At 42.8% G+C, this 52,444-nt stretch overlaps 1 protein-coding gene across 4 annotated transcripts; it reads right to left on the bottom strand.

Annotated features, from left to right (window-relative positions):
• Positions 1–23,442: 23,442 nt before the first annotated feature.
• On the bottom strand, positions 23,443–52,075 carry tfeb (transcription factor EB). 4 transcript variants are annotated; one of them, XM_079296157.1, is made up of 12 exons: positions 51,891–52,075; positions 42,604–42,698; positions 37,818–37,922; positions 37,220–37,402; positions 34,771–34,869; positions 34,380–34,568; positions 33,663–33,752; positions 28,815–28,932; positions 28,602–28,652; positions 27,596–27,671; positions 27,346–27,502; positions 23,443–27,266 (listed from the first exon to the last, which is right to left on the bottom strand). In XM_079296157.1, the coding sequence occupies exons 3-12, from the start codon at positions 37,845–37,847 to the stop codon at positions 26,691–26,693; spliced, it is 1,569 nt and encodes a 522-aa protein (XP_079152283.1). In that variant the 5' UTR covers positions 37,848–37,922; positions 42,604–42,698; positions 51,891–52,075; the 3' UTR covers positions 23,443–26,690. The 4 variants fall into 4 exon arrangements, with proteins under 4 accessions (XP_079152283.1, XP_079152285.1, XP_079152284.1 ...); XM_079296159.1 differs by having other exon boundaries at positions 27,346–27,493; XM_079296158.1 differs by lacking the exon at positions 42,604–42,698.
• Between the last annotated feature and the right edge of the window lie 369 nt (positions 52,076–52,444).

Raw genomic sequence — 52,444 nt, 5'->3', positions numbered from 1 at the left:
CGCTACACTAAAATGTTGCCACCTCCAGCCCTCTCGGATACCCCACATCTGTTTGTCCCAGATTCTTTAAATTATCCAAACATCTTCTACTTTTACAGAGCTCTGTGTCTCTCCCTTCAATTGTCTGCCTCTACCCAAACTTATCCTGTTGTCCGCTGCACTGTGCGCCGTGTGTCCTGCGGTTCTCTTAAGCTGTAGGTTTATGGGGGACATTTCCCTGGATTAAAAGGATGATTTCATTAGGCTCCACGGGTGTCAGGTTTCAATCTAGGGATTAAGTCCTGCAGATTAGAGGCCAAGGCTATTCTCCAGCATCTCATTAATATCTAATAGCACGAGAAATGTAATTTGGAAAGCCTGTCTTTCTGATTACTAAGCAAATGACTGCTTTGCTCTTTAAGACCATATATTGGGCTTTGAACACTGTCTCTGTCCAGGGTTTAGCCTTCATCCCCAGGCAGGGTCACACAGACAGTCTCCCTCACAGCCAGCGACAAGAAGCACAACTCGGGAAGGTCAAACTATGCGCAGCAACTTTTATCACGCTGCAAGGAATGTGAATCAATATTCGCTAAATTTCCAACTAAATTCTGTAATCACAAAGAATTACCGAAGCCGTGCTAGGTCACAGCACATCTCAGTCTCTCCTGGTCCCGAGGGTGAGCTTGTTCTGAGATGTGACTTCAGCAGCACTGAGGATGCCTTCTTCTTCTTCCCTCGCGGAACATTAGAGCCCTGTCCCGGCAGCCTGTGCTGGCCTGGGCCGGTCCCCACAGAGGCCTGCTCTGAGTGATGTGTGCCTCCTGTCAGTCAGAATGCCCCTCAGCAGCCTCCCTCACTGATGAAGTATGGACAATGGAGAACAAGGTGGGCGCAAGGGGAGCCAGCCGACTTAATGAGCCAATTTCTCAGATAATAAGATTGGTGGGTATGCTAATATTTCTACCTTAAGGAGATAATTACGATGTAGAAGATAGAATATTTTATCTTAAAGCGACAGTGCACTGGTCCCAAACCTATCTGGGATTTTTTTTTTTTCTTAAAGAGGGTATGGGAGGAGGGGAGGAGAGGGGGGGGGGGTGCTCAGTTTTCTGTGTTTGAGCTGTGGGACAGTAGAAAAACAATGACAACAGAGCCTTGATGCTTTTAGTGTGTCGTGTGTTTTTGGGCTGAGCCTTTGATCATGCTGAGCATTTGACACGAGGAGGAGAGGCAGGGGACTTTCAGCCTTCATAAATATTTATCTCATTACTGCGGGCTAAAAATCACAGAAGAAAGGATAAGGAGATATCAATTGATCTTTATTGTTAATTGACCCAAAAGTATACTCTCAGAAATTGAACAACAAAAACATTGTTGGTCGCTTTAATCCGTTGCTGTCGCCTCCCTCTTGTGTCTTAGTTTCTGATACAAACTTACTCAATTTTTTTTTCTTTGTCCTCGGGCACTTGTAACAACTCGCTGGTAATTTTGTTTTTGTGTTTAACTTTCTTATCGACAGAAATCCCCCCCCCCCCTTAATTCCCCAAATGGAACATGCTCCGCCACCTTGATGCGTATAACTAGAGGTTAAATGATAAAATGTGTTATTGAAATGTAGGCCTGCTGATTATGACTGTAGTTCGTGGCCCATTCCACATAGCCGGGGGCAGACAAGAGGGAGCGGTAGAGACCTTGTGGGTTAACAGTTTAATATAAGGGGGAGGGAGAGAGAGGGACTGAGTGCTGCTAGTCTCCGTCTCTCTCCCTCACCCTGCTCTTTCACTCATTCCCTCTCTCTACCCTGTTTTACCATTTTAATTAGGCCATAACAAGCTCAATCATGTAATTAAGAGCTCAGCTGGACCAGAAAACAAGTCAGCTATTAGCAACCGACCAGCCCAGATTACCCAAAGCAGCTGCTAAACTCAAGTAGATATAACACACAGATGCCCGCAGATTGAAGTGTCACATATTGGAGAAATCACTCCTGTTCTACTTATTCTGAAAACTTCAACTGTTTGAAAAATGTAAGTAAGACTCCACTGGTACTGTGGCAGCCTGTACAAATATTTTGACAAAAAAGTTTTTTTTTCAATATCAGTCAAGGTTTTAACCAGCCCTAGGTTAAACTTACACTCACACACACTTGACAGCATGCATGTACACACACGCACACACATCTGTTTTTGTACTGAGAGGAATCTCTACAGTGACAGGTATCCCCCAGGTGTTTTGTTTCACAGAAACACTTTATTTTCTTTGTTCCTGAAAAAGTGCAAAGTGAGAGTGACAGCACGATGGCCCTTTTTTTTACAGAACACACACACACACACACACACATACACACACACACACATACAGACTCACGCATACAAATCTCTTCATCAGACTGATGGATGTGAGCAGCTCCCTCACCTGCTCTCAGTGAGCACTGCTGCCTTTTGTGCCTCCCTCCAGTGGCAGAGTTGCCTAATAGAATTCATGTATATGTAAAGATTCTTGCACCCTATTATGTACAATAAACTGCTTGCTTTATCCGTGGTAGCACCTGGTGAGTGTCACAATCTGCCAAACACAACCTTTCCAAATCAAATTTATTTAGTTAGACCTCCATTCAAACCCACTCATGTAAGCTATCATGTTACACTCTGATCTGAATAACTACAGGCGGGAATCTAATTCATTTCATATTCACAGCACTGCCGCATCCAGCCCTAACAGGCCTGTATCAGTAAATTGTCAATTGTAGATGCGCTTCCACGCAACATTACAATGCAAACAAGGTTCGTTTTCAAACACCTGATTTGAATAAGCTCAACAAGGAAACATATCAGGCGGCGCTGCTTCAATGGTCTTTGTATTGCTTCCAGGAGAGGGGAGGGAGGGAGGGGAGGGAGGGGAGGAACGGAGGGAGCAGACGGAGGAGGTGCGGGGACACTTTTGCAGGCAGGGTGATGCCGGGCCGATAGCACCGGAGGAATGGCAGTTAATTTGAATATGGCACCTCAAGCCACAATGATCATTATCATCACCAATTCAAGGAAATAAATGAGAAGAGGGGCTCCAAAAATAGCGTTCAGAGCCTTTTGTGCATAGCAGGTAGGCCCAGTGGGGGGGAAGGGAGAGTGTTCGCTACCTCATTATCCAGGGCTGGGCAGAGGGAACAGAGGGATCGAGAGAGAAATTGCATTAATGTGACCACGGACACTCTTTTCATAAGCACCCAAACACACACACACACACACACACACACACACACACACACACACACACACACACACACTAGTATATATCTCTCTATATCTCTCTCTCCCTCTGTCCCTTTCTTTCTCACTGTCTCTCACTCTCACTATATGCCCTGTTTAATTTGACTGCCAGCGGGAGGTAATTTAGCCATGCTGCTGTCACCGGCAATGAGGCCAGAGATAGGGGTGTGAACGGTGAGAACAGATTGAAACTAGTGATGCTTGAGACCTTTCCTTTCTCTCTCCTCACACCCCCCCCCCCTTCCATTCCCATCATCTTGACACCTCTTTCTCTCTATATTTCTTCATAAACGCTAATAGCGCTCTTTCAATCTCCCTTTCTTCTTTGGACAGCACATATTCTGCATCCCACGCTTGTTCTGTAAACCTGAATGCTCTCGTTCTGTGACCCCACCCCCGCCCACCACCTCTCCTTTCAGCACACCGTCCACTGTCTTCTCCAGCCCTCTCTCCGTCCATCGCTTGTCTCTGTCTGAGGGTATAGGAGATGGTGTTGGTGAGTCATCCTGGCAGTCGTTTGATTCATGCCGCTCCAGGCTCTCATCTCTCCGGAGAAATTACCAGTCATTTTAATCGGACCCACGTCTCTAATTCATTACACAACCCCATCCTGACACATGCACACACACACACACACGCACGCACACAGACACACACACACACACTGAAAAACCTCTCAGTCAGATAGCTACCTTCACATAGTCACCTCCGTCTTTGGTGTCAAACGGCACTTAACATCCCTGTCAGTCACACATATTCAGAGGAGAGCTGAAGGAGAGAACGAGAGAGGGGAAATGGGGCGGGGGGGTATTTAGCCTGCAACCCATTTCTCATCGCTTTTCCACACCGTCTATTAGTTCTCCACTTAGTCCTCTCCTCCATACCATCTGTTCTTATCTGCCTGCCTTCCTAAATGGGTTACCTACTTCTCTTCTCAAATCCCATCATCCCATTCCCTTTTTTCTTTACTTCCAACGTTCACGATTAAATACATGCACTTCTGTTGGCACCGGAAAGTTAAAGGTGGGAGGTTTGGTGTTCAAAAATCAATAGTGTAATTTGTGGATAGGAGGTTGTGATTTTTGCTCTACATTCTCGATACTTCTACTGCTATTACTTTTTACATGATGGACATTTGGACTTTCAAACAAAGGTGTAACTTATGACATTGATTGCTGCGTTTCATTTAGCAGTCCCAGTGACTTTGTGCATGCCGATTCACTTATTTACTCGTATTATAAAAGTACCATGGAACAAAAATCTTCCTGTGACAAGTTAAGACGTCTGCAGTGGAAAAAATATATTTTTTAATATCTTTTTATACAGTGAGTTATACAAGGCGGACTAGATTTTTGAAGGCTCAAGACAGTTTATGTTTTGACTTTCTCAAAGTTCTCGACGTAGTTCTCACTCTCTGGCACTATATGAAAGAAACATATCATGGACAGACAAAAGTTTTGCAAGCTAGTATTGAATGCAATATTTTAATTGTAACACACTATTATTTTCTATATCGATTAAACTGTTTGCAAATGATCATTAAGACAAAGTAGTGAAATGTGAAAAACAAAAAATACTCAGCACATGTGCTTGATAAAGTATTCATGCGATTATTAAAATAGTTGGTCGCCATGTAACCCACCTGGGGTTCACAGAGTACTCAAACATATTAAGGACCAGTATCTATAGAGGAGGTGTTGAAAGAGAGAATAACCGACGCAATAAGCAACTGGAGCCACAGGGAACTTAAAGTATATTTAAACTTCTGCCAAAAACAAAAATGTAAAAGTTTCCTCTCTAAACAGACATTTTAGCGTTAATAAATTGGATGAAACACTTAATGCATTTGATGCAACAATAATTATTATTCACAATTTGAACACATAACATAAGTCTCATGTAACTGGTTACGAAACACATTTCACTTGCAACGGAAATGTCTCTGGTCAGTTCATCTAGCTTCAGTCAGATATGGGTAGAGGGGAGACACGTCAGTTTCAGTTCCAAAGTGTCCTTAGGTTTGTCAAAAAGTGAAATCGTAAGATGTGAGCTTTAACAGCCCTACACTGGTGTACCCAAGTGATGGGACTGAAGACATGGCTGGTCTCCTCCCCTCCTCGGACAAAAAGTGATCTCGGTTCGTCTCCCTAAGGTAAAGGGGTGCTCGGGTTCAAGGTTGGCTCGCTATCTCCTTCACCGTGGAGAATCGGGTATTTCCAGGGAATCTCAAAACCGAGCCTGAAAAAAAACAAGGTGATCACTATTTTGAGACATAACATTCCATCTATGGCCCAGTGTTTTCCACACATAGACTTTACTTGGCAGGTCGTCCAAGTATATTTAACAGCTGCCAAAGTACGTTTTTTAATTTAAATTTGTTAATCCATCCAAGAGAACAACGCCAATCGTGATAGATTAACGAGTGGACTAATAGCAGCAGAATGCCACCAGGGAGCAGATGGAGTGTTGTGAAATATTAAGAGGGTCCAGCCCGAAAACATACAGGCGCGTAAACACAATGGACAAAATAGTGGTCTGCAAACGGTAAATAGAACCTGGAATAGAAGCACTTAGCATTTAGCAATGCACAGCATGTCTTTTTGCACCCATGTGCTAAAACAAATAAATTACATTTTAATTGAAAAAAATGTCATACTACTACATGGTATAATATCAATTTCGGTATCGATCAGATAAATACATCACCCTGAGATAAACAACATTTTCAGTATGATAAGCCGGAAAGGCCTAGGCAGAAAGATCTGCAAGAAGAGACAGTAACATGATCACACTGCGGCTTCACTGACAACATAAACCAATTAAAACACACACAGACACACACACACACACACACACACACACACACACACACAACCTCTTAGAGATGAACAGCAGGGTTAAATCCAGGGTGAAAATACTCAACTCTGTGCTTGATGCAATTCCATAATTACAGGGTATTGGTGAATAAAAAGTAAACTTTAGTGGCCACTTGCAGGTCATCATAATCACTCCCACACATGTACACATCAGTTTGTGTATGTTGTATCATGCTTGTTTACTGGGGGCCAGAGGTAAGCAGCTGTGACAGCACAGAGGCCAGAAGGGCAGTTTGCTGATGGGAAGTGAGTGAAAGGGAAGGTTAGAGGAGAGGGGGCCACCGTGTTGGAGCCGGCTGGGACAACAGGAGAGGCTTCTCCTGGCTCTAATTGGCTCTTTACATGAAGGAGAGGTTCATGGTGTGTCAGTCGTCCTTCCCCATCACCTACTACTTCTCTCCCTTCTTTTTCCTCTTCCTCTCTTTGTCAGGATGAAGCTGTGATGGGTCACTGATCAGGATTAATGGCTGTCTTTTTGATTCTTCTCTCATCCTTTTATAACATTTCCTATCCTATGTCATTCTTACTGTGGAAGAAAAGAACAAATACTGTGTGGTTAATTGCAGAATTTACCATTTTAATCATTACATGTGAGTACATAGATGCTCATCGCGGGGGAGGGGGAAATGAAACAAACACCTCTTTTAAGTTCCCTCCGATCCAAAAAAAACCTCCTGCACTCCTCCTGCACGTTAACTTCTCTGTCACCCCCCCTCCCCCCCACAACCTCCCTTTTTAAAGATTCCTGAAAGCAAGCCAAGGTGTACAGTTGACAGCAGGCTCTAGTGATTAAGTCTTTTCATTGGCTAATTAGCCCCTACAGCAGTCACACACAGATGAGGCAAACAAGGACCGACTCACCACACGATCAAAGACACAGCCTGTCAGGAGGCTCAAACACTCTCTGTACCTGTGGGATAGTCACACAGAGGCACATACACACACACACACACACACACACACACTCGTACCTGTGGGACGGTCTCTTTCTCTCTGTCTCACAAACACACACTCATCATGTATCGTACCTGTGGGAGATTCCCCCGTGTCTCACTGAGTTGAAGTGATGCACACACACGCGCACACACACAGGGACAGATGTTAACAGGAAAACAGTATAGACACTGAAATGCAGGCATGTGGTTGCACATACACACACACACACATATATATATATATATATATATATATATATATATATATAGTCCTGATTATGCCATGGTCAGAAAGAAAATGAAAAGAAAGAAAGACCCCTTAATTCATATAATTTCCGTTCTGCAATCAAAATCTTTCCCTGGCATCACCTGAGGGTTTACTACTCCCTGGAACAATCATTACCATCCCATAAAGTTGCAATGAATACGTTGTTCACTACTACAGTAAATAAGACGAACCTCAGCTATACGACTTGGCAACGTAGGCCCCAGTACAAAACCCTCACGTCATCACGCAATCTGTTCCTTCTATCTTCTGGCAATTGAGGAAACTGGTAGCAGGTCAATTTGGCTCGTCGCTTGTAGTGCCGTAACCTGAGGGTTGGCTCTCTGCTCTCGGAGGGACGCAGCAAAGGTGGTGAGTTAGTTGGTAGGTTATTGATGTAACCTGGCCACACTTTCCAGTGCGATAGCTTAGTCTAATTTGTGTATAAGACAGCGGTGCTTTTGCAGTGGCTTTCTTGCATTGTTTTGTGAATTTGTGTTGATTTCGAATGTAGTTTCTTAAAAGTAATAGGTTAGTTTTGGCTGATACTGTTTTTGTGTTACTCATCTAGTCAGTGTTTATTTTTTGGGATGACCCACTTCATGACATGTTGAACTCACATGTCTGTACCTCCTGTTTTGCCCTCCTCCCCACTGAGGGGCACGCCTGGGGCTGGATGAAGCTCCTGTGGCAACGGCTCCTTCAAATGCTTCTTTCAGGTAGATGCTACAGCCCTCTGCCTTATCAGTCCCCCCTTCTAAGCCCTATATTGAAGAGCTACAGAAGGGCTGGTTAGACCATAAATTTGTTCTCCCATCACACGAGCGATTGCAGGAACTTGGCTGATATGCAGGACCCCAGAAACTATGGCTTAGATCGTGGCTCCAGTCAGAATGCTTCTTTGATGTCACCAGATGAGGCTCTCAGACCTGATGCCCGCTGTCAATGCCCTCAGTGTCGGCTGACTGATGATCTCCTTGCTAGGAGTTATAACATAGCAGCACGCTATGTTATGTGGCATATCAGTAATTTATTTTCTCACCTTATCCTGGCTCTGTCCCAGAGCCTCCAGGAATCTGGTGTGGACTCCTTTGCCCAGACCCTCAGTGATGCATCCCTTCCGGCTTTTGCTTTCATGTCTAGGGAGCTTGGAAGGTTTATGTCAACTGTTACATTGGCAGGCCGCCAGGTCTGGCTAGTGCAGTCCCCTCTGTCAGAGGGGTGTCGTCGCACCCTGTGTTTACTTCCAGTGGTTCCAGGTCAGATGTTTGGGCCAGCTGTGCATCAGGCACTAGAGTGCAGTGTGCTTGCCTGCAACAGGTCCCGGGTCCAGTTACTAGGCAGAAGGATCTTTCGCCACCTATTTCCAGCCACTTCTATCCACCTGTTCGCCCAGGTGGACAACCTAGAGCCCCTCGCTAGCCTAGGCACAATGAGTAGCACAGCCGGGCTCCTTCCCGGCCAGATTTTCACGTGCCAAGCGCACCAGCCCCCCGTGGTCGCTCTTCCAAAAGATGTTAAGAGGTGGGGGGGTCAGACCTGAGGTGCAAGGGGTCGGTGTCAGACGCTTCTCTCAGCAGCACCTTAGCGACTGAAAGAGGGAGACCACAGACCCTTGGGTGGTGTCCACATTCTCCAAGGGATACACATTACAATTCCGATGCCAGCCAACCACTTTCTGTGGGGTCAGAATGACTGGGGTCAGAGATCCAAAATAGTCCCCTGCCCTCTGGCAGGAAATTGTCGCCCTCTAAGACAAAGACGCAATCGAGCATGTGAAGTGGCATACACAGCTCAGTGGGTTCTATTCAGTGTATTTTTTATGTAGGGCTGGTTCTTTCCAATCCTAGACCTGAGAGGGTTGAACAAGTATTTATAGGTTCTGTCATTTAGAATTTTGCAAATGGCAGATGTTCTCCAGTCAGTGGCACAGGGGGGCTGGTTTGTGTCAATAGACCTCAAGGATGCCTATTTTTACGTGCCTATTGCACCTCACCACAGGCAGTTCCTGACGTCTGCCTTCCGAGGACAGGCTTACCAATTCAGAGAGATGCCATGTAGTCTCTCACTGGCCTCTTGTGTATTCACAAGGTGCGTGGCAGCCACCCTTTCTCCCTAGCAAGCCAAAGGTTTGACAGTCTTACCATACCTGGACGATCGGCTAATCATTTCTCCAACTGCGCAGCAGGCAGTCAGAGATACGGCTATGCTTCTTGGTCATGTAAGCCAACTGGGCCTTACGGTGAACTCCTCAAGGAGCAATCTTACACCCAGTCAGAGGGTAGGTTACCTGCATGACACTTAATAGTCAATGAGAGTCTTCCTTTCCCAGAAGACAGTAGAGGCTATTCAACTTGTAGGTTGCTTCCAGAAGGGCAAGGTTTTGAAATACAGCCTCTTTCTCAGCCTGCTGGGGATGCTGACAGCTTCATTCATTCAGCTCCATTCATCTCCCAGAGGCGCAAAACATTGCAGCAGATGTGTTGTCTCGCCATGGGCCGCCCAATGGCATCCAAATCAGGATCGCCTTCAGCTCTGTGTTTGGCCATTGGAAGTCAGGACTAACTCCTGGCATCCTGTGACCATTCAGTGATCCATACTGTGATAAGTTCAAACGCTCCCTCCACTACATCCCACTACGCTAATCGGTGGAAGCGTTTTCCCCAGTGGTGAATGACACATGGTGAGGTACCAAAGAGCTGCTCGGTGGCCATCATTCTGCGTTTCCTGCAGTCATTGCTGGATTGCGGTCGATGTGCATCGACCTTGAAAGTATGTGCTGCTGCAATTTCAGCAGGGCATATATGAGTGACAACCAGACAGTGGGGTCACACCATCTGATTAGTCCATTTTTAAAGGGTGCACAAAGGCTTAGACCATCAAGAGTCACTGTAGTGCCACCATGGGACTAATTGGTATTGAAGTATTTCTGTCTGCCCCCATTTGAACCATTTGGTCAGACAGAATCGAGATGGTTGTCTGCGAAGACAGCATTTTTGCTGGCTGTCACATCAGCAAAGAGAGTGGGTGAACTCCATGCCCTATCAGTGAGCCAGATGTGCATGCGTTGGTACCCGGATGGTTCAGGTGTTACTCTCCCACCGAATTCATCCTTCCTGTCAATGAGAGTACCTCCCTCACCTGTAGACCAAGCAATCAACTTGGCTACATTCAGTCCACCGGCTTCATCTGAGGAGCTCTGTGAGCGAGCACTCAAGATGTATGTGGAGCCACTGCCAATTTACGTAAGACCGACAACTTTTTTGTTTGCTATGGGGGTTGTAAGCGGGTGAACCCCTGTCAAAACAGAGGTTTTCTAATTGGATTGTGGATGTGATTCTCCATGCTTATACTGTATGTCACAGGGCCTACCTGCCCCTCAGAGTGTGTCCACATCCTGGGCAGCCTTGAATGAGGTCTCTCTGCAAGAGATCTGTGCGGCTGCAACCTGGGAATCTGCAATTACGTGTGCTCGCTATTACCGCGTCGATGTGGGTGCTCCTCATGCCATGTCAGCAGCAGTCCTAAGCATTCCTTGTGACCTTGCTGGTATAAGTCATCCAGTGCTAAAGCACCGCCATCTGGCGGTCAGAAGGAATGAAATAGAACGAGAGTTACGAATGTAACATCATCAGTAAATACCTAATTTCTAATTTTTCTGAAGCTATCGCATTAATTTACAACATTGAACAGACAGTTTCCCTGGAACTACTTAGTAGTGGCCATTATCACAGCTAATCCGAATCAAGTATTCACCCAGACTATGGTATCGATATATTGATAGTTGTGGGTGAGTTTTGGTTAAAAACAGCTCCATCTATTTCAATTGAGGTGTCCCAGACGAGGGCAAATATTAACTAACAACTCTACTGAAACTGTTGCATGATTACGACTAACATTGCACTTGCTGCGAGAACATTTGAGACATGAAGGAAAAAATATTATTTTTAAACGTTCAAAACTTTTTTTTAAAAACACTTTTTGTTTGCCCACACCATCGTCTGCCCACGTTATTTTACTTTTAGTGAGATAGTTGAGAGTAAAGAATAAAGGTCTAATGACATACGGACATATGCTGTTAATAATTTATCTGTGAAGTGAACATTTTGTGTTCCCCAATGACAATACGTATGTCCCCTCTCAATGTTGAAACAGGAACGTTTTCAATTTCTATTTTTAAATTTTCATGTAAAAATGTAATATGGGTTATTCACAAAGACTGAGTTGGCTGTTAAATTACAAAACAAAATAGCCACTCTTGCATCGATTTTTTCATGTAACCTAAGGCAGAACAGCAAACAATCCCATTTCCCAAAACAATTTTTTTGCGTTAGCCTGTTGGAAAACACTATGCCCTTTATCTGTGTAAACTAATGGTTTGTAGCATTTCCTTTCTGTCTATTCAGTGTACAACTTGTTTGAAGTTTTGCACACTAACATGTTTTTTCAAAGTATACTAAAGAACATATAGCATTATAACTTATTCTTTTGGTTTTGTGTTTCTGGAAGATGTCTTATTGTATTTTTGATGTCTGACATACAGTCGTTTCTTGCAGCCCCATGTGGGATGGCACACAAATAAAAGATACTGTCAGTTAGTGATGTTTCACAGATGGCATCATTTTTGCCTCTCCTCAAAAAGGACTCACAGAGAGAGAAAACTAAATTCTATAAATATCCCATATTTCTATTGTGTATGTTAACAGTGAAGAAACTGACTATTAGATCACAACCCCCTCTTTAAAGGTAGTCCTTATATAATGGTGGGAACAATTGATGAGGAGTTGACGTGTCTCAGTAGGCCACCATGGCATTAGCTTCTTAAGTGCATTCAGCTTTTGAAACAATTGAGTGCCGTTAACCCACTTTGTATAAGACTGCATAGGATGCTGGACAATTGCCTCAACTACATTCGTGACAAAGTAATGGTTTGAAATGTTTCATTTTGAACGCTGTTGATGGACACCACAAAGGAAGGAACACACTAAGCAAAGCAACCTCTGTGCTAGTAGCTGGCCAACAGCACTAAAGAACAGTAATGGTTCTAATTCCAATAAAGAGAAAATCCAAGGTCACACTGTGAACTTCCTCCCCATCAGAAGACTAGAGAGACTGGCTGGGAGAGTGCATAATATCCTCACAGCTATTTTTACCCTCAAATTAAAATCTATGACATGTTGAAATGACTGCAGTGTGCAAGAGGGGTATTCAAAGCAGACACTAATGACGCTTATTAATGGCGTGAATGAAGTCTTGACAGGTCGTGTGTCATTCTGCAGGCAATGCTCCACTGGCATAATGGCTAATGTAAGTGGGGATAATTATATATATTATACCCTGTCTTATGGTATTTTGGCAGGAGTATGAGGAGCCAGGCAGTTAGAGAGGAGAGTGAAAGCGCTTGCTCTTTTGGAGACAGAGATGTGCATGTGTGTGTTTGTGTGTGCACACATGCATGTATGTATGTTCACCATCTTCAGCAGTGGTCCAGGGGATGAATAATAGTAAGACAACAGCACCAAACAGTGGTCGAAACAAGACTTCGGCATAAAGAGACGTGCATCAGATAAGCAACATTCACAACATTTGTGTCCTGTGTTTTATTCCAGGCAACAATGTGATGCTCAGAGACACTGGACACTGTCTGTTTGAGGGTACTGAATTAATTAAACAATGAATAAATAAATGAAACAAAGATGGTTTTCTTTGACAGAACAAATGTGCGCATTGGAAATGTGATTAGGTATGCACATGTGTGTGATGTATTGTTGTTTGCTTGCTTTGTCTGAGGCAGAGAGACAAGCAATCACCATTAAATCCATGTTAGAGGCCCTGAGCTGTCAGGAAAAGCCTCATAGATCAGAAGAGGGAATTAGGAAAGGCGAGAATAAAGGATGCCATTGGTTAGAACGGAAACATTAAGAAGTAAAAAATAAATACAATAGAAAATAAAATCAAGAGTTATTATTATCATCACCATTATTGTATAATTATGAGTATAATCCCTCTTTTCAAAAAGAAGAGGGTGATCTTTTTTAAAGGCCTTTAAAAACAAAAAACAAAAACAAACTAGTTAAATGTTACTATGATTGTTCAACAAATACTGATACGGAGATAATTTAAAAGAAGAAGGAAAAGGGCAATATTGTGGGACTAAATAAAAATCATGAAATAAAAATCAATCATTTGTGCACTAGCTTTATTTCAATAAATAGACAATAAACATGATTAGTCTTATTACTGTTGCTACAACGCTTTGCGACCCTTTTTCAGCTTCATGCGATGATTATAATGATGATGATGATGCTCATTATTGTTTTTCAAAGTATATTTTAGCACTAAATGTCACTATAATAGAGCAAGACTACCACATTCTTGCTTCAGTTCAATTGAGTTCAGTACAACTTTCTTCTTCCCTATAGGGGCAAATGCATACAGCAGCTTGCCAACCAGGTCGACACATACCGTTCAGTGGATGTGTGTGGAGAGCCAGGGACAGCTGCGAGGGGCCAGTGGGAGGTGTTGGGAGGGGGAAGGTTGCTGGCTGAGTGGATCTTGGTGGATCTCCCCTCTCTGTGATGTTGGCGGGAGAGAGTTGGCTAATTGGAGGCCCGGCGGTAAAAGCTGTTCATTAATGCCTCTGCCTCTTGGTCCCCCTGCTCAAACACCTTGCCTCATTTATCTCTGTATTTACCCACTCCCCCCAATTCCAACACAGGACCTCAGAACACACCAAAGGTTCAACGTGGAACGAGGGGAAACGGAAGGGAAAAGGAGAGAAAGAGAGGTGGGGAGGGGGAGAGAAAAACAGGGAGAGAGGGAGAGAGGGAGAGAAAGGGTAACTTATGCTCAGTGGGAATTAACAAAGCACTTAGTAATTAAATCTAAATTGACATTCTGGTAATTAGCCTCTTGATTAGGAGCAATAACACAATTAGCCAACCAGTCTTTGCTAATTGTTAATTAGTATAAGCAAAGTTATTGTGTGTGTGGCAGAGGGAGGCATGTAAAAGAACAAATGTTAATCTGTCTCTCTTTCAACAGCCGCGTCCCCTTTCTTTTTCCTTGCTGCCTCTCTATTGAGCTAGCAGGCAGGTTCATTGCCTTTCTCTTCACTGAAGTTGCATTCAGAAGCAGCAGTCAGTAATTAGCTAAAAGTCTTATCGAGGATATCATCAGAGAGCAGGCTGAGCCGCGCTGGCACATCTCCATGTCTTTCTACCTTCGCCGAAACATTCCTCTTCCCCGCCTGCATTCGGCGAGGTGTCATACAGAGGGTATTTGTTCTGAATAAAGATGTGATGTGGATTAAATACAATCATAAAAGGGGAAAAGAAGCCACGATGCTGGAGATGAATCTTAAGGAGATGTAATTCATCTAAAAGGTTTTAGTTTATGAGGCAGAGGAACAGAACACCTCATTAAAGCCAGGGAGAGGAGAGAGGACACAGGGAAAAAGATGAAGGGACAATAAAGATGTTCCAGGAAGTGGAATTTACATTGGCCACAGGTGAAACATGTGTTATTTTCAATTAAGATGGACTTAGCAGTACAATGAATTTCATTTACACAAACCCAAAGTAAGTGAAGGCTAATCAGCCAGTTCTTAAACGATAGAAGGGAACTGAGGAATATCTTCCTTTTGATAATCCTTTCACCGCTTCACTCATTCATTCATCGATAAACACAGCAGTTGCACTTCAAAAGTAAATATGGCTGACCGATAATCTTCTGTAACTTGGCAAAATGGTCGATACGCTGGTCAAGAGGGTGGAAGATACACACCGGTATCAGCAGCTTCGTAATCATTCACGTACACAAAGACACACATCAGCACACATAAACCAACTTGTGCACCGATAACCCTGCCTGTGCTAGTGTGCGTGTGTGTGTGTGTGTGCGTGTGTGTGTGTGTGTGTGTGTGTGTGTGTGTGTGTGCACATGTGGATAGGAGCATGTAACCAGCTCCAGATTAGCTGGCCTCCCAACACAAATATTTGGCAGCAGGATGAGCTGTCTCAGGATGCACCGGAACATGAAATTAAGCAGGAAAGGTGGAGGTGCCAGCAAGAGCTAAAGCAGCCCTGCTGAGAGGAGAGGTGTACTGGGAGGAAGAGGTGGATGGGCAGCTGCTCATCACCACCCAAAACTATGCTGCAGAGCATGAGAGATAAAAAAAAATAGAAAAAAGGTGAACAAGAAAAATTGGCTCTGCTTGCAGTAAATTTGTACAGTTATACTCAATTTCCTATAATGAAATTTACAGATGAAAAATGCAAAAAGCAGGTGTGTGGGTAAGTGTGTGTGCGTAGGTGTTATGGGGTCTGCCTTGTACCGAGGCTCCTGCTGTGCCCCACCCACTGAGGCTCTAATTGGATCCTTATTACCAGGCCAGCCTCCATCCTAGGAATGATGGATTCATACCACGCAGAATTCCATTAATCATTCCTTATTCACAGTCCACTCTGAGGAGAGGGCAAATTCATTTCCTGTCCCGCCACCATAATGAATATTCATGAAAGGAAATTTGGGGTCAGGCCTAATAAGGGAGGTAATTTGTAATTTGCGCTGTTCCCGCTCGGGTCTTGTTCGGCAGGTTAACCTATAGAACAGGTAGGCACATGCGGAACAGACACCGGCACAGACACTCTGCAACCCACAGTTAAACATACTGTCTTTTTACTCCGAACCTGCCGGGTGCCAGCAGGAGTCATGTACATACTGGTCTCAGTTTTTGAGTATTAACTGAATATTATAGCAATATTATGAGGGATTTGTGCTGAATGTCACACCAAAACAAGTGTGCCGATGTGGGCATCTTGTGGCTTTAAACGAGAGATGTATTTGTTCTTCCAAAACTTCAATCACATGAGCTGAAAATGCTGATGTGTTGTATTTTTATTTCTAAAAACAAAATGCACCGTGTGACCCCTTAAGGATCGAAGTAGAAGACATTCAATCTCGCAAAAAAATGTGATTCAGTGAGTACTACTACTACTACTGGAGCCCTGGAATAAAACAAAGAATGAAAAGTGGCCTTCATTTTTGCAAAATGGCAGATCCTCTCTGCCTGACCAAATAAGCCCCGTAGACTGTTGAACACTTTGTGAAAAATCCCTTTTAAATAAAACAGCTGCTTTAAGAGAAGAATAACAACCGCCTTCGCTCTGCTTTCACATCACAGCACTTCGCCCCCAAAAGCATTTTACTACTCCTCAAATTATGCCCACCTGGCATCACTTAAAGTCACTTAATTAATAATTTATCAATACATTTGAAGTGATTAAAATTCATGACCAGAAAGTGTTTTTAAAATAGTGCCCTTGTACCCTCAGGGTGTCCAATCAGTGCATTGCGTTCGTTAGATCAGGAAGGAATAATTAATTGTACCTGAATGTTTAGTGGGGTCAGGCAGTGGGGGCAGGATGCCTACAGCCCTGAGTGTGTATTCGTGTGTGTGTGTGTGTGTGTTTGTGTGTGTTTGTGTGTGTGTGTGTGTGTGTGTCTGTGTGTGTTTGAGGAGGGAGGGTGTTAGTTACAAGCACCACAACACCTTTGTGTGGAGTCAGATCCAGTATGCAGACAGCTCACGCTATTCCACGTGTATTTATAGTTATACCATCAATGCAGACACACACACACAAACACACCTCTGGTAGCATCCTATCATTTTTTTCTGCCACCCTGTCATCACCTTCTTGTCGTCTCTGCCCTTCCTCTTTGTCTCCATCATCAACCTCTGTTGGAGAGGGGAACAGCCATTAAGTAACCATGATTTAGACATGATGTCAAAGACCTGTCACACACACACACACACACACACACACACACACACACACACACACACTCACGACATGATTGACAGCTTAGAGGCTCCTCGCTTGGTCAGCATAGGGTTTAGCACATGGAGACACATAACATACATGCATACATGTACATAGAGGTGGATAGTAACTAACTCGATTTACTCTAGTATTATGTAAAATGTTTAAATACTGATTTTATATTTAAGTATTACAATTTTGTGCAATTTTGAGCTTGTACATCAGTACATTTCAGAGGCAAATAATACCAACTATATTTATGTTAAGGCTGCAGTTACATGATAATTATACATCCAGAATAAGATCAGCGTAAAAATATCAGTCACTTCATTTGTACAGCACTTTGCATATACAGCTCAAATCCGTTCAGAGAGAGAAGTATTCAGATGCTTTACTTGAATAAAATTATTAATGCAAAAATGTAAAAGTACTCTTTTACAGGTAAAAGCTCTGCATTCAAAATCGTAATTAAAAGTACAGAAGTATTCTATAAGTATCAAAAGTAAAAGTACTCACAATGCAAAATGGCCTCTTTCAGAGGTATTTTATCATGAATTAATATTATTGGAATATCAAAAGTAATTTAACAACATATAAACAGTATTTTAGTATTATCGAGGTGGAGCTTATATGTTTACAATGTTCTATACGTTGGGTGGTGCATATTTATATATCATGTGTTTTACGTATAAAATCTTGATCTGCAAACTGTGAAATAAATGTAGTGGAGCAATATTTACCTCTATAGGTTGTGGTGTGGTGGAAGTCAAGTAAAGTCCAAGTAAAGTGAAAATGATTTCTCAAGTGCAGTGCTTGAATAAATTGAGCACAAAGGAATATTAAACTTCAAAGATTGACCAGTGATGCACACTAAAAACAGAAATAAGGCTGTGGTTGTTGTTTCAAATATGTATTTAATCATAGCATCACCTGGATGGCTTGCAACATTAAAATGCTTATTCATTAATGCAATAATAATGTAACACTCTGAAAGGGAGCTTTCTGCAAGATGAGTACTTTTACTTGTCATATATTAGGATATTTTAATGCTGATATTTTAACGTTTTCTTTAAATGCAACCTTTTTAAATTGGGGCGTTCCTATTTTTCATTTGTAGACACAGATTTAAAGATGCAGACCAGGTACGGGGGATTACTAACCTGTTTTTGAAAACTTTGAAACTTGAGCTGAACACTGAAGGGACCAGAGGAGGGCAGAGGGGTGATGGAGAAGCGCCTCTGCAAAGAAAGACAAGTGCCATGGAAGGTCTAAATAAGGAACATGGTGTGTCTCGCCATAAAGGTGAGCAGACCGGTCTGTTTCTCCGTCCTCTCATGTATAATACATCTTTCTCTGTTTCACCCCACGGTTCAGAAGCCCAGGGCCCCAGAGACCAACACAGTCTTTTAAAGATATGTGCTCACTTAATCACTGAAGAAAAGGGCCCCTAGAGCTAGCCTAATATTATAATTAATTAATTCAACCAAAGAGGGGTATTAAATTTCCTCCCTCTTAGGATATCAGCTGAATACATTGACCTTTGTGGAAATCGCCCTCTAATTCGAATCAGGTTTTCGAGCCGCTTACGGACTAAACTTGTTTCTTTTTCCCTTCTCCCGTCTTTCGGTTCTCTTTGTCCGTACGAGCTTGTGCAAAAGAGTCGGAAAGCTTCACATGCGAGGGTGAAGCTTGTGTGTAAGGGTGCAAGTTTGTCTCTACGCTGTTCCTCCATCTTGTGTCTTGTGATTCATGCTTTGCTCTGTGTGCCTCTCCAAGAGCATGCATGTGAGTGTGTTGCTGAGCATATGTAGGTGTGTGTGTGCACAAAAGTGCGTGCTAGTGATCCCTAGTTTTATCTCCCTGCTGTTACACAGAAAAGAACAGAAACTTTTCTTATTACCGGAGAGAGTGGTAGAATAGCAGGCAGCTAAGTCTCTGTCTATCTCTGTCTCTTTCTCAGCGGTGTAGCTGACTCCCCAGTGTACTCAGGGTCTTCAGTAACTCTGACTGAAGTTCAGAGGGGTTAGGGAGTATACTCAGGAGGAAGAGGGGAGACAAGGGGGGGAGGGGGGAGGGGGTGTTAAGCAGGATTGTAACGGTGGCAGTTTTAAAACAAAACTTTAAATCTCCACCTAGAGAGAGAGAGAGAGATAGAGAGAGAGCGGGAGGACAATGGCGTCATGTGGCGTGCCGTTATCTTCAGGTCTCTGAAAGGCAGGAGAAGAGAGGATGAGAATAAAAAGAAGCTTGAAGAAGGGCATACATGTGATAACAGCTGTGGGCTGTATAATCTATGCTGCTTTTCAGGGAGGTATGAAAAAAAAAAAGGCAAATCTTTGCGAACTTCAGATTTTTTAAGTTCAGCGAAACGGCTTCTCACTCACAACAACACCAAGCGAAAATGGTAGAGGATTTGCAAGATGGATGGATGAATGGATGAGTGGATGGCTGGGTGGATGGATTGGCTGATAGAGAAACAAACACAGCAAAAAGAACAAATAGATGTCAGGAGCTTAGGTTTGAATGAATCCTGTGCACCAGACCATTAGTTAGTCGCTAATCTTCATGGGTTTTTTTTTTTGCTTGTCAAGGACGATGATGTTGTCCATCATTCGAGGTCCCGCTCAAGATAAATTCTCAGTCTGAAAAAAAAAACCTGCAATGAAGACATGATGCGGGATTCATCACTCTCATAGCCACTCCGTCAGCTGCCAGAGGAAAGGATGGAGTAGTTAACCTTCAAAATGTGACAAATTCTATGTCAGATGCATTATTTATCATAATACAGATAAGCTTAATTTAACACCCCTCCAACCAAGCCATAAAAATAAGAGATGTTAAGGTATTTGTGTTCCATCTTTGATCATTCAAACAGCTGAACAACAGTTTGCCCATTATGTTCCGGGCAGCCTGCCGGTGGAATTTAGAGAAGACACCGTGTCTTCATTTTACAGAGGTTGCACCAGATGCTCTTTCTGTCAGTGGATGACATTCACTGCAATTCAAACAACATATTAATTTTCAGTGTTAAGAAATGTCAGTCAGGCCTTGTTGGGCTTCTGCTTTAACTGTGTTGTGGACCACTAACTCCCCCTACTGGCCATCTAGATGGAAAGAATCTTTTACAGCATATGAGGAGAAATTACTGTAGGAATCCAGGATACATGGACTTAATTTTGGTACAAAATGTAATTTCAGCAATAAAGAAGCAACGATGGAATGACTTCTAATTTATTCTTCATGATGTTGGGGGGAAATCTAAATTATAGCTTTTGCAAAATGTACTTTTTTTTTACACTCGTTTCAAAAGAACAAGAAGTCAAATACTCATTTTAGATTTTAAAGTGAACTTGCTGCAGGATATATGCATGTGGGATCAGTGACTCAGTTCACCACCACACACTTTTCTCAGCAACTATCTTACTCTGTGCAGGCCACATCCAGTAAATCTCCAGACAAGTCACTCCTCGTCTCTCTTCTGCTTCTTCATCTGCTGCAGAGGAAAGTTAAGAGATAAAAGTTAGAATGAACGATAAAGACTCATACCACAGCCCACCACCATTCACCCAGTCCTCACCTCTCCTGCTACTCATCTCTTTACCTCCACACACATGAAAAGACTGATTCTTCCATGCCACACTTAATGGCAGGGACATTATTCATCTCTCCAGCCAATTTGAGATACTTTTCTTTCAGGAATAGTGACAGGAGGGGTTGAAGGGACTCAGCGAGGAGGATTAAATATGTAGAGGAAGATGGACAAAGGTGCGGCAGAATAAAGAGGGGCAGGAGAGGTGGGAATGAAGAAGGACACAGGGTGTGTGGAGACAGTTAGTTAGTGAGAGAAGGTAAAGAGAAAGGAAGGAGTTGTCGCCTGGACTGTGTGAAGGGTGTTTGTGAACTCAGCTTTGACCATTCAAAGAGCCAAAGACACTACGATGCCTTGCTGCCTTTATTCAACCCTTTTACACACTCAACTGAAATCCAATACAGTTAAAAATCAGAAGACTTCTGAAGTGGAAGGCCATCAAACATACACTGTGTAGAATAACGGATAACTAAATCACTTTGAAAATAGATTGGAGGAATTAAGAGTTTCAGAGGTGCCCCCAAAACGTCAGAAAAAGCTTCAATCTGCAGTGCTGATGAATTATGGAGCTAAAATCAATGTTGTGTCATGGTGCCATCTTCATTAGATGCTTTTTGATAGTGGGCCATCAGGTCTCAGGAGTATGTATGCCTAGCAAAAGCTATAAAAAGTGCCTCCAATCTCCATCCGTGTGGTAAAAGCCAGCATTTTTGGTGTGACTTCCAGTCTGCCTGTCAGGGAGAATGTACGGTGTGTGGCCTGAGCAGAAGAGATCATAAAGCAGACTGTGATGGACGCTATCTTAACGGAGGACAGATCAATAAGCAACATCAGCAGGTTTTAATTCAAGGCAACACACATAAACCTTTACCAACTTCACAATGTCACTCAGTGTTCATAAAAGTTTTCTCCACATCCCCTCGGACAAAAAGAGATAAATCCATCAAAAAGTCGTCTCAGTTTTATAGTCCTACCTCCCTCCTCTCCTCTTTCACTCCTTACGCCCCCCCTCATCTCCATTTTGATGTCTGTCTATTAGCAGAGGGTGAGGCCTTTCCTGCTCTCACATCCAGGGGCTAAATTAGCTCAATCAGCCCCCTTTCACCTCTCTTCCGTGGGCTTCAAGCTGAGTGACACACTGCTCCCCTGGGAGGGAGGGAGGACACACACACACACACACACACACACATACACAAACCGAGCCCAGCGCCCAGAAGAAGACTATGGGGGGAGAGAGTGTAGTGGGGGCAGGTAGAGGGAGACGTTGGGGTGAGGTGGAGACAGGATGAAAAGGAAGATTGGTTGGAGGAGAGAATGAAGCGTAATTTCTCCTCGCTCTGATAGAGGATCCATCCTCAGCTCTGAATGGAGCTCCTTGTTGATACAGAAGAGAGAAACCTCAGTGATTATTTTACTTCTCCCTCTTCCTCACCCCGCTGGAGGGCACGCTGGAGCTCAAGGTGCTGTGCCAAACCCACTTCAAGAGGCCCAACCTTCAGAAAAAGAGGTGATGAGTGTTTCTCAGTGTGTGTCCTCTCACGCCACAACCAGCACACTACGCCAGGGCCGAACTCTGCCTTCCCATTTCAACATCTTTCAAATTGCACCTTCATGTTTGATTTGTCTCAACCCTTCTCATCTCCCCCTGACTAAACAGCCACCCAAGTATCTGTGGAAGTGCAAGGCAGGCACTTCTGCTGCGTTAATAGCAGTGCGTGTATGTGTGTTGGCGGGGGAGGGGAGGAGGAGATGGGCGAAAAGGTGGCGATCGGAGTGAGCCATAAGATCTACTCTTTGCAGCTCTACAGGGATTTATTAGACTGGGGAGTACATTAGCATCATAAAGACTCGGGAGAATGGGCCTGTGGATGGGCTGCAGACACCACCACTACACTTAAACATGCTCAGCAGCATCAGTCAGTGTGTGTGTGTGTGTGTATGGAGAATACGATTACCCAGATTTAACTTAAGAAAGGCTGTTAAATGGTTTTATGGATCATCCAGAAGCAGCCCTGGACTAATACATCAGATGTATGAAAGAGCTGCAAAAGAGGAAAAAAAAGAGGCCAAAAAAAGATGGCAGGTGAAATGTTAAGGGAACCACCTCCAAGGGTGATATTAGCAAATTGGTACCAATACATGTAATTTTTCAAAAGCTTTATATTTCTCTTTGTTAAAACTGCACTGGGAATGCTGTCCTGCTATGCTGGGGTTTTATGAAATGTCAGGGAGACGGGGCAAAAAAAAGTGCATTACTCAACTTTGCTCGCCATTTGTGAACAAGCTCGAATTAAGTTGGAGTTTTAAGAAGTACTTAAAAGAGGTGAAAAGCACAGCAGCTCAGTCTCTTCTGTGACAGCGACACCAAGCAGTTTGAGACACAGGGCGCGTGCTCTACATTATGGATCTGGTGCTCTCTGGTGGACATATAATGTAACAACTTTAATGAATCTGTTGTCTGCCTATATATATGTCAAAAATTACAAAGACAGTGAGACAAACACGAACATACACAATATATGCTCAGAAAATATTCACATACTTTCACTATCTTACATTTGACAAATTAACAGGACATTTGACCACGTCTAATCTTTAATTACACTCCCAACATTTTTAACTGTGTTCTTACAAAATCTACCTCTCAGAATAGCCACGTTTCCCAATAAGATGTATTATTTCATTTATATTTGGTTTTATTTTAAATGCTTAAGGGGCATTACAATTTATTTCGATACATGTGGATTTCTGCACCAAATTTCCAAACTTTTCTTCCTTCACTTTAGGAGGACATTGCAATTCCTTACACCAACCTCAACAAGTTGTAAACCTAAAATCGAATGGTTAAATAAGAGACAGATATGTCTCATGCTTTTTTGGCATCCAAACTAATTCTGATATCACAAAATCATGCTTGTATACTTACACACGTTAAACTGAGATCTAAGGTGAGCACAGAGAAACGTTCCTCCTTCTGGAGATGAATGTGCAAACGGCCTTCTAGTGTCAAACTTTCTTTTCATTCCACTCATCATTCTGCACAGTGAAGCTCAGACAACAAGAAGCAAATCACCTGTTTGAGAGGAGGGAGACTTTAACCTTGTGAGGACCAGACATTTGTCCCCAAATGGAAGTTGAGCCCCCTCAATGTGACAATATATCCATATAAGAGCGCACACACACACACACTGATTTCTTAGGTCGTATCAATAAGAAACACAAAAAGTCAGAGAATGGATTCTGGTCAAACATTTTATATTCTCAGTAAAATCAGAACCACTTTTCCCTGTGTAGTTTGCTCTGCAGAGCGCCCTCTAGTGGAAGAGTAGCGGAGGCCCGAGCAGCTCTTTGGAGTGTTGGCTGGGTGAAAGTACAACAAAAGTCAAACTGTGGCTGAAAGGGAAAAGGCACAACTCTGGCAGAAAGGCAGTGATCGATGCAGAGTCAGTGATTCCATGACTCCTCGGCTCAGAGTTTATTCAAAGTCAGTCATCTTCTAGTTTCCATGGAAACCAAAGTCAGGAAGGACGGGAGCATGGCGACCTGCTTCAGTCTGGCCAGAGCCACTGGTGTAAAGCTTACATTCAGAAAATGATCAATTTTAATTCATCAAATCAAATAATCAAGTTTTCTGTCTGGCTCCAAAATTCAAAGTTAATAATAATAATAATAGAGAGAAAAATAAAAACCCAATTATATAAAAATGGCATCGTAAATGTACATAATCTCTTCATCTCGTTAAAGTCAATTCTGGGGGTTTATAAATGGCTCCCCGATCCTTCCTCAATAAAACATTGGTGGCTTGTGTGCCTTTACAGTGTGCTTACTGAAAATGGCTCTCAGAAGAAAGGGTAGTTTCGGAATAAAATTATAAAAGAACTGAAACAACAAATACAAATAAAATACATTTAAGTGGCTTAGTGGCATATAACATCTGACATCAATTGCATTCCATATTCTTCCATGTACAAAGTCGAAATAATGATATAGTTTCCAGTGCTTTGAGATAAAATATACAACAAACTATAATAAAGAAAACAAACACTTCTTTTCATCAAAAAAGAAAAATCACCATCAAAGTTGTTTTTCGCCTACCTTTAATTGGTACTGATCATAAGCTATATCAAATCAAAGCCACGCCCCAGGTCTACCACAGCAGAGACACAACTCAGGTCCACCTCAGCCCTCCCTAACCACCACAGCTGCAGCCCGTGGGATAACACATTCCCTTTAGGTGGCAGTTTGAAAAGCGGACCCGAGTTTTACCTCTGCAGCCGGCAGCTTCAGTCGACTCGTCAGGGGAGAGACTGACGCACAGGAGACTTGTTAACATGCTGATTTGAAAACAGCCTCAAGGCGGCACTGTATTTATTGTATGTACGTGAACACTATACTGCATGTGTGCAAACTACTGGGTGAGCATCTGCACGTTTGATGCATGCCCGCTTCTGAACCGAGTGAGAGTGTGAATGCATGCAAAGTGTGTGCTGGTGTTGTGTTTTAACAGCGGAGATTACACAACCTCTGCTGTCAGCTGAGACAAACTAGATCTTTCTCTCTCCAGGATTGAACCCTGCCACTTTCATTTCGTTCACCCGGGCCTCGCAAGCAAGCTGGTTCCTACAAAGACAATTAGTGAGAGAAAAATGCAATGTTTACCTCCTGCAACAACGCCGGTACAGAAGCGAACCCTAAAGCATCAACAGGCCTAATTGAAGTTGAAAAAAATGAAACGGCACCTTGATAGAGGCTGTGAGCCGGACAGGGTTCAGGTTAACATCTGCTGCTGCTTAAAAATGATCCGGCTTGTGTATTCTGTTACAGTACCTGAGTATTTTGACACCTCACAGTTTGAGGACGACACGCTGTATTCTGAAGACCATCCACATGTTTTCTCTATTCTCTCCACAGTAAAGGTCATGACTGTGTCAAGTGTTAAAGGTGTGGGAACTGGGGGACAGCAGTGTGTGTTTGTGAGAAGGCAACAATTACAGCCAGAAGTGGGCTAGATGTAATAAATGAAAGGGGCTTTGCTGACAAGCTGGATTATCTGCCTCCTCCAGTGAGTTTTAAAATGTTTTCCTAAAATGTGGGCGTTTGAAGGATACACTTTGGCGTAGCAGGCTATCACAGATCTGTTTTCGAACATCGAACACCAAACAGCTGGTTGCTAGAGGCAAAAGCCAACACTAGCATAACAGATTGAGGAAGAGAACAATGTGACGGAGTGCATCCCTTTTAAGATAAATTATGCATGCAGGACCATGAAGCTGTTTCCATTTTATTCACTCGTTCATTCAATTATTTATGGTTTAAGAGAGGTTGATGTAAGGAGAAAATAACCTCTATCAAGTGAGACAATGCACTTGGTTGTCCTTGTATCTGATTACTTAAATCTAATTAACTGCTGGTTTTGTCCCTTGTTCAATTATGATTCAGAGACACCTTTATGGAAACAAGGCCAAGTGTGCAATATAACTCCTGAGCTGGCAGTATTGTTTCACCCCTTGTAAATGATCTGTTGGGCAAAGTTTTAAGCTGCTCAGTTCATCTTACATGCACTTGTGTGTGTGTGTGTGTGTGTGTGTGTGTGTGTGTGTGTGTGTGTGCAAACGTGTGAACTATACAGAATATTTTTAACTACACGATGGCTGTGTACTTCCTTTTGCTTGTGCTGTTAAGAGCCGGGTGTAATTCTACTCCAAATGAGTGTCATTAGTGTGTGTTGAAATAACGTGATGGGTATATTATGTGTGTTGGTGCGTGCTGCTGGGTGAATGATGTCACGTCTGGTTGCTGTTTCCTTTCTGTTGTATGCGCTGCAAATGTATTGTGCCGACGTACCATCACTTTCTGATGTTGTTTTACATTTTCACTGCTACCTTTCTGAAACCTCTGCCCGTGCTTGTGCCTGCGTTTGTGTGACTGAATGTGTGCGTTTGTATGCACGTGTCTACAGTATGTCTCCATCCTCTATGCTGAAGCTGGATCTGCGGCTGGAGTCCACCGAGGCTTCAGGCGACATCCCAGAGAGCAGTGGGTCTCCTCCCAGAGGGGACAAGGGCTCGTCCATCATCAGGAAGCCCAGCTCGCCTCTCCTCCCCTGGACGTCCAGTCCACCCAGGTCGCCTAACCCCGACATGCCGTCTGAGAAGCCGGGTATCCCATCACACAAGTCAAGCGACTGGGTAAAGTCAAAGGGCTGGGAGCTGCCTACAGCTGGGTACTGGATGGGTGGCTGGGGCTGATGCAGGTGTTGGGGGAGCGGTGGCAGCTGTCTGGATTGTTGCTGAACCTGGCCCTGGTGATGGAGGTGGGTCTGCTGGAGGAAGTGGTGCTGCTGGGCCTGGGGATGAGCCTGGTTCTGGGGTAGGTGCTGGGGCTGGTGGTGGGCTTGTGCCATGGGGTGAGAGAGGTTCTCCTCTGGGCTGGTCTCTTGTTTTACATAACAAGCCATCGGGTCAGTCGGGTTCAGGGCAGAGGGGGAGGTGCTGGGCAGGCCATGTATACGAGCCTGCATCTCCAACTCCTGTAGTCAGAGGGCAACATCGTCAGTCTCAATGTATTTGCTGCGATTGCGTTTCTCTGCATGCGTGTGTGTGTGTTACCTGGATGCGTAGCATCAGTTGTTTATTGGCCATCTCCATCCTTTTGAAGTTATTTTCCACCTCTCTGGATCTATATGCGTCCTTCTGCATGCGTTTGATGTACTCTACAGACGCCCGCAGTATAGTGCCTTTGTTCCAGCGCAAATCACTATGCACACAGTAAAGTATACACAGCCCATTTCATAGATAAGTACCTGGCAGTAACAAACTGAATCTGCACTGAAAATACAATGTTATAAAAGCAACTCACAGGTCATTGGTTTTGGGGATCATGGTGCCCAACTCTTTGATACGATCATTGATGTTGAATCTTCTCCTCCTTTCAACTATTGAACAGGCAAGAAAGAGACAAAGGGGAGAGAGGAAAATACATGATGAAGATAACAGTGCCAAGAAATCAAAGGCATGAAAGGCGGCGAAAAAAATAACTTGTGAAGATTGTGGCCTTTGGAAGTAAAAAAAGTGAATTATTAAGTATGTATAGCATCCATACAAACAGTAAACATGACACAGGGCTTCACTGTGGTGCATATGAGGATATATGCAGATAAGCACATAATGGATACACGCTAAAGGACAAAAATGGACAAACATTTAGGGGCGTGCACACACACACACACACACACACACACACACACACACACACACACACACACACACAGGCAATTACACTTAAGTGCCAGGACAGCAGAAATGACCAGGTTAACCATCCACCCACTAGTTGCACTATGTCAGCTAAATCAGCAAAAGGCTATAAAAAACTGTTTTTTGCAAGAGACCGATTATGGTGGGTGTGGGTGTGTAAGCATGCATTTGTTTCTAAGGGCATGTGCAGTACTGCTGATGAGACAGTAGAAGAGGAGGTATATCATTTGGGTAACGTACGGAAGCCCGAACATGATTACAAAAGCTTTAATATAGTTACCTCGAGAAAACAAGCTTTGACAGTTAACTTGTTATCACAAGCAAAAAAAGGTATACAATATAAAATAATCCATTTTATCTTATTTCCATATCTTTATTTTGTATGTACCCTTCTTAACACCTGGTTTTGAAAACTGGATGTGTATTCTTCTGCTAACTTCACCAAGTCCATCACCGTCAGCTCGATCTGTTGTCTGATTTGACCCAAACATTTTAAGTAATAAGAGTAAATTACCTTTTGCTAACAAAATAAACTTCTGCATATAAAAAGGGTTTGAATCCTGACCGTTTATGGCTTCCGTAGTAAAGAGCATGCTGAGGCGAAGACTTACTCAGATTGTGGTTGTCTTTTTTCTGCCTCTCCTTGGCCATGGCACGGGCTTCTGTAACTTTGCAATAACAAAAAGTGATTAACTAATGGCTGAGACGGTGCCATTTCTCAACAGAAACAGTTCGTCAATGGTGTCAACAAATGCTACAACATATACTACAGGACAAGGTTTGATCTTAGTGGTTTACAAAGTGTACAACTTCATCTTCCGCACCTGACAGTTCTCGTTTGACGGTCAGGTTGGCAGGACAGGAGTTGCTGGTCATAGCAATGGCCGGACCCTTCAACCCCGGACCTGTATACACATCCAGGTGACTGCTAGACAGGGGCAGCTGGGGAGCAAACCAACAATCTACACATGAAATCTACTTTAAAATAATCACTTCCACTGTGCAGAATGAAGGAGCAAGTAGAGTGAGAAAACATTGATGTGCACCTCGATGCAATGCAATGTTGTCCATAAACAGATTGGTTGTGAATGAAGCCACTCAAAAGCACTCATTTGATCAAGGAGTGAAAATCAAGGCACACACACAACACAATGGCATCAATGCTTCTTTCAAAGTCCACAATTTAACTGAATGTTGAACTTAATGAACTTATAAAAAAAGGCATTAAAACAGAAAGTAATGCTGAATCAAACTCCGGTCACACTGGTGTTCAATCTAGATTATACATCGGTTTCCTAGACTACACATTTACAGCTCCATACACCTCGGTAAGTATCTTCATAAAGGCAGTGTTCGTGTTTAGTGTGCTGTAAAGAACAGATAGCGTAAGATAATTCCATAATATCACACCTAAGAGTAGCCTGCCAAACACACAGTAATGATTGACTATCATCCTCCTGTGCCTTATCTCTCTCTCTCTCTTTATAGCTTGATTCTCTCCTCTGCCTTCTCCAGCTCCTGAACCCACACTTGTGGAGTGGGGTCTCAACTCTTGCACTTTAGACGTTGTATAAAAGCTGTGATTTAATGTTGTATGGACTCCTAAAGAGACGTGATTTCCATTTAATTGCATTGTATAGTTTTGAGTGCGATGGACTTTTGATGCCTTGTTACAAATCGTATCGTATGCCCTGAAGTGAGGGCAAATGTGACACCGCTAATGAGGCCTGAAAGATAAAGAACTTGAACTGAGATACCTTATCTGTTCGCTACTGTGAAATGTGAGCTCAAACATACACACACACACACACACTTCCTCAGGTTCACATGATACGCTTTGTTAAATAGTATAAAAAAAGTATAATCTTCACTAGTGAAGAGGAAATGATATTGTTGTGGTTTACGCTTTTGCCAACTGTAATTGCATGTTAAGCTGTTGAGATACGGAAAATCACATCTTAAAGTGTTTCGTTGATCTTCATCAGTGTTTCCCACAGGATGTTGGAGACTGTGATGGGTGGACCGCAGACCCTGTAAGACAGGGGTCTCAAACTCATTTTCACTGCGGGCCACATCAGCATCACGGTCGGCCTCAAAGGGCCGGTTGTAAATGTAAGACTGTGTAAATGTAAGACTACTCCTAACATATTGGTAAATAACTGTCTCTGCATTTGATTATTGTTTATTCAAGTGTAAAAATATTGTGCATGTAGTTATATAAATGTAAACATATATTTAAGCACATTTCTGTTATTATAACTTAAATCCTTTTAATTTAGGGTTAAGAAACCCACATTACTCCATCAAAGATCAAACTATTAAAGAAAATAGCAAAGACAAATATCAAACACAAGTTATTACAATAACTTTGTTCAAAGCTTAAAATCCTTTCAAGGGTGCGTTTGCACAATCCGACATGAAGTATTTCATGTGTTTTTAAAGCCACGTTTAAAGTAGTCTTCAATGTACTCGCAATACATTTCCATTTCAAATGTACAGTAACCAGCCAAAGAGCTGCTTCTGTGTTTAAGTATCTCATCATTATGTCTTTCTATCATAGTTTTGACTTTCTATCTCATAACTTCGACTTTCTACGTGGCCCGCGGGCCGGGAGTTTGAGACCCCTGCTGTAGGGGGACCGGGGCAATGTTCGCAGGGGTCTACAGGGTCTTTTGTACATTTTGAAGTTATATGCATCAATCTGCACTTCTGCACTTTGAGAGCAAAATTAAGAGGCTGGAGCTATGCAAAACGTTGTGCACTTGTACAATGTTGTGCTCCAGTAAACAATTTAACCAAAAATATATTAGTTGTACAGATATAAATAGTGATGACACAGCAAAAAAAATCACATTCCCAAAGCATGGTAAACAAGTTTGTGGTCCCTGTTTTTAAGACGGGTCTCAGAACCCGACAGTTGAATCGTTCAAAAGCTCAATATTTCTGGTTCATTATGAAACTGTGGTGGGACTACCTAGACTGACACTACACTCTACAGTTGGGAAGAAACTGACATAATAACTGCTTTCTGCTGTTAGTTTTTAAAACAAAACTGTGAATCATTATAAGTGACAACAACCCAAATCAAATCTGATCATAATGCCCTACCTTATTATGGTTACTTCATGTTTTCTGCTGAAAAGAAACTGTTAGAAATAAACTTTGATTCCCAGCCTCCTCTATGCTTCTGCACTGAGCTTCCATATCCAGGCCAGACAGCCTAACTCTCACAATGCAACACTCCAACAAGAATACGTCTCACTCAATTGAACAAGCAAGTTTGACTGGGACACAGCACGGCTCAGTTTAACCATCCATACACACTCACGCACACTTAAGATCCCAACTGTTCACTTGTGCCTGGTATTCAGTGGCATTCCCAGCTTTTACTTAACTTTGAGATTCCAAGAATTCCATGGAGTTTGCTGCTTTAATCCCCATCAGGATTAGCAGGTAATTTGTTTCTCACTGGTCTGTTAGGAATAAGGCTGAGTTTTGGTTCCACTGTATTTTCACACAAAAAAACTGTACACATCATGTGTAGTATGTTCTGATGCAGCACTATTAACATATTGATCTGCGCTTTGAGTTTCTCTCTCGGTTGCTTTACTCTTTACTGTGCTGGCTTTACACACACACACACACACAGATCATCCTCAGGGTTGATCATTCGCCTAATCTAATCAATCAGTGTAATGTCAGACACACATATAAACGCATGCAGACACAGTCACATTGATTAAAGCCATCAACCACAAAGGACATATTATCAGATAAAGCTACAGGAGTTTTTTTGGAGTTTCTCTCTCTCTCACACACACACACACACACACGCGCACGCACACGCACACAGCTGTGAAGCAGTGAGCCGGATAGATAACCACACACAGCTGAGCCTGCACTAGTTGAAACTGCTCGTATTTATATTCTAGTTGCATGCTGAACCGTAACATGACGCTTAATAATATCAACTCAAAAATGCAATACTTCTGTAGTTTTAATTCTGATCGTTTTGATTCTTGCAGAACCGTCCATCACATGCACAAACACAAAAATAAAACCTCAAACCTCCCCCATCACGCTACCCCTGCTGTGGCTCATTTTATAATCAGGGACCCGAGGCTGGGAGTTAGAGCTGTCACTGCATCCTGTGGTTCACTCAGAATGAAAGCTAAACTGCAACAGTAACCAAAGTCATGCTAAACAGTCTGACAAACAACAGCGCTTCAGTGTCTTACCAGCTGAATCTGTTCTCCTTCAAAAACTTCCACAATGGCATATGTCTTATTCATCTCCTTCATCCTCTTCTCCTTCCCTCACTAGGCCAGTGGCGTTTCTTTCTCTCTCTCAGGCACCGCGCATGCACACGCAGCTGTCTCTGGCACTGCCACCCCTGTCCTGAGAGACTGACCTCGGCAACACCGATCCTGGCTTTCTTCTACCTCCGCTCCCCACCAAACAAGAGTGAACTTTCCCCTAACTGGACTTTCAGCCTGTTTTCCCCTTGCACAAATTGCCCTCATCCCCCTTTCCCTCCTCCCTTCTTTTCCTCCCCCTCTACTTCTCCACCTCCCTATCTTCCTCCAAACATCTTGTAAACAAGTTGAACTCTAACTGCTGGCAGTTTAATTGTTAATTTTCCCTCAGACACAGAGCAATGTACAGTCCTCGTCTGACATGTCTTCCCTACAGTTCTTAACTACGTCCATCATGGATTAAGAATGGAATGTTTAGTGCTTAAGTCAATTATACAAGTTTTCACGTGTGGATGCGAGTTTGAGTTTAGGATGCAGGGAAAGACGGACAACAAAGAAAGCCGGTTTAAAGCTAAATTTCAACGGCTGCCTTGCAACATGAAACATGTGTAATGCTCATTGTGTATAGGAATAACAACTGCAACAACACCATCCCTGATAACAGCAACACAAACTAAGAACGTTATCAATAAATGGGGGACACAGTGAAAGACAGAATCTGAAATAGTGATTACAGAAAGTACTGAAAAGCTAAATTCTTGATGACTCAACATATCCAACCCTATGACTAAATTAGGGAAGACGCGGCTCATAATCTAAAGTGGACGAGGGTTTCAGAGGACGACATATTCTGTGAATACTGTACAACATTATAGAATTCTAGAGGTGATACATTCATGGCACATCCATATATTGAGAGTTTATTGCAGTTAACCATTTGCAATCGTTTGATTATGATCTGAAATAAGGTCAATGACTCCAATTCAAGAGATCACTCAAGAAGCAGAATTTACACTAAAAATCATCTTTTGCTATTGGAAAACAATTTGATAAAGATTTTACTTGCATATTACTTTTATTTTGAGGGGGAAAAAAAAAAGATGCCAACAAGTATCCTCGTCAAGTTGTGCAAATTTTATTTATGTAGCCCAAATTCACAAATATGTCTTAAAGGATTTTTCAATCTGTGAACGATATCACATCCTGTATTACTAAACCTTCCATTCAAAGAAGGACCCCCCCTCCCCCTTCCAAAAATAAAAAAACCTTGAACCTTCCTGAAACACGTAGGGAATGTTTGGTGATAATCTAAAATATGGAACGAAAAGGAGTCCAAAGTACATTAGATGTTTAGAAGTTGATAAAAAACAAAGGAGTCCTGAAATCATACTTTGTTGGTGGGCTGGTTCTACTTACTGTGTTTGGCATATGGACAGGGTCAATGTATGCCTGAATATCGTCGTAATTGGACTGCATGCTGATGATGTCATCAATGACCTCATCCATCTGGAAGAAAAACCCTGGGGTGTCACTTGTATGATTATGACAATTTTAAAGACCTATCATGGATCATTTTAAGAGAAAGACTGCAGCTAATGTGCATTTCCACACAAAGAAGACTGTCACTACTCGAGGGTTTATCAAAGCTCCCGAAACCTGCTGGCATGAAGGACTCTCGGTGCATGTCTCACTCAAGAGAAGACTTTAAAAGATAACTATCATGTCACGGAAGCTGACTATTAAGACTTATTTTCCTCTCAGAGACTAAAAGAAGAGAGTGGGTCAAAGTCTGACAGGTTCAAAGGGCTGTTGCTCTCCTGTCACTTGTTACGCTGTAATTACTGTTGCAAAGCCATAATGGAGCGTTTAAATTCCAATGATAGCCAGTCTTAGTTATTGCTAGTTAACCAACACATTCATCCACACACCAACTGCACGACACATTAACACCGATGCACTCACAAATGCTGCTCCAGCCTAAAGACCTTATTATGATGCTTCCATAAAATGTGGAGATAATGTCACTTTAATGTAATTTAATTTAGTCATATTTTTGGGATATTTGTTCAATCTGGTTCTTATAAACCTTACTTTATAACATGACCAGGAATTAGTGTGTATGCTACCGTCTACCTCTGTCTCCTGGCTGGAGCTGATGTTGAGCATGGCCATGGGGCTGTTGGGGGCGCTGTTTCCAGACATGAGCTGCTCGGTGCGCATGTGTGGGGAGCGAAGGGGTGGGGGGGCAGAAGCTGAGCCCCCTGTAGGTCCCATGTTTGTGGGAGGAGAGGGCGGCACCAGCCCTGCTACTGCATGGATCGTCTACAGAAACAGAGACGGAGAGAGACAGAGAGAGAGAGAGAGAGAGGGTGATGATGGTGTTAATGACTCAGTACTGGCTTAGATAGATGTACTGCAATACTGTGTGGATTGTTGGACAAACCAGACAAAAACACAGAGACGGCTATTTAAATGGAGCGGATCTAATGAGAGACAAACAGAGTAAAAGCATCCAGAACGGTACCTGTTTGGTGGCGAAGGTGGTGGACAGGAATTCTTTCACCTGTTGCCTCCGAGACTGACGGATGTGGTAGTCTGTAGGATTCTCGAGGTGGGTCTGTACCTGTATTAGGGATGGACAGTAACAGGATGTGATACATTCTTAGTCCATTATTGATTTTGCACATTGATCCAATTCTTAGTTGATACTGTTAATTATTCATTTTTGACTACGCTTTGGTGGAAACAGTACAAGATTCATGGTAAGTAAGTCAGTAAGTAATGTTGTTTAGAGACACAATATGTGATCCAAATATAAACACAAGGGTTGAAAGCTGCTGTTACTCCCAAACTGACTGACAACTCTTAAAACACAAGGATTATTACTAAACAACAACCTATTATCTAAACAGTCAAAAATTACCAAATTGACTTTTAATATATTTGCAGAAAAATAAATATTCAAATTGAAAGAAAATTCAAACACCAGCTTAATCTGCATACATTACAACTTGTACTTCAGGTAAAGATACACTTGGATTCTCTGACAGTGTAAGACAACAGCTTGAAGTGAACATATTGGCATTTTCACTGCAAATATTTCATTTTTCCAATGAAGTCCACTTTTACTTCTCTGTACTCGTCCCTTACAAATAAACTAAATAAATAATAATAAATAAAGTACACCCATACAAACAGTAGTAACACTTGTGTCATCGGATCATCAGAATTGCATTAATACATAAATAGTAAGTGTGTTATATAAACTCAGCATGGTTTAACACTAACATTGAAACACACAGCACACTGAGTATGTGCTTCAGATGTACACCTCATTATCCCTGTCCCGTAACACTGATGGCACGAGGACGTTGCAGCATTAAGTCACTAGTAAAGCCTACAGGAGTAAAGCCACTAAACCCTCTGGTGTGGCTATAAAGCAATGGGCTGGCCTCATTCCTTCACATCAAAGAGTAAAGCTCAGTAGAGAGCAGGCCTGCTCCCCATTACAACTGAAAAAGACTCAACCCCTGAGTCGTCCAACCCCCCCTCTGTTGTATAACCAACGGCAGGATTATATCAAATGAACCAGAAACTCTTTTTAAAAAAAAACATGTTTTTAACACCGTAATGCTAATTTGTGTGTGTTTTTTTCTTTACAGCACATATTGACACACTGGTGATTGGCTCACGAGAGCCGGAGGCATTTTAAGCCAGAATAACAACGATTCAGTCCTAACTATTTGACCGACTTGGCCCAGAGCTGTCAGCCCACAGAAAACACAGAGAAACACAGAAGCTCTGAGAGGCTGATGGACAGACAGATCACATTCTCAACTAAATGAAAGGAAAGACACAGACAACTGTAAAGAGTGAGATTTCATAAACACTATTCCACACACACACACACACACACACGCACACGCACACAGAGTAAAGTGTTGATGCAGCAAATTGCTCCAGTTACCTGTGCATGCAAAAGATTTAGAGTTCAAAATACCATAAAGTCACACACACATACACACACCATCAAAGATAAGGACTCAAACAAGCATCTTTGGAATCAGGCAAAATGTCACTTCAGCGTCATCAGTCTCTGTCTGACTCAGACTATCTACATCGCTCCTGTCCGTCCTATCGCAAAACATGTCAAACATCTCTTATCTGCCCGTCTTCCTCCCCCTTCTGTCTCCCTACCTGTTTGCTGATCCACCGCATTTTTCTCCAAATCGGTCCCTGATTTTCCCCTGTGTGGCAGTGCTGCCTCGTGAGAGGCCACAATGCCCAAGTGAAGTCCTGACCAACTCCGCTGCGCCCTGCTGCTCAGCAGCATGTGAGTGGATTAATGGAAGTGCCACAGCCCCCTGTCCTTCTGAAACCCCCCTTAACCAACATGTTCTCTCTCTCTCTTCAGCCGATCCCCTCAATGAGATCCGTTTTGTATTTGCAGTGCGTTTGCATGATGACCGGAAATGAGATTTTACTATACGCTCATTATTTCATTACAACAGACTGCACGGTGGTCCAGACCGAGTCTGAGAGAAGAGAGTTTGTAGAAGGAGGGAGGGGATTCTGGATCAAATACCCGTTGTTTTTATTTTCCTGTTCAAAACCTTCTACATACTTCATTCTCAATAAGTCTTTTCCAACCATTCACACACTAACTTAAAACAATATTTCAATTAAGTGATTAGTGTAGCAACATAAAAAAAACTTTTTTTTTAAGTAAAAATTGCCAAACATTCACTGGTTCCAGCTTCTCAAAATGTGAGTATTTGTTTTCATATCATTGTAAATTCAATATCTTTGACTTTTTGACAAACAAAGACAAAAGTTGTCATCTTGAACATTTTTCACACGTTTCTGAAATGTTATTGGCTTATTGAGCGATTGATTTGATGACAAATAAAAACAAGTCAAATAGAGACATTAACTGATAATGAAAATAACAGTTTTGTTGCAGCTCGACTGACCTTAAGAACCTCCACGGGGACCTGCATGCTTTGGTTATGCTGCGGGGTGCTAATGGCTGGCGTGGGTGCAGGTGGCCCAGCCATGCAATGCTGCATGTATTGCAGGGCTGCATTCTGCTGCTGATACTGCTGTATCTGCTGCCTCTCACGCTGCTCCTCTTGCTGCAGCTGGTCTCGCATCAGCTGGACACACAACACACAGGTATCACAGGAATGCTGATTAAAGCATTGCGACCTGCGTAGAAGCTGCCTGTGATGGCAAATGTTGCTTTTGGCTTTTCTCTGCCTCCCTGCTTTTTCAAGAGTGGACACGAAGAGCTGCTAGAAGAGCACAACTGGTGACTCACACATTTATTAAAATCACCCTGTAAGAAAATGATGTAGAGTAAATATATTAAAATATACAAGGGCCGAATAGCACGGCTAAATGTATCAGTATCAATGGCAGACCCACAAAGCTCTGACATTGACCAGAATACCTTCGTCTCCAGGGTCCACTCGATCAAACAACACTAAAAACAGATTTTGATATTCAAAGCTGATTATTAAAGGCTTGTATGTGCTGCATATTGGATGGTGGAGGGTGGTTGTATTGTACCTGCATCCGCAGCCCAATGCGCGAGGCCATTGCTGGGGGGCGAGGGGGCAGGGGAGGGCGAGCCGACGTTAATGCACCGCAGTCCAGCCCGAGAGGTAGAGGAAGCTGTGGAGGAGAAAGGAAGGGAGAGCTGAGTCAGAGGAAAGAAAGGGAAACAAATATGGTCTTCAGGGATTCCCAAACAAGAAGAGTAGCCATCAAGAGTGGATGCTGCCGGTCAACTGACCGGATCCAGTGTGCATTGTTATGGTTGCATTCGTGATGAGGGATAGGAGAAGGGGATGTGTGCAATGTTGTGACACACTTTTTTTGTTTTGTTTTACATGTGAGCTGTGTCTTTGTGGTTAGATGCTCTTTACATTATATTTGTCTTAAGTGTCAGGTTTGTTTAACAGTGAAATTGATCATCAACTGTGATTTGAGCATCATCTTCCTCACCTCGGTTCAAGCTAACGATGACACTACTATGTCCATTCAAGCGAGGCTAAGTACATCCTGGGCTTATTATGGTCTGCACAGAGGTTCAGTGTCACACTGATTCTCTTCTAACTCTGGGTAAGACAGCAAACCATCATCATCAGTGAAGGCTCTTTTTACAGACACCTGTGATTTCTGGGACCTTGTACTTTTCCACTACAGCGAAACAATTGTCTTGGTCCATCACTGGGCAAGCTGCTGGATCAATCAGCTGTCTTCCCCTCACATGACCTCTATGTTCCTACTGAATTAATCAAAAGCACCCGGTCATCTTTTGACAAGTTGCTCAAGGGCAGGTTTTCTGACTCCTAATCCTATTTATTCATGATGCAATAGCTCTGTATATGCCTTAAAAGCATACACTGCTGTAGTGTCTCTGTCTGCATGAGGCCCCGAATAACTGCCTCGAGAATGAATCAGGCTATTTATGGCTTTTCATGTCTCGGCGTTGCAATACTTCGCAATGTTTTAACACATTATTCATCCAAAAAATCTGAGGAAAATACAGTGGACATTTCAAAAATGATATCAGATAACATACCAAATGAAAGAATAAGTAAGCCAAGAATCTAACAAACCATTCAAAGATCAATGTATCTAAATGTATTGTATCAATATATTAATTGTATCTTTGTCAATATGAGTTGGATTTAAGACCCATTCCAGAAATAACATATCTCCCATAACTCTATTTTCATACGTTTTTTTGTAAATCCATCTTTTCTTTACAAACTATAACAGTAACAAATCCCGCTAGTGCTACTGCTAAAACTATTTGTTTTCTAGATTTCATGTCTTGAATCAAGTAAGGAAAGGGAAACACAGTTGAATTGAAACTGTGCTAAATAATCAAGTGGTTAAGGAAACAGAAACAGAGAAATAACAGTAAAATAATAAATTATACATATTGCAATTGGCCCTGTTGTGCTCTATGTAGGTCTGACTTTAGCCAATAAGATTTCATATGAAATCTCCTGTTTGAAAGAGGGCACTGGGATGACGTTAAGTTAGAAGTAACTCTGACCGACCTCCCCCAACTCTGTTCCTCCAAAACAATAAATTGCGAGGTACTTCCTCGATAACGCTGGAGAGGTCATGTGGGAGTCATGTGGTCTTGTTGTTCTTGGGTGATCATGTGAGCAGAAGGACGATGGGGAACACCCACAAACCCCTTACAACACCTCCTCCTCTTCTCTCTCACGCATACACACTCACGCGTATACATGCACACACACTCAGTGGGGAGTCCCAGGACTGACAGTTCCCCTTCTGCAATGACTTGTGTTCAGACCCGTGACTGACTAAGCTCGTCTCGACTCGCACAGGTGTAATAGGGGCAGGTTTCTACTGCTTACTAATGTCTCTGCTGACGGTAACGTGTTGTGAGACAACTACACACAAAAGAGCAGTGACAGGGATCAGGGTCTAAACAACCAATCGGAATCTGATTCCTCCCGTCTCTCATTAGAAATGCTGTCTGTATATGGTCATAAAGAGCGAAAGACAGAGAGAAAGACAGAGAGAGAGAGAGAGAGAGAAAAGCTCATTGTGCGTGAGGTACAATAAGAAGGGCAGCTCCTATTGAGGACTGAAGCCGCCTGTTGTCCGAAGTGTACATTTCAGCACCCGAGGGGGCACACACTGCCCGCTTTGTGCCCATTGGATGTCCCACATGAAAAACACACACCCATGCAGAGATGCACATTGAAACACTCCAACACAAACATGTACCAGAACTTGGACTCGAGAACAGGCCGACTCCACACCAGTAGCTCTAAACTGCCAAAACGGACTGAAATACTACAGAGACACAATATTCACAAATTGGATTTTCCTATAACACTCACAACTACTGCTGATGTTGAAACAACTTTTGTACAGGCTGCTAACATCTGGAGCTTCAGAGACAGGCCCTCTCGTAATAGTCGTCTCTTTCAAGGTTCCTACTTACATAAACACCCAGAGTCTGACAAATGGGGCGATTACATCTCCAAACTCAATCGGCAAGGTAGGAATGCCAGCCAGAGGAAGATGTGCACTCTCAAGGCTCTCAGGGTCTCAGGGGTCTCAGGATACACATGTAGGCAGTACAGACTCTTAAGGCAAGTTTGTGATTGAGTAGAATTATCATAAAGAGCAGGAATTCTTGAGTTGAGGCCAAAAATCGTTTTGTGTGAGGTCAAAGTGACCTTTGACCACCAAATTCCAATCAGCTCAACTTTGAGTTCAAGTGGATGTTTGTGCGAAACAATCCGTTTCTGAGATATCTTGTTCACGTGAACGGACGGACAACCCGTAAACATAATTCCCAGCATGACAATGAATACCTGGAGCTGTACATGCTAAACTCAAAGCCATAAAGTGAAAAACCCCCAGCTCTGCAGAGGGAAAATGATTCTGACACCATGTTTACATAACACTATCTAACTTTCCAACAGTAATAAAGCTATATGCATTTCATATAGCCTTCAACTGTGACACATAATATAAGTATATACACACTGATGGGATATCACTTCCTGATATCCTATCGTGACACACTGCAACCAGGCAGCATGGTCCCCCACATGGGCCTTCCCATTGCCTGGCATCCACTGGGGTAAGCAGGCATCTGTGACGCAGTAAGAGCACACAACGGCCATTGTGTGTCCAATGCTGTGATGTCACAGCGCCTTCACTTCAAACAGCCAGTGGGAGGATGTACAGCGGAGGAAGCCCGGGTCAGAGGTCCACTCTGGATTGTGCCACAGATTAGTCACAAACACACATGCCAACAAAAAGCTCACAATGGAAACATGGAATACATTTAAACATGCTCTGCACAGCTTTAGTTCCTTCCTATAGGGCAAATTGTCACGCTCATTGTACACATTCATAAGACATAAAACACACAAGTACACACACAGTTGTGTGGCAGTGTGAGGCCATGGCACCTGTGCTCAAAGACATGGTGTTAATTTGTGGAGTGTGTATTTATAGAATTGACTGTGCCATGCCAAGAAAGGCCTTTACAACAGCCTATTGAGCATTTGAATGTGGGACGTGAATATGCACACAGACACTCAGGTGCTCTCTCACAAGTCCTGTGTGCATCCACACGAACATGAGGCCACAGCTGCTGCACACAATTCAAAGACAATCTACTGACATATTGACAAGTGCAGACACAAAAATACATTTTATGTCTGTATTTATGATCACAGCAATCCGGCACGGCAAGTAAAATTAGAAAGAAATCCCCCAAGGACACGCAACGCTGGCATACCTCTTGACATGTCTTTCACAAACTGAGTTTAACGTGGCCAGGCCCTGCTCCGAGACACAAACACACATTACAAAAACACTGTTCAAGAACCTCAACCTCAGTCGTGACGGCGTTAACGACGTTGTTCAAGTCATTTTGGAGGCTTTGTGTAAATGTTGACAATCACTTTTGATACTAAGTTTCAGGTTGTCAAATGCTTTAGTCCAACTTCCCGTGAAGATCACAAAGGTTCCAAATGTAACACTGCACTGTGCACTTTTACAGCTCTTCCATCACTGCACATACGCACACACACACACACACACACACACACACACACACACACACACACACACACCCTGCATTGAGCTATCTTCTCTGCCTGCTCTAATGACTAAAATAACCCCCTCTGCTCTCTGTTCTCCTTTTCAGGAACACCCTGTTCCCCTGAGCCTTGGTATGCTTTTTTTGTTTTGTGTATGTATCTGCACACATCTGTGCATGTGTGTGTTTGTGGGCAGTCGGGGGTTAGAGGGGGACATGCATATAAAAGGCAAGTGTGCAACGTGTGTTGCCGCTTTACAGCATCTGACGCCTTTCAGGACGTGTGAACAGACAGAGAGTATCAATATTCCTGAAACCACGGCGTTACACACTCAACGGGTGTAGTCGGTAGGATTATGTGACACGACTGGCATGGCAAGTATGGCGTCCTTACCCCTTCCTCTTTGGTCTCACACACACACTGTATCCCTTAGCGACAGAACACACATTCAGATATGCAGACAGACAGACTGGACAGTCAGATCATTTTCAAACACTCGGGACTGGTATTCTGTTGGGTCAATTAGTGTTTTAGATATAAAAAAAACCATTCCTGTTTCCACCCAATATCTGTAAGAATTACATCAGACACTCATGATTTAGTGACAGCATACAGGGGTCATTTAAGTCAGGATTGTCAACTGTGTTAAGTCGGGGTAAAGCCCCACAATCACTTTCCACTGTATAGCATAGAAGCACTTTGGGCACTGACACATATAGACAAATGCAATGTGCAATTACCTGTTTAAGAGGAAAAACAGTTCACAGAGGACGGAATCACGCTCTGCTGGTGCTGCTGACTACATATCGGGATGCTGGAGAAAGCGGGTGGCAATCTGAAGGGGGACGTCACGGGGCAGCGAGAGATGAAGAAAGGCGATGGAGGTGTGAAATGACGAAGATACGAACAACAACAAAGAGAGAAAGACAAAGACAAAAAGATGGTTAGTTAAAACTGCAAAATGGACAAATGAAGAGCTGTAACATAAAATGTGTTACTGTGAGTGCGAGCGTGGAAGAACAACAGAGGAAGCAGCAGGTGTGCAACACACGCTGACAAACTCAGAATAAGAGAATCGTTTCCAGGGCGGAAGTGAAGGAAGCAACAGACCATGGTTAAACCAGAGTACAAACACACACACTGCATTATGTTGCAGGAGACATTTTTGATTCAGTTGTTTAGTTCACCTTTCCACGAAGCAAATTGCTGCAGCTCTTTCGCAGCTGGTTCTCGGACGTCACAGTGCCGAGTTTGCTATGAGGGGCACCCTCCTATCTGGTTTCTGACTTTTTAACACCTTCATTTTTCAAATGAGTAGCGGTTCACGCATGTTCTTCTATAACACAAAGACTATCCAAGTTATGCACTCACTCAAATATTCAAAACACTGCAGCCGCTTCCTTTTGTTACACATTTAGCATGGTTGGGGCTAAGGGTTGGATGCATGCAGTCAAAAGATCAGTGCCCTTAGATTGCTGGCAAACGTGTGTTATTTACAGACATCCAGTGCCCACAGAGTTACATTTCTGCTCACCAACTTTTCGAAGGTCGTCTGAATGAATCACCATCACTCATCAACATTGTGTGTGAATCACAGTGCCTGTCACCTTCTAAACACAGTCTATAAATAGCTGACATATAGGGACCCTTGTCCAGAGTGAATCTGTCAACTCAGTCCTGCTCTCCTCGGGCCACAGATCATAGAGACGAGAGATGTGATGCGAAACTAGCGAGGAAAGTACAACAATAGGCTATCAGCACAAACACACTTACAACCATGTCAAATCAAAGTACAACACAATGAGATCCAGGAAAGATAATGGACCAGCCTCGCCAATTATAACCACAATGCATCACTTCCCCTTTCCTTGCATCAGTTTTCACAACTCCTAGTTTTGTCAGTGGTGAAGCAACTTCCTTTGTAGGAAACCCTCGGAAAAAACCATTGTGGCATGTTTGTCATGCCACAATGATGAACATCTTTTTGATATTGATGCCCACTTATCCAAACCCTGGAATGATAGGAAGGAAAACTAAAGTAAATGTTCAACCTGAAGTCAATAAGGCCTGTGCAGAACATTGACACACACAGTAACAGACATAATGCTAATACAGGTATTTACACTCAGGTCACCCTGTTTGCTGCAGGTGTGGTGCTAGTATGTTATGAACACAAAAAACATCTCTCAGCACTGTGGCTTCGGCTTACCATTTTGCATTTTTTAAATTGATGCATGTTGGCGTACACGTTAACATTAGAGAACTGTTGTATTTCATGTGGTAACTTTCATTGTCTCCCCACCAGACTGCCACACAATCGGTACCATCGCTGACATTCTGCCTCCACTTAGCTGCACGTAACAAACAATCATTACATTGCTAAACAATGGAGTGATGACTCGAGATCTCTAGATCCTATTTCGGTTTTTGAAAGGTCAAAATGCAATATGTTATGACCAGTTCACTGTCGACATATATTCAAGTTTTAAAAAAAAGGAACTACATTCTACTAAAAACACACTAAAACTGCTCAGACATGTTCAGTTTCATTTCAGTTTTCGCGGCCAGTCAGCCTGAACGGAGCTCAGATTGACACCGATACTGATACATAAAGTAGAATAAGTATAACTTTAGATCCTTACCAGCAACTCTTCAACTATCCCAAAGACAACATAGTGCAGCCAAGAGAGATCTGCTCCTCCACGTGTTACTGCACACACTCCGTGACAGTTGTCAGTTTTTTGCCGGCTGGGACCGACCAACTAGTGCATTCGTATGCCGGTTCACTGGTTGTGACGGCACTCCCACTCTCCACCAACGGGCTACAGTAGACCGAGTGACAGTCACTATTAGTCACCTTCCTCCCCTCTCAATAACCACAAGCTCAGCTTCCCATTCCTCCTCGTTTTCCTCCTCCTCCTTCTCCTATTCTCCTCCTCTTCCCCTAAATTGGCCTGAATGCCGTCGTCTTGGGCAACAACAACGAGAGCCCTGTGTCCAGTAAACTTATCTCCGTTGCTCGTTTTCCCCTCTTCCCCTCGCATGTGGAACTCCTCCTTCCGTCAAGCCAAGTGTACAGCATTTTCATTTAGTAACGCCTACACATATGCATGCATAAACACAAACAGACCCTAGACGCAATTTCCTTATTTTGTCTGCCGAGTCATTGTGCATGGGTTTTTCTGAGCTATAGGGCAGTGAATCAGCATATTTACTTCTTTAATTGCACACCCACACACTGTCACCCACACACACGCAAATGCAAATACAAACCTGCATGCTTAGATGTCAATAACACTTATTAAATACACAGATCAGGAAAGGAAATATCACCATATATGATATCAAAGGCAATCTGTGGCCATTGAGTATTGGTTATATCACAAACTTATGCCTTATCGCAATAAAAAGAGACATCCCAGCAGTACATTTGTTATAATTTACTGAAAGTCACGGTATTGTTAAAAACAAAACCAACCGGATGCTGTTTTTGTTAAATACACTCAGGTAAGTTGCTACAGTGCAGAACAGGTTTTTGTAACTTGCACAATTAAAATAAAATGTAATAATCACGCTTACAACTGGCTTAAGAGCATCCCAGTAACCTGTAGGAACACAGACACTGGTATCAAAGTGCCACTCAGCTAGTTGTGCCTATCACAACAGAGGAGAACACTGGCCAGCATGCTTCAGCAGGACCCGGCTGACAAGCATCCCTTGTTTGTACACAAAGCATTCAACAGTGGGCCAGCTCCAGTTCTCATAGTGCCCGCAGTGTATTTACTGGGCTATTTTGGTCCAGAGGCAGGACCCCCCCCTCCTCCTAAGGTCCTCAGCTCATTGGCTGGAAAAGCTGCGTTCCTGTGAAGTATGGCCAATCATAAGGCGTATATGTAGGAGGGGAAATCATTGACCAAGACAGCCTTGTCCTCTTTTGACAATGGCCTATGGAGGAGGCTGGACCCAAACACACACATACGCACTCAAACACAAAACTCTCTTCTACTTGTCCGCCGGACAACTTTCCCTTCGTTTACTCCTTCGGTCACCGTGGTTGCAAACAAATATGACATACAAAGACCATCTACCATCCATCTACCTGAGTCTATCTCTTTGTGAAGCAGGAGAAACAGTGCTGTCAAAACACCGTACAAGTTAAGTTCAGTTATAGCCACGGTTGAAGGCAATGAATTGACCATTTATACATGAATTTGCACATACAATGTTTCCCTATCATTTTGTCTGAACAGTATGAGAGATATATATATATATATATATATATATATATATATATGTCTGTATCATATAAATAATATGTATCTGAAGCTAAATGATGCTACTGATGAGTGAAATAATCAAAACAAAGATGCCAGTTTTTTATCGATGTAATTGGGGCTTCTATGGCTGGATATCCCAATCACAAAGCCACTAGATGTATATTTTTAGAGCACTCTTTTTCTGTTTGGAAAATGTTAATTAACCCCCATGAATTCTAAGTAAACAACATTGTGCATCTATGAGTGCGTTTGTGTGCGATAGAGAGAGAGCAGTGCAATAACCAGCCAACCAGCTGCACAGCATTTCTGTTTGCATGAGTGAGATTCGCCACGTACGTACGTTGACATGGAATGGAAGGCATTTGGGAGATGAGTTGTGAGATAAAACCTGCTCTTTACTGCTCAACTCCTCTTCCACTGTCAGTCTCTCTCTTTTTCCAATTTTTTGTTGAACTAACATCCATTAATTAGTATGAAGAATATTGCTGCCTTTGAGCCCTTTAGACTTTTGAGAGGAGGAAAAGGAACTGCAGAGAGACAGAGCGGAAGAGGTAAAGAAAAGGAGGACAGAACAATTTAAATCACTGGAAGAGTTCAAGGAGGGGTCAAGAGGACGATAATGAATCAGTTAATTAATAAATAAGCTTACAAAGGAGCCGCGTATGTTTGCCAGATCAGCATCCATTTATCGTAGGCCGACCAAATATGGGGACAGTTTCTGATTAAGCAGTGCAGACAAAGGAATGCTGTTTCTCTATACACAGACGCACACGCACAACCTTATACAGTAGATCACTGTATTTCCTCTGCAGATGATTTTGCCGTTGACTATGGTTAACACTAACGGAGAGGAGGAAGAGATTGCCCAATAAAAACTCAGGCAGAGTACGGTGCAGGTGCTAAAATCGTGGTGCTTTTCATGCGTTACTAATCCCAGCGGACAGCAGCCCTTCTAACACCTGCTCTCGACTGAAGGAGGAGCATCCATTCAGTTCTTCAGCTGAGCAGTGATATCACAAGGGTTTGAATAAGAGATAATCTCCACGAAGACGATTTCACTCACAATGTTGTTTCAAACCAATTTACAGTCCACATCTGGGAAAATGATCATCTTGGCAAATCACAAATTAGTCCTTCCACGTTACTTTAAAAGTATGTATAACAACAACAACAACAGCAACAGCACACGTTGATGCTAATTTTGAATGTGCAAAAGGTCCTCCTTGTTCCTTTTTAAAATTAGAAATAAATTTTCATGATCACAAATGATACTCGGTTACAAAGACCAGTTCCTGAGAGCCTCAAAGGCTGTTTTACACGAGCTCAGTCAACTTACAACAGAAACGTTGAAGTTGAAACACCTTTGTGGTGTAAATACAGCAAACACAAAAAAGATGGAAGTGACAGAAAATTGTATTCTTAAAAATATAAATAATCTACATATTACACAAATATTGGGAGAGGTTGACATGGTGAAAATGCCTTAGTCTGCATAAGTGGAAGGAAATACTGTACTTCTGAATTATCCAGAGTGAAGATGAAGAGCAATGTGACAGATGGTGTGTGAGCCAGAAGGAGCTCAGCAAATGAGAATAGAGAAATTGTCCATCTTGACAGAAAAAGTTGACACGATAAAGAGAAAACCAGTCGCTGGCATTTATACTAACCCTATGCTGAAGACAACCAGTAAGTCATGGCTGCCCTATCAAAGGCAGACATGAGATCCAACATGAGGATATTCACAAAGTCATGTCATGAGTCATCAGTGAGTCATTTAACAGCTTCATTACGAAACCAGGCTGAATCAAAAATGTTATTGGGAGAAGCGGCCGTTCTGTTTTGATTGCAATTAGTCGAAGCCGTTGGATTAGAACACTAGGAATTGCATAATGGGAAAAACCTCGCTGAGGAGCCCGGGGGCATTTTATTAAGAGAGCGCAGAGTTCATCCGAGGGTTAGTAAGAACATTCAGTACCAACAGACTTTCAACAGCAATGAAATGGACACATTTTCTGTGTGTGTGTGTGTGTGTGTTAATAGATCTATTTTAAAATCTTCAATGCTGTAGGGAGCCTTGAAATCTAATTTTCTTGAAGCAAAACACAAATTATTTCAAGATATTTCACAACACACACCGACAGACACAGTTTGCTGAAAGAAGTGAAACTGCAAAACAAGTGAGATTGACTCATATTATTTATATATAGCGTTGCTTGTTTTCGAGGAGAGACAATTACACTGAGGTTTGATAACCTATTGATTGAATTCATCTGATTGTTAAAAAACACTTCAATGCAGTCACTAAAGACAACATGTCAACATAAAGTGTGGTAGTGTGGGAAAAATAAGCCGAAATATGTCTAAAAAAACCATGGCTGAGATGACTGAGACGTCTTTATGGAGGAGATAAAAATATAACTCGTGGGCCTCCAAGTTGCAGAAAAGCTACAACTACACCCCCGCTGTTCATACTATCAAGCAAATTGTCCAAACGTACACAACAGGCCAGCTGCAGTGTGTGCTCGCAGATGCATTTGAGACGCCGTTCTTACTGAGACAAGAAAGACTGCGAGAGACAATCACTACCGTCTGTCAGTCAAAAGAGGATATGAAACAGTGGAATGGAGATAAGATGAGGAAGTGGAGTCACACATTCAGCACATGCGCTAAAATGCCCCACCCACACTCACCTCTGATAGATCATGGGTCATGTTGTCACATAGCACACGCCAAGATGTCATTCTAGTGGTTTAAAAAGTCAGAGCATATCCAGTAGTTTGTTTTGTGTGTGGTTTTTTAAAATATTTTTATGGGAAACACCACAAAGACACTTCCTCATTCCACTTTTTCTCTATCGAGTCACGAAGCGGTGAAAACACTGTCCGGGTCACGGGAGATTTGTCCCTGCGGCAGATGGATGGAGCTGTGTTTACACACACCTGATGCTCTCTCACACTAGAGTACATCCATTGAGCCTGGTCATTGTGCCTATGTGCGTGTGTGCAACGCGGCCTTTATTTACCTGAAAAAAATTTACCTCAACACTTACAAGCGGAGGCGAGTCCAATGAGGCCGAAAACACGACCCACGCGAACACTTTTCCACACACACACAGGATGCAAAGCTTGCGCTTATTTGTGCACTTTCGTGATCCGATTGTTACGCGTCACACATTCAAACACACATGCCAGGAAAAGGAAATCATCCAATGCAGCCAGTAGTTTTGGTAACTAGGATATCATTTTAGACCAATAATTCAAAATGGTCACCTCTGGTGAAACCCGACTGTTTTCCTTTGCTGGCATAACTGCTGTTTAACTGCTCTCTGCGTGCTACAACTCTGAATCGGTGTTATGTGGAAAAAGAACTCGGCCTCAACACACATCAACGACACATTCACGCAAGTGTTTGTGTGTGTTTGAACACATAAATGTTGATGCATACATACCGTGTGTGCCCGAGCCAAACAAACTACTCGAATGCATCAAAACACAGTATTTCCTCGGAGCTGCAGCTGAACCTGTCTCCATGCATGTGAATGCCCATCTGTGTCTCAGTGACAGTGAGCAACAAAGAGGTGAACGTTCTTTTGTCCTACAGTATCACATTTCTGTTTGGCTTTTACATCGAAACACAAATAGGAAAATGCACGTGCCACCAATAAACCGAAATCGTCACTGTCTCAGTGATCCGGTGCAACTTCCCTGCAAAACCCATTTTACTGGAGGCGATTGAAGGTGAAACAGAATTAAAAAGGAAATATGCAGATTTCTACCAACCTACAGTCATTAAAGAGATTAATAACTGCTGATAGTTTGATCGTCGCTCTATTTAGGTTTTTCCTGTGGTTTCTCGTGGCAGCAGTTCCTTAAAATCGATCTTTCGTAATCACAACATTTATTGGAATCGCTGAGCTCTAGATTTTCTATTTCTGGTAACTCACTTTATAATCTGTCATCATGGTGTCTCGCAAAACACAACGTGGTGATCACCGGATCAGCGCTAACGGTGACATTTCTTAGAAAGGCGCTAAGAACGAAAGTAAACAAGTCACGAGCGCAAGCAGAACCTCGACAGAAATGTACTCGCCAGTAACAAGCTGTCAGACCTATTGAGACCTCTCTGCTCTGACCTTTCACCCCGATCGCGTGTTCTGGAGAATGGTATGGATGATGACAGAGGCTAGGTGGAGAGGTCAGAGGTTAGAGACCGGGGTGTGATGTCAAACACTTGGGTGCTTTTCTATTAGGCTCACTTATGCTTCCTCGCGTCCTCTCTCCTGACCTGGACCTAGAGGAGCAAGGAGCTTTCGGGAGGAGCTTAGAGCGAGGAAACACAGGTGTATCCTACACAGAAGTCTTTTATCAAGCGGCGAGAAATGTAAATGCCGCACCTCCACATGTGGCACATAGTTTAATGCAACTACAGCAGCTTAAGACTAACGCTCTGGAGTCGAGTATTTTTCATTTGACATGATGGGCTCCTCCATCCTCACGTCTTTTACTCGCATCGCTCTCTCTCACTTCCTCGCCGCGAGGAGCTAAGATGCGAGGAAAAGACAAGATGGGGGGAAGCAAGGAGATGCGTTAGCAAAATGAAAAGTGGAGGGGATAAACTTGGACCTGAACCTTAATCAGGACGATACCTAATATAATGATTTCTATGTAGATTACTATACAAATATCCCACTTTTATGCAGAAACTTTGCCCACATTCTACAGTAAAACAAGATAAGACATGTAGTTCCGTTTAAAATCACAGCTAAATCCCAGGTAAATGTCTATTATTATCATTAGAAGAAGACATTGACATTGCATTACTGGATAGCATTAGGCATAATAACAAACTGTTGCTTGCACTCCACACACACACACACACAGACTATTTATAAAACACACATGTAAATATAGCCCACTCTGCAGAGGGAATAAACAAAGGGGGCATAAACGGTCAGCGTTGCTTTCATTATTTTAGTTTTTGTATCATGAAGGATTTTCAAGCAAAGTACTTGAATAGGCAGCAGAGCATATAGGGTTTGCAGTCCCACCGCTTATACGTAGCAGCATACCCAGGGGCTAAGGTGTTGTTACTGATACCAGCCTGGCCAATGCTTATAAATGGCAAGAGGGCAAGTTCTCCACTGATGACAGTAAAAAAGGGGAAAGTGGTGCATTGTGGTCTAACCCAGCGGTTTCTTAAATGGTACCAGTGGTACCAGTGTCCCCAATAGAGACATTCCAGTGCTATTTCATGTTATTTTATCTTTCCATTGTTCCTTATGTTTTGTGAAAGTCGTGGACTGGAAATGCTTTGGATGTCTATTTTGTTGTTAAAAGTTTGATGTGTGCTCGTGGATGACTATTCAGATTTATAGTAACAATATCATGAGCTGGAGACAAAAGCTTGACAAATGATGCCTTTTGATTTGTGATGCTCGCAGCCTGTAGTCAAGTTCTAGGCTATGGCTGTACAAGCACACACGTCTCTCGTCTGCAATGCAGAGATTGTTAAATAAATATATTTTTGCAATTATTTAGCAACATGTAATGGACAAGTGCAAGACAGTGTTGTATTTATTCTCTTGAGGACAAATAATAAGTTGGCTACTGTTCATTTTAAACTTAATGCATCACGAGACTTTCTATGTAAATCGGGAAATACCGACTTCAAATTAGCGCTCGCGGGTTTCCAGAGTTACTGGTGTAGTAGCAGAAGTTACATTTCAGTGTCGGAGGTAAAATATCACTTACCCGCTCTGAAGGTCAGACAGAACGAAGTAAAGAAGTCAGCTTGCGGAAAAGTGCGTGCCTACTTGTCTCGCGCGCTCTGATCATACCAAACCTTGCCGGGCACTGTCGGGAGGGTCGCGTTTAAGAAGATAAAAGAGTTTCAAGTGTCTCTGTATTTACACAGACTGCTCCAGCGTGTACCACCACTGGCACTTCGGAGGCTAATTTGTTTTCGTTAAGTCCGTCGAGATGTTGTCACAACTAGGAGCGTCTCTGGTCACCTGTAAAACCACCAATAGCAAGGCGCAGATGGGTTTGTGGGAAATGTAGTTTTCCCTCATATCTTCCACAGACTGGTATTTTGAGGCGATGACGTGAGGCCTGTTGACTGCATGGGATTTACGAGGTCCTCTAACTTTAGCCAAAGACTTCCATAAGTACCAACACGACTATAGAGGCAACTTCAATCTTTATCGGGTTTTTTTTTACCGCCTACAATGGAGACGCTTCTTCTATTCTTGTTTCATATTCATAATGCACTTAGTTTAGGCTCAATTACCTTTCACTGTAATGAA

The sequence above is a fragment of the Melanostigma gelatinosum genome, assembly GCF_949748355.1.
Source record: "Melanostigma gelatinosum genome assembly, chromosome: 3".
Classification (NCBI taxonomy): Eukaryota; Metazoa; Chordata; class Actinopteri; order Perciformes; family Zoarcidae; genus Melanostigma; species Melanostigma gelatinosum.
The sequence above is the reverse complement of the archived record's forward strand: the minus strand, read 5'-3'. Positions and strand labels throughout refer to the sequence as shown.

Coding starts and splice junctions, on each gene's coding strand:
- tfeb (XM_079296157.1), bottom strand. CDS start 37,847: ATGGCCTCGCGCATTGGGCTGCGGATGCAG. Junction 27,672..28,601: donor AAAAGACAACCACAATCTGA/GTAAGTCTTCGC, acceptor CCTGTTCAATAG/TTGAAAGGAGGAGAAGATTC. Junction 27,503..27,595: donor ATCCCCAAAACCAATGACCT/GTGAGTTGCTTT, acceptor TATACTTTACTG/TGTGCATAGTGATTTGCGCT.